Source organism: Momordica charantia, assembly GCF_013281855.1.
Source record: "Momordica charantia cultivar OHB3-1 chromosome 10 unlocalized genomic scaffold, Mcharantia_2.0 BLBB01000010.1, whole genome shotgun sequence".
NCBI classification, from domain to species: domain Eukaryota; kingdom Viridiplantae; phylum Streptophyta; class Magnoliopsida; order Cucurbitales; family Cucurbitaceae; genus Momordica; species Momordica charantia.
In genome coordinates, this window is record NW_028275158.1 from 20,055,462 (window position 1) to 20,121,812 (window position 66,351).

Genomic DNA, 66,351 nt, shown 5'->3' on the forward strand with positions numbered 1-66,351 from the left:
GGTTGCTCATTGAGCGTTTTGGGCTCTGATACCATATTAATATTTGTGGGGTTCCATCTCAAAACCAATTGGCAATGAGAGTAGTAGTCCATGTCTATTATAAACCTATGTAAGGTCTCTTCTTTTATCAACGCGGGATCCTTAAGAGACATGTACAATATGTATCTATATGAGTTCCACATCGACATCCATTACCCCAAAAAACCCTACATTAGCAGTTCGGGGCGGACAACCCAACCCTTGGAACATACTACAACCCCAGGTGGCTAAGAGCCGACATCGAGGTGTCGATTGCCCTTACTCTCAAACCGCTTCCAATAAGATTGTTTTCAACATTCCCCCCACGAATATTGATTATTATTTTATTCGTTGTTCTCTTTCTTTCATCGAATGCTATGTACTACTGTTACTGGCTGCCACTGCCTCACACTTAAATGCCGCCAGCTCTGTCTTCCTACTTAAGCTTAAGGCATCCGCGAGAGGTAGATCGACATTTCCATAATATTTCAAAAAAATCGATAAAATATAAAAAAAAACCAACAAAATTTCACTAAGACAGAAATAATATTAATTTTAATCATATTTAACTTATTTAGAAATGGCGAAATAATTATTTGTTAATTTAAATATTTTTTTCGAATTTTTTTTAATAAATTTTCCAAAAATATCTATCTAAAATTTTCATGAAATTGATACCTCGACTTCTATCTTTAAAACTTCGGTAATCTATAAGATTAACAACTTCAAATATGACTTGCAATTTAATTAATCACTCTCGATACCACTAGTATACCAAAGAAAATTAAGTAATTAACACTTTTTTTTCTAGAATCAATGTCTGGTTTACGCTAGCTAGTATATCCTTATAATGTGGGCTTGTTATTTGGACTGAGCAACACTATGACCAACGCAAAGTTCGAATTGAAGACTTCAATGTAGGTGGTACTCTCTGTGCGCTATCCCCAGGACAAAATACAAATAAAAGACATCAAACGCAAGAAGAAATAAGTTGAGTACTTAATGATTTATGGGTGTACTAGTGACAATGGACTCATTTGATTATGTAGTTGATTATATGCTATCGTCTACTAAACTTAACCGTATGTTCTTTTTAAATTCGACCTAAAATGTATATCATATGCTCGTCAAAATGTTGTATAAATATATAATAATCCTTAATGTAGGAGTGTTTTTCAATTTCAATCCCTATTGTTTAAAATGTTTTAATTTAGCTCCTTAATTAATATTTCTCAATTTTATCCTTCCAATCCATGAAGTTAAAATTGATTGATGATAAGTTAACGTGAATATGATAGTTATATAGTTAATAGAATCTAGAGAGGAAGGTACTAAGTCGCCTAAAACAAGAAAAATTGAAAATTCTGTCAACTTCTTGAAAATTTAGAGGTATTAGAAAATTTTTTCTTTTTTAATGGAGACCGAACTCACAACCTCTTGGTTAGAAATATATGTCAATTATCGTTGAACTATGCTCGTTTTGGAGGTATTAGAAACTCTGTTCTTTTAGGTAGCCTTATTCCTTCTCTAAATTTATATCAATTCACTATATATCATACTATGTAAAGATTACCATAAGCCAACTTTACATTGACTAATTAGAAAGGTATTCTTTTAAGATGTTAAAATATATGGGATTAAATTAAAAAATTTTAAATCGAGACTTAATTGCAAATTCAAGACTATTCAGATGTATCAAACAAATAGTGACTCTCAGGATCGTAAAAGATTGTGCATCGTCTTGGTCATCCAAATGACCTCTCTTTAGTAACTATGATCTTTCTTCCATTTCTCTCTATTTGAATGCTTTTATCCGGCCTTTTTTTTAGGCTCTTCCTTTTTGTATGTATGTTTCTTACATACCACTTAAGAAATGGTTTCTCACATACTTATCTCTTTAATGAAATGGTTTCTCTTTAAAAAAAAAAAAAAAGATGGTAAAAGATTGCGTGGCTTGAAAACCTCGACCCCAAAATTTTGTAGCAAGGTTCTAAGTCCTAACATCGGCAACCATTTTCACACTTGTAATTCATCTACAACACACACTGAGATGTCCCAATCTCACCCCAATTTGCAACCTTCAAACCATGCACATTATAATTCAGACAGAAAAACAATCCCTGTTAATTGAAAAGAAAAACCCTTTCAATCTTTCTCGATTATCATCAATAAACTTTGCTTCAAAATGAATCAAATCCAGACATATCATTGGTGGACACCATGTTTTTTCTTTTGATTGATTGAAAAGCTAACGCCATGCCTGCAGATTTTTGTGTGGCTTGAAATGAAGATGGTTCCCACAAAGGGAGGAAAAAAAAATGGCAAATTGGGCAAGTTGTAATGGTTTTTGGCAGCACTCAGAATTTTGTATTGGAACAAAAATGGTGGAACCTGTTTATGCAAGGATATGCACAACAGTGTATTTCAGATTGCAGCTCGAACTCGGCCTTCGGACCGATCTGAATACTTGGGCGGACCTGCACAAAAAGGTGAGCACTCCGACGATCAAGTCAGTATAGGTCGGATTCCCAGTTTAGTTCGAGGTCAGAAATCGTCGTACCTGATCGTGGAGTGAAGTCCTCTACTTATGGGTGGTAGTCCCGCTAATCTCGGGACCGTCGGTTACACCCGGTAATCTCGGGACCGACGGTTATACCCGATAATCACGCCGCTGACAGTAGCTCACATCGGCCCCCACCGAGCTTCCCGGGTAGGTCGGACCTCGGCCCTCATACTTAGCATCTGTCAACGCTAGTGGTGGTGATCTCGGCGGTCCGAGCTGAGGCATGACTCATGGTCACCTTGGGGCACCAATGGCTGCCCTCCACGTGTCCAGAGTATTCTTTCCCCCAAACATTGGCCCCCTCTCTGTCTAGTCCGATCCCGACCTGGCAGAGAAGTTCATTTGATTTGCTTCGGACACGTGGCGACTCCCTATTCGTGGGAAAACATAACCGTTGCGGTGGATTTATCATCGGAATATTCAAATATTTCGACGCTTCGGATCTCCGGGAGGATCCTAGCCGCTCGTTGATTACACGTGTACGGTGGGGAAATTTTCCGACAAGCTATAAATACCCCCAACCCTTCAGGTCATACCTTACGTTTCCTGAATTCTTGGAGTTCGATCTGAAGGCAGCTCGAACCCTTGGTAGGTCGGTCTCTTCCCTCACTTTCTCTTTCGAACGTAGTTGCCATGTCGTCCTCTTTTAGCAGCAACTTAGGATCCGATGAGGATTTAGCTGGTAGGTTAGAATCCGAGCTCGAGGAGATAGAAAACTTTAGGTTCTCCGATGACGGGGAGGATAGTGATGCCTCCACCTCGGGTCAGGGTTTGGAATACCCTTCTAGGATACCTGAGCACTACCTCGGATCCCTTCGTAGGGGTTCGCTATCCCTGAGAACATCCTCCTTAGAATTCCGGAGGAGGGGCAGAGAGCTGACAATCCTCCAGAGGGATGGGTCACTCTCTACTTCAAAACGTTTGAGTACGGCCTCAGACTTCCCCTTCACCCTTTCGTCTAAGAGTTTCTTTTTCGAACTGGGCTGGCTCCGGCTCAAGTGGCCCCCAATGGGTGGGGTGTCATTTTCGCTTTGGCCATCCTTTTTTGGCTACGAGCTCGGGATAGTGAAGAGGCCGAGCTGTTGGACGTAGACCAGCTCCTCGCGTGCTTCGGAGCGAAAAGGATAGCTAAGAAGCCTGGTCGGTTCTATATGTGCGCAAGGAAAGGCGCAGGCGGTATAGTTAAGGGGCCGACCTCCATCAAGGGATGGGTGAGGAAGTGGTTCTACGCTTCTGGGGAATGGCTTGCAAAGGACGAGTCAGGTCGTTCCTTCTTTGTCGTTCCCACTAGGTTTGGGAACCTAGGTACGGAGTAGTTCTTACTTTTTGTGATTTTCTTTCCTGTCATTCAGGTCTAACTCGGATTTTGTCTTCGTGCAGTTTCAATCCGACCAGTCCCCGAGCTTACGCAAGCCTCCTTCGACACGTTGAAATATTACAAGGAGCATTTTCCGAGGGGTAGGAAGGTAGGAACCTTGGTGACCGACAAGCTGCTGCTCGAGTCCGGGCTGCTAGATTACAACCCTGCAGTTCGTCCCATTGAATCCTCAAGGCCGAACTCCGAATTAGGTATGCCGAGTTTGCTACCCCCTCCTTTTCCTCTAACTTTGTGCTGATTTCTTTCCTTTGTTTTGCAGCCATGGTTTGCGGGTTTGCGAGTAACGTGAAACGCAAGTCCAAGGGCCGAGCCCATGCTCTTGAGGCCGCCCAGAGTTCGAAACTTGCCACTCCTGCTGTGGTAGGGCCAGCCTCGAAAGATCCAGCCCCAGTGATCGAGCTGGAGTCTTCTGGGGGTCTTTCGAGGGAGAAGCGCCCCAGGGATCAGACCGAGGCGGTGGACGTCTCGCCCTTGGGCGAGGAGGTGAGGGAGGAAGTCCCTCTGAAGCGAAGGAGAAAGAAGAAGAAGACCACCTCCCCCTTGGAGGTTGGAGCTCGTGGGGTCTTGCCTGCGAGCTTCGCAGATCGGGTGGACGATCCTGAAGCCAAGATGGGCGGGACGTCCGACGTGACGGCACGGTTCAAAGTTGAACCGTCAAGTTCTGGGGTGAGGGACCAGGTGTCTCGCATCTCGGCTGCAAGTTTGGACCGCTGCCTAAGGAGGGCGTCCAAATTTGTAAGTGATCCAGGGTCCGTTCTGCAGAGGACCATCGACTACGCCACTGAGGTAAGACTGGTGTCTCCATTTTTGCTCAATTTACCTAACAGGTAGCTCGGTCTAATTTTCTTCTTGGTGTTTTTCCTCAGGCGTTTGTTGCTTCCATTCAATCGGCTCTGGCTGTAAAGGCCGAGCTGGATGAGAGGGAAGTTCTGGCAGCGAAGGAGAAAGAGGAGTTCTCTGTTGCCTTGGAGCCTGCTTCCTCCACCATGAAGGATGAGCTGCTGAAGGTTCACTCTGAGGTGGAAATTTTGAAGGCCGAGGTGGAGACCAAGGCCGAGCTGCTGAAGAAGGAAGAGGACAGACGCAAGGCCCAGCTCCGAGCTGCCCATGCTATCACCAGGGGCTTGGAGAAGGAGAAGGACGACATGCTCCAGGCGCTTGAAGCGAAGGATGAGGAGCTGAAGCATGCGATTGCCGAGCTGGAGACGGCGAAGGAGCGTCTCAGCAATGGAGTCCTATTGGAGGAATTGTTTAGGCAACATCCTGACTTCGATGGATTTGCCAAAGACTTCTCTGACGCGGGCTTCAAGTTCCTCATGAAGGGCATTGCTTCCGACATGCCTGACCTTCAAATATCATATGTCGCTTTGGTATACCGCAGGCCATTGTGACAGACAATGGACGTGACTCTGGATTCCGTTATGTGGGAGAGCGCCTCGGCCTCGGCCCACTTTGTGAAGTAATCCACAGCAACCACAGCGAACTTGGTCTGGCCCTTGCCCAAAGGGAAAGGACCAATGATATCTACCCTCCACTGCGCGAATGGCCACGGGGCCGAGATGGGGGTGAGCAGCTCGGGAGGTTGGTGCATTATGGTTCCGTAGCGTTGGCAATTGTCGCAAGTTCTAACGAACTTCTTGGCGTCCTGGCTGAGGGTCGGCCAATAGTATCCTTGTCGGATCACTTTGGCTGACAGCGATCGGCGCCTGAGTGATTGCCGCACACTTCTTCGTGGATTTCTCTGAGGACGTAGAGGCCCTCTTCAAGGGTTAGGCATCTCAATAGAGGCAGGGAAAAGCCGCGTCGGTACAATGCTCCACCTCGGACCACGAACCGAGCTGCTCGCCTTGCCAACTTTCTGCGCTCCTTGGGGTCTTGTGGTGAATTGCCCCTAATGAAGTCCGCAATCGGGTTCATCCATGAGGATTCTTCTGGAGCGCCGATCTCCATCAGATCTAGCTCTGAGATCGAGGGATTATCTAAGATCTCGACGGGGACCGACCTAGCCAGGTCGGTCTCGTACGCCGATGCTAACTTGGCCAAGGCGTCAGCATTAGAATTTTCTGCTCGGGAACCCGACTTACCTCGTAAGTTCGAAACTGGGCGAGGTACGATCTGACCTTGCCCAAATACTTCTCCATTCGGGAGTCTTTGGCTTGGTACTCTTCCTTGATCTGGCTCACAACCAGCTGGGAATCGCTGAAAACCTTAACACAAGAGGCCCCCAATGCTTTAGCGATTCGCAGGCCGGCAATAAATGCTTCATACTCAGCCTCGTTGTTAGAAGTCTGGAAGCCGAACCGCAAGGCATACTCAAATCGCTCGCCTCCTGGTCCGAGCAAGAGGACCCCGGCCCCGCACCCCTTCTCATTGGAGGATCCGTCGATATAGATTGTCCACGGTAGGTCGGACTCGCTCAGCTCGGAAGGTGGTGTGAGCTCGGCTATGAAATCTGCTGCTGCTTGTCCTTTCAACGCAGTTCTGGGTTTGAACTGGATGTCGTACTCACTTAGCTCTATTGCCCACTTCATCAGGCGTCCAGAAGCTTCTGGCTTATGGAAGATGTTTTTTAGGGGCAAGTTGGTGAGCACCACCACAGTATGGGCTTGGAAGTATGGTCTAAGCCGTCGGGCCGAGGTGACTAAAGCAAGAGCCAACTTTTCCATTTGAGGGTATCTGGTCTCGGCTTCGGTCATAGCCTTGCTTGTGTAGTAGACCGGGTTTTGCCGCGCTTCCTCTTGCCTGATTAGGGCCGAGCTGACGGCGCTGTCAGACACTGCTAAGTACAATTGGAGCTTGTCCCCCGGCATGGGCTTGGCGAGCAAAGGTGCCGAACAGAGGTAGCTTTTCAACTGCTGAAATGCTTGCTCGCACTCCGCTGTCCATTCAAACGGCCCTTTCCTCCGTAGGACTTTGAAGAAAGGAAGGCACTTATCTGTCGATCTTGAAACAAACCGGTTCAGGGCCGCAATCCTGCCATTGAGGCACTGAAGCTGCTTCAGCGTCTTAGGTGGCTCCATCTCGAGCACGGCTTTAATCTTTTCGGGGTTGGCCTCGATTCCCCGGTTGTTCACTATGAAGCCAAGGAATTTTCCCGAAGAGACTCCAAAGGCACATTTAGCTGGGTTGAGCTTCATTTGATATGTTCTCAGAACCTCGAAGGCTTCGGTCAGACAGGAGAGATGCGACTTAGACTGATTGCTCTTGACAAGCATGTCGTCCACATACACTTCCATATTCCGCCCGATCTGCTTGGCGAACATTTTGTTCACCATTCTCTGGTAGGTCGCTCCTGCGTTCTTTAACCCGAAGGGCATGACCTTGTAACAGTACAGACCTTGGTCTGTTATGAATGCGGTATGACCTTGATCTGGGACATGCATCTTGATTTGGTTGTACCCAGAGTAGGCGTCCATGAAGGTGAGCAATTCGTGCCCGGCTGTGGCGTCCACGAGCTGATCAATCCTCGACAGTGGGAAGCAATCTTTCGGGCATGCCTTATTTAAGTTCGTAAAATCTACGCACATTCTCCACTTTCCGTTAGATTTTTTAACTTATACAACATTGGAGAGCCACTCGGGATACAAAATTTCTCTTATGTATTCAGCTTTCAAAAGTTTGCTAACTTCCTCAACAATTACATCACTCCGCTCCTTGTTTATAGGTCTTGTTTTTTGCTTTACAGGCCGGAATGACGAATCTATGCTGAGGCGATGCGTCATAATTTTCGGGTCAATGCCAGGCATGTCCTCATGGGACCACGCAAAGACATCCGAGTTGGATCTGAGGAAGTGGATTAGCTCCTCTCTGTCGGTGGCCCCCAGCTTGGTTCCTATGCTTACTTGCTTCTCGGGACTAAGCAGAGGAACAAGCTCGAGCTCCTCAGTGGGTGCGGCAAACTCCCTCCTCGGCAGGTCGGCCTCGAACGCGAGCGTCCCATCCCTACCGGCGAGAGTTTCGAGGGCGCAGACCGATGAACCTTTGAGTGCGGAGGCATAACACTCCCTCGAAGCGGTCTGTTCTCCTCGGACCGTGCCCACACCATTAGGGGTGGAATACTTCAAAATTTGATGAAGTGTCGAGGGAATGGCCCGAAATGAGTGGATGATGGGTCTCCCAAAGATGGCGTTATAGGCCGATCTACCGTCAATTACCACGAACTCGGCCATTTGGGTGACCTGAGTTTGGTCCTGCCCAAGTGTGACCGGCAAGTTGATGCAACCCTCTGGGATGACCGATTCTCCAGAGAACCCAACCAGCGGTGTCGGGCTTTTCGTCAATTGCGACCTCGTCCAACCCAGGGCGAGGTAGGTCGATAAGGACAGGATGTTAACAGATGCGCCTCCGTCTGTCAGCACCCTCCTGACCACCACATGATCAATCAAGGGAGCGATCACAAGTGCATCATTGTGAGGCAGGTGGACCTCCTCTAAGTCTGTACTGTCGAAGGTGATTGGGCAGGTCGGCCTCTGCTCCCTGATGATGCACACCTCGCGCCTGGCTGCACGAGCTAGCTCCTTTCTTTTATGTCCGGACTGACCCCCGCTTGGCCCTCCGAAAATGGTATTGATGACCGCAGGTCGGTCATTGCGCCGGGGCGGCGTCCTCGAACGCTTCCGCTCTTCCTTTTTCTCTGCCGAGCTAGTCCTGGGCTTTCCCACAAATTTCTTGAAGTAGCCATCTTGAATTAGATCCTCAATTTGGCACTTCAACTCCCAGCAGTCCGGCGTGTTATGGCCGTGCTCCCGATGGAAGCGGCAATACTTGTCCTTGCTGCGCCTTTCCGAGGCTCCCCGAAGCTTCTCAGGACGCTTGAGTAGTTTTTCCATTCCAGACTCCTCGATGTTCGTTAGGATCTCGGAAATTGGAATCGTGGTCGGGGTGAAGCGTTCGTAAGGTCGGCTCCTGGTAGGTCCGTTCTCCGCCCTTCGATACTCAGCTCGGCCGCTGGAAAAGGATCCCTTGTCCTTGGACTTGGGATCTGCCTTTTCTATATCCTTTCCACTTCTGCCCCGGCCGATCTTTCGTTCTGGTCGGCCGGTTTTGGTTCGGAGGAGCTCCTGTCCATCGATGACTTTCTTTGCCTTCTGAAGCACCTCGGCGAAGGTGGCCGGGGCCTCCTCTCCAAGTTTCACCGTGAGGGCTTCGTCGGCTAGACCGGTGAGGAAATAGCACATGGCCGAGTCATCGGAGCAGTGTGCGACCTTCAATTGCTCCTCCTGGAATCTGGTGACATATTCTCGCAGCGTCTCACCCTCCTTCTGTCTGATGGTGGCGAGATGGGTCGCTGTCTTTTTGTCATAATGCCGAGAAGAGAACTGGGCGAGGAACTCCCTTCTCAGTTGAGAGTAGGTCGAGATCGACCTGGCTGGCAGTCTCCGATACCACAATCGCGCACTGCCAGTAAGCGCGATCTGAAAGGCGCGACATTTGATTGCGTCTGATGCCGCTTGGAAATCCATGAGGCCTTCAAAGACCTCAACATAATCTTTGGGGTCCTTCGACCCATATGGCAAGTTGTAATGGTTTTTGGCAGCACTCAAAATTTTGTATTGGAACAAAAATGGTGGAACCCATATGGTAGAATCTCTTAGGGAGCCCCGTGACACCCTTTATTTTTAATATATGAAGGCCAATTTCCTCCAGCTAGATTCCAATTTGGAGCCCAAGATTCATAATAAAGTATAGTCTTAAACCATCTTAATCTTGTGCAATCGATGGCAAAAATGGACTCTTGAATTTGGATTGTTGCTTTGCTTTTCAAAGTTTGAAGAATATTATTGTTATTCAATTCATTAGCTTGTTAAAGGAAATGAATAAGTAAAGGATTGTTTAATTGATTGTTATGATATAAGTAGTGGATTAATATCAATTGGTGAGGAGTAGTGGTTCGAAATTGAAATAAATCTCCATTCATGATTATTCTAAAATAAGGAATAGACAATTCAAGAACAATCACGACAAATAATCATAATATGGAAGAAAACCAAAATCTATAAAGAGATTATAATTATCTAGATCGAATCATTTGATAAATTGATCGTACGTAACCTGCAAGAAGTTATGTAATCAGAGTACCACGTGGAGGACAGTCCATATATAAGAGATTTTGCCCTCTTGTGCAGGTGTTCCGTGCATATCTTTTCATAAAATCGTAGAGTTTCCCATAATCCTTTATTAAGATAAGAAGTCATTGTTTCGTGGAAGTTGCGTCCCATGTAACTTGAATCCAAGACCTTAAATTTATTCTTTGAGGTCCCCAACCACCCAAGTTATCCCTTGGGGATATTATAGAATTGGAATAAATAAGTTTAATTTTTATAAATAAAAGTCATCTTCATGTGTGAGAAAAAAATTAGTGATGCATTTTTTCAAAGAAGAGTTTCATTCTTAAATTCAACACATGCAAGAATGATAGCTTTCACATCTTACTTTCTACTAGCGTTACAAATTTCTCTATGTGAAAAAATGGAATAATAAGATTGTTTTAACCTTAGAATGTGAAGGAGTTTCCTACTAAGCCAAAAATATATTATCGTTAAGGGGATAAAGTAGAAAAGAAAAAAATTTGTAAGAAGAAGCCAAAAATCTCCAAGCTGTGAGGTGGCTTGTGTGGTGCAAGCAATAAGCATAATGTAAAAACAAGAAAAATCAAACATTTTTTTTCTTTTAGTCTATATGTCAACTAGTATTTAGGCACGTGGTATCTTAATTTTATTTTATATGTATATTGTAAATTTTAATTTTAAAATCAATGTTTTAATTATGAAATGTAGAATGCCTTGTTTTATTTTTCGTTTAAAATAAAAATCATTTAAAAAATCATATAAAAATATTAGTGATCATTAAAATTAATTAAAATTATTAGTGTACATTAAAAAAATAAACATTTTGATAAAAACCCAAGATTTAATGGGATGTGCTGGTTTGTAATAATTATTTAATAATTTTTTAATCAAGAACTATATTTTTTTTTAAATTATTTTTTAAATGCTATTTTAAGTTAAAAGATTGTATTTATTAAACCTTTTACAATAAGTCTATTTTCAAATGAAACCTTATGAATTTTAAAAACCAATATTTTAATTTAAGAAGGTATAAAAGTTCATTTTTGTTCTCTATTTTTAATAAATATTTAATGTCTAAATTAACCACTTAAAAAATTAAACAACTATCTAGTTAAAATTAAATATTACTTCTAACTTTTTATTTTAAATAAAATATTTTTAGATAATGGTATGTTTGTTTGAGTTAAATTATTTTTTTTATTGTATTCATGAAAAATATATTATTTAATAATGTTCATTAAAAGTATATCATAAAATAAAATGACAGGATAATTTTTTTTCACATTAGGAAAATCAAACCTTAATCATGTTGTATTTAAATAAAATAGTCAATCTATTGAAAATTGACATGACAATTTTTAAGTAGGTAAAAATACTTAAAATAAAAAAATAATGATATTTAAGATTAAATACAAAATAATCTAAAATTAAAAGTAGCAATAGTGAAGAACAAAATTAAGGCATGTTATCTGGCCTGTATTTCATAAATGTATTGGGAAATGTATTTACTTCTTACCAACGTTTGAGATGAAACTAACAAATGTCTGCAAGGTATACAAATAATAAATAATTACTAAACAACGCTGCTCTAAAGCATTAAAAAGAATATTAAAAATGTTATTATTGTATCACTAAATCTAAAAAAACATAAAAACTATGAACTAAAGAGAGAAAAGTACATTAAAAAAACATTTATTTAATGTTAATTGAAAGTATATCATAAAGTAAAATGATAGGATAATTTTTTTCATATGAAAAAATGAAAAAAATCAAGACTTAACCATGTTGTATTTAAATAAATAAAGGCAAAACTTTTCATATTCTTAACTTTTCATGTTTCATTATTTAATTTTTAAAAAATATTATATGATAAAATATTTTAATTGTTTTGTTCTCCTAAAAAAATGTAAAGCAGTTAATTGTAAAATAATTTTAGAACTTAATTCTTTTACTTACTGTTAATATAATAATTTTCAAACATTTGGATGGTTAGGGAAGGATGAAAAATCCATACATTTGCAGAATTGAAAAGGAAGAAAATTCATGTAGGTAAAAATGAAAATTTTATATATTTAAAAGATTTAGGGAGGCAGTTATAAAGCTTTTCTTTTAATTTGAATAAATCATTAACAATTTAATAAAGTGAGTGTAGGAGCAGGAGTTAAAAAGACTATTTTATGTGGATGGTAAATTTGTGTGTCGTTGAATGTGTGATATTTATGGGATATTAATGAAGGGGGTACAAAGTTAATTTTTCCCTTTGTGTGTGTGCCTCTGTTTTGGACCTAATGGATGAGTTTTAATTAATAGAAGGATAGTTTATGTATTTTACAAAATAATAAGGGTTAAAATTATCCATAAAATATAAAATGATAGTTCTAATTTCGTTAAGGGAACTAGAGCTGGCTACCATGAGACACAATCAACTCGCTTGGGATCACGTTTTCTTAGGTTCACGTCGACGAATATTCGATTTTTGATATAGTAGCAATAGTTATTTTTGAGGAAGAAAAAGAAATCATAGATTAGGTTAATTTTAAAAAAATGAAAAAAAAAATAGAGAAATTGAGGGAGAAAGCTTTTTTATTTTTTTAAGTATTTTCAATAACAATATAATTTTGAGAGATCGACATACATGGTGTTAAATGTTAGTCAAATTATTTACTCTTTATTGAGATAGTTGACAATTTTTTGTTATCTAGTAGTTTTTGTAAAATTAATAATTAGATTTATTAAGAGAGAGAACAGAAGAGATTTTTTTTATATTAATAGTTACTTTTGTAAAATTAATAACACAAGTTATTGAGAGAGTTGAAAGAATTCTGAAAGGTTACTATTTCTATTTTTTATACATTAATATTCTAATTTATGTGAGTGAGGGGAGAGTTGAAAGAGTTTTTTACTATTAATAATTGCTTGGTAAAATTTTTTTGGAAAAAGAGACTTGATTGATGTATGTGAGAAACATACACAAAAAAAAGGAGGCCTATATAAAAGCACTCCAATTAAGAGATATAGTAGATGTATCGTAAGTAAAAAGAAGATTAGATTTTGTAGACCAAAGAGAAGCAGTGACTGTGATGTCCTCTCAAATGTTGGTTGTAGTCTTCGAAACACCTGTAAATGTTCCGTGATTTCTTTCTAACCAAGTATGCCAAAGAATAGCACTTATAGCATTGCTCAATAATACAGACTTTTGGTTAGAGAGAGGAATGTTAAGGTTTTCTGTGATGAATAAATGGACTTTGGCAAGGAATCGCACTTTGGACCTCAATAATTGCTTTGTAAAATTAATAGCCTAATTTATTGGGATTTGGAGATATAGTTGAAAGACTTTTGTAATATTAATGGTTGCTTTTTTACAAAAACACATGACACTAATATCAATCTTGATTAATCAAATATTTAGTTAAAAGAGGGCGGATGATTAGAAAAAAAAACAAAATGAAAATGATTACAGCAAAATAAATTTATCCTTATATTGGACCTAAATATTGTGATTGGTAGAACTAAATCAATATCAGAACGACTCAAGGATTAAGTCGGGTCGAAGTAGGGATGAAAGCAAGTGAAGCAGCGACTCAATAGGGATGAAAACAAGTGAAACAGGCACTGCAAGTCAGAGGAGTCGAGGAGGCAGTACCGCGGCGCTGTCGAGATAGAGTGCGCGAGGAAGATGTTTTTTGTTCGTAGCGCCATGGAGCTATGGACAGTGCGACGTTTTATAAATACAATAGCTTCGATTTTAGGATTCTTGAGTCGTTTTGAAGTCGTTTTTTAGAGCATTTTGTGACAATTTTGAGGTAGAGGTTCGGGATATTGGCAGAAGTGTTGAGGCAGATCAAGATTGATGTATTCAGGGTAATTAGATCTTGATCCCATTAAAAGTTAGGGAGCTTTTGTTGAGACATTTAGAGGGTCAATATCTGAGTGAGATATTAAGAGTGCCTATACCCAATCTCGATTATTAGTGAAACTCACATCTGAACGGAAAATGGACGTAGCCCATAAACTATTAAAGTGTACTGGTATAAATTTTTGTGTTGTTTATTATTTTTCCCCTATTTGTCTTTGTGTCGTCTGATTGACTTAAATAAATGGAGATTATTCTAGAGGAGAAAATTTTCAGGATCATCTTAATTTCCCAACACTAAATTATTTGTATACGTGCTCACTATTTGGACTGCACTATAACTTCGATAATTCATCGAAACAACTAGAAATTCATACATGAACATAATATTCCAGGGTGCAGAAGAAGAAAGAGATTATATGAGTAGATAAATATAATAGAAAGATTGTTTTGATGGGCGAAGTTGGAAAAAGTATAACAAATATATAATTTAAAAATTGTAGGTAGAAGTTCAAATCATCGACATAATTTAGAATGATAACAGACAATTTGAATTGATAAATTAAACAAAAACTTTGTATTTTTTTAGTTTAATAATTGTGGGGTGGAAGATCGAAGTATCAACCTTCGAAATTGGTGATTAAGATGTCTTATCTACTTGAATTATTCTCATAATACAACAAAAAACAATATAATATTAATACTATAGTATTCTTTCAACTCGCCAACTTGAATATAACCCAATTTGAAAAGACATATTTTTGTTCTTTCATCACTTTTCTAAACCTAAAACCTTTGAGACCTTTGAGATGGTATATCAAATGATTGAACATCCCCGGCTGAGCTAATAAATGATAAAAAAAAAGCATCCTCTTTCAGTTCTCACACATACATTTTGTTGAGTTATTGTAGCACAAAGAGAGAAGCCAAACCGAGCATAGCTCAAGTGGTTAAGACATCTATCTCAATTCGAATCTCCCACCCGACTTGTGGTACTAACAAATACAATAATTTCATCTGTGACCACTTAACTTTTAAGGCTTTCACGATATTAAAAAAAAAGGAGAAAAAGAAAAGTCTTTAAAGCTTTCATATCTTCTATCAACTTTTGTTATTTATATTTTCCAATGAATAGATTTTTTTGCATCTACAATTAATAATGTTTAAGAATCAACCGATTCCAGTAAATTCGTTTAAGTTTGCCAACATGAACATAATTCAATTAGTTAAGACATTTATTTATGATTAAAAGATCGTGAGTTCAATTCCTCACGCTCATATGTTGCGAGAAACAACAAAAAAAAACCTTCAATGTCTCCCTTTCCATAAGTTAATTATTAAAATTGCGAAAATAAAAATTAATATTACAAATGCTTGTTCTTTTTAGAAAATAAAACCACGTATTAATCCAACTCAGGTTCATTTTCAACGAGGGTTTCAAGCCAGTTAAGAGTAAGCTGGTTACATCTTTTTCATTATTAATCTTCACGTTTAATGCTCTCTCTCTCAATAAATTGAGTTACTAATTTTATAAAAAATTGTACGAATTACAAAACCTTGTCAACTATCGATAAAAGTAGAAATAATTGGTCTAATCTATTATTATGGACAAAGGTAATCCGAGTACTCCACAATAGTATGATATTGTCTACTTTGGATATAGTCTTCACGACTTTAATTTACTTTGGTTTCACCCAAATGGCCTCATACCCACGATCACCTCAATCATTCCCTCGAACAAAGTACCATCGAGCCTCCCCCTCAACTAGTCACTCATCTGTCTACTCTCGAAACCTGAACGAGAGCTTGCTCTTATCTAAGGCTTCCGTCATACCTTGATAGAGCACACCTACGACTTACACCATGACTAAACCTCTGAGGCTCACCACTTCTTTGCTCGACACTCGAGGATTCATCGACATAGCTATGTTTTAGACCATGGCTCTGATACCACTTGTTAAAGACAACGGTACTCCGAGTACCCCACGTATCTCCACAATTGTATGGTATTGTCTGCTTTGGACATAGCTTTCACGACTTTGCTTTTGGTTTCACCCAAATGACTTCATACCAATGAAGATAATTATCCTCTCTTATATACCCATGATCACCTCCTTCGTTAGCTAATGTGGAACTTTGTTTGCATTCACCTTACAAACCCAACATATGTGTGCTCTCTCTCTCTAAATTTTATTGTCATTCATTAAAAAAGTGAACGTTTTTAATGTTAAGGATCCCACATTGATAAAAGAAGAAACCTTACATAGGTTTATAATAGACATGAGCTACTTCTCTCATTGCCAATTGGTTTTTAGATGAAACCCCATGAATATTAATATGGTATTAGAGCCCAAAAACGCTCAAACGGATCTTTCAGCTTAACCAGACCTCTTCTGCTGTCATTAGAGAAGTTTTTTCTCCCTCCTTTACCCTTTCAAAAAAAATTTAAAACTCTTTTATCATCTCGAACTATATATAGAGAGTTTTTCCTTGCTCTTTCTCTCAACATTTTTCTCACTACATTTTTATCATTTGGTATGTTTTTGCATTTTCTTATATTTTAGTTAGATTGTTTGATCTAACGTTTAACTTTTAGGTTTTTTTTAATCACGTCAACCCAATCAATGAGTGATGAGAATTATTAAGATGTCAATTTTATGAGGTAAACATGGAAAATACAAAAAAAAAAAAAAAAACTTAGTGAGGCAAATATTGAGAGATAAAAAAATCCAATTATATTAAAAATTTTAACTATTTAATTAACTTTTATTTTTTTATATTTTAAAATAAAACTATGATATTTTACATGAACGCACGTGTTTCATACTCGTTATTTTTAACGTTCCTTTAATCCCTCTTTTGTATAGTAAAATTAGTCATTCGGTCTAAAATTAATGTCTGCCTAACTCAATAAACACCCTAGCCAGTACCATATTTATATCTTGCTAATAGCTTGTTTGATAATTTTGTTGTTTCTTTCTTCTTTTATAATAAAGAAAACTAAAGCTACATTTAGTAGTTTTTTTTTTTGGTTATATCTTTTTTTTATTGAGAAACAAATATTTTGATAATTATTTTTCGTTTCTTGTTCATCACAATTTTAAAATAAAAATAAAAGTTTTATATAAAAATAATTATTTAAATAAAATGTTCAAATTTTTTACATTTTATTTTTTTTAAATATTTATTATGCATTTTATTAGTCAATGATGATAACCTAATGGTTTTATTGTTTTGGGAAAAAAAAATATGAACAAGAAACAAGAAACTCTAGGTCAGTTTGATAACCATTTATGTTTTTGGTTTTTGGTTTTTCTATTTTTTAAAAACAAAAATCACGTGTTTGATAACTGTTTTTTGTTTTTTGTTTTTAAAAGATAAAAAATCAAACATGTTTTGTAACCATTTTTATTTTCTATTTTTAAGGTTATAGAGTTTGAGAGATCTGCTAGAGAGAGAAAAATCTATGTGAGGTAGAGATGAAAATGGGATGGAGCGTGTCGTCCAGATAACATCCCCACCTCGTGTTCGTGAAAATTTTTAGTTCTCATATCTATCTTATTCTTCGATTTCTGGAATGGAGATCCAAGTCAAGGAATACTCGTCTCGGGATGAAGATCTCAGTGGGGAAACTTATCGATTTCGTAATTAATTTTAAATATTTTATAATTTAAAAAATAAAAAATATATATATTATATTTATTTACTGAAAAGTTATTATTTACTGGTATAAATAATTAGTTTAGATAAATATTTAATATTTTATTCATAATTTAATAAAACAATTAATAAATATATATTTATTATTTAAAAAATAGAATCGAGGAAGGGGTGGGGACATGGTGGGAAATACATTTCGTGTTCTTAGAGCTTATCCCCAACCCTAGAGGATTTTTTGTCATGCCTAATATATAGACATGAAAAATAAAAATTTAGAGAGATATAAATAATTTTTTTATTGATAAATTTAAAAAGAGTAAATTTAGAATAAGATAAATTAAAAAAATAATTAGGAAAAGAAAAAGTTTTAAAAAAAAATTAGAGTTATAGAGTAAGGTTGAGAGCATGTCAGAGAAAGAAAGAAAATTAGAAAAAGAAACGAGACAAAAGTTTATACCAAAAAAATCAAGATATATTTGTTAGAGAGATAAATAAATAAAAAGAGAGAAGTTCTACCACTGAAAGAAAGTTGAGAGATAAAGATATTAGATAAAGAAAAATTAGAAATATATATTTGCTACGTAAAAATAGATTAGAAATGAAAAAAAATATATAAAATGAGAAATTTTAGAAAGAGAAGAATGCGAGTTATGTGTTAAAAAGAAAAAGGAAAAGAGGAAAATATATAGGGATGAAAATTTTCAAGACAGAGAAATAATAATAAATATTTTAGATACGAAAATTTTATAGAGGGAACAAAAAAAATTTATAGGGAAAGAAGACAGAGAAATAATAATAAATATTTTAGATATGAAAATTTTATAGAGGAAACAAAAAAAAATTTATAGGGAAAGAAAATTAGGCAGAAAATTTCTTTTTGAATAAGAAAGAAATATATTAGAGATTAACATGTGAAATAAAAAAATTGAGAATTAGAAAAAAAATAAGATTTTAAAAAATAGAAATCTCATTTTAAAAACTAATTTTTTTTTTAAATTTACTATTTTTTTTAAATTGACTCATAATTTCGAAAACATATTTAAAAAATAGAAAAAATGGGTTATCCATCTGTTTTTCAAAAACTAAAAACCAAAAACTAAAAACCAAAACCAAAAATAGAAAACGAAATGGTTATTAAATACTTCTTAATTTTATTATATTCAAAATTTCTATACAATTTTGAAGGCGTTTCATAAAATAAGAAATGAAAAATAGGAAATAACGTTTCTTAAAATAACGTTACCAAATGCTTATATTTCTCATAAACTGAAAACGAGAAACAAGAAATGAAAACAGAGATATTATCAAACGAGCCTCAAAAATACCATTTTTTTTAATTATCAAACGAGCCTCAAAAACACCTTTTTCTTTTCACTCTTAGGTTATTTCAATTTTATATAAGGAGCAAATATTTGACCTTTTTAGCTGACAAACATATTGGTGCATGAATGGAAATTAAATTAAATTACAAATTTAGTCAAAACAATTATGATGATTCAGTGTGTGTGTGTATATATAGTTTTTATTTTTAAAATAAAAAATTCAATTACATTCTTAATTAACTCTCGATTTTAATTCTAATATACTTTACATCGTTAACCTTGTTACTTAAATATTGATGTGTGATATTCTAAATGAACTAATAAGTGACATTTTAATGCAAAAAACTTACCTATTAATAAACCCCTATAAAAAGCCCTCCCATCACCTCATCTCTTCATCCAAAGCCTTCTAGTTGACAAAAGGGATACAACATTAAAATCTCCAAGGCTTGCTCAAAAATGGCTTGTTCTCACAAAACCATCTCCTCACTCGCTCTCTTCCTTTCCCTCAACCTTCTCTTCTTTTCCCTCGTCACCGCTCGTGGCTCCGTTCTTCAGCCAGTACCCGAACCAACTGCAATCGTCGATGGTAACGATATCATAAGCTTCCCAAATCCAAACTCCGGTGGCAGTCCATCCAGTGGCGAACCCACTTGCCCTAGGGACTCCGTCCAATTAAATTTATGTGTTGGCTTACTTGACCTAATTGATATAACCCTTGGTGACCCACCCACTGCATGTTGCAATCTGATTGCAGGCCTCGTCGACCTTGAAGCTGCTGTCTGCCTTTGCACTGCGATACGAGCACGTGCCTTGGGTATCATCGATATAAACTTGAATCTTAATCTCAGCCTGCTGCTGAACAGTTGCAACAGAGATGTTCCTGCGTCGTTTGTGTGCGCCTAATTTACTCTACACAACTTCAAGATGGAAACAAAATAAGAAGTTGTATTTTTACTTTTCTGTTTATGTTATGCATGTGTCTTTGATTTGCATGTTTGGCGTCTCTAAAAGTGTCTTGTCTGTGTGTCATCTACGTTATTATCAATAATGGTCGGTTGTCCTTTTAATTGTAACTTGTTTAAAATACATGTAATACTTGTAAGGGGTTAAGTTTATAATTTAAGTACGTACTTTTAAGTTTTTACATTATTTTTCAATGTTTTTGGTGGTGTTCGAAAAGGTTTGATGGTATGCTTTTAGATATCAAAACTTCTAAATAACAATAATGTTAAAATTGAACAAAGAAAATATCAAAGCGAGCATATAGCTCGCCGGTAATTGACATATATCTTCAATCAAGAAGTTGTAAGTTCGATCTTCCATCCCCACATGTTGTACTAAAAAAACATTAAACAAAGAAAATGGTGGCGGTCATTTAAAATTATGTTAACTATAGACTTAACTCTATGTGATTAAGAAAATTGGATGGGTTGACATGAGTACAATTCAATTGGTCAAAATGTTATTTACTTTTCTAATGGTTCCAATGAAGTTCAAATCTCCTCGCTCCTCTTTAAACTAAAAAAGAAAAGAATAGAGTTCATCAAGTAAGACCAAGGTTTTAAATGTGGATGTCGATGAAAATGTCGAGGTCTCAATTTCATAGAAATATCGATAAATGTGGATGCCGATGGATATTTATGTAAAAGTTAGAAAAATTAAAAAACATAAAAAAAAATATTTAAATTACCAAATAAACATTTTTCCATTTCTAAATTAGTTAAAAATAATTAATATTAATATTATATATATATTTATTAGTGACATTTTGTTGATATTTTTCCTATTATATATATATATGTATTTATTAGTAACATTTTGTTGATATTTTTCATATTTTATCGATTTTCTTGTACTATGATAGAAATGTCGATTCACCTCTTATGTCGATGTCGAATCTATGAAAACATAAATATGTCGATGAAAATGTCGATGTGCAGTATCAACGGATATTTAGAATCATGGGTAAGATCAACTAGCTTTTTAAAAGGCATTTACATAAATAGCTGAAAATAAATATATATATATTTTTATATATAGCAGAGAGTTTGAATAAGTTTATAAAAATATTATAATCCAAATCATACTCAAACTCAAAATGTAATATGAAAATATATCAAGAAAAGTCACACTTTTCCTATATTTGAAAAAGAATGAAAAATCGTTACATTTTTTAAATTACATCATAAATATGACAAGATGGATAGTTAATCATGAAATCTGATAGAAGATCATTATTTTACCATAACACCATTTCATTTTTCAATTTTAATGATGTTATAGCAGTAGGGACCTGATTAAAATTGAACTTTTTATTAAATTAGAGACAAAAGTTAAAAAAACGATATGAATTTGGGTACTAAATTATATATTTAACCTATTTTATAAATAATATGTTAAAAAAATAATGAAAACACGAGAATATAAGGACTTTTTTAAGTATTTTGAACTTTGAAAACAGTAGAAAAATACTTTTAAAAAATCAGTTTGCAAAAGAATTTTAAAAAATTACGAAAATAAAAATCAAATAAAACCGTGGTGTTAAAAATCTTTATTTTTTCTTTGACCCAAGATTTCAAAAGTAGTTTTCAAACAGTAATAAAATACTGAACATGAAATTATTAACAAATAAAGTTAAAAAGTTGAAAAATACTAATAAAATAGTTTTTTTTTTTACTCTTGGTTCTTGAGGTTTGAAATAGGTGTCTATGTGATCCCTTACGGTTTAAAAAGACATTTTTGGCCTCTAAAATTTGAAAAAAATATTTTGGTCCTTTTATAACTTTTAACCGTTAGTTGACTTAACAAAAAAATGATGTGGCAAATTAATATATGATTGGATTTTTGTAACGTGTTATTTTACGTGAGATGTAAAAAAAATAATTTTTATCTAATTTTATTATCCAGGTGGCATTTTCTTTCTGTCTCCCCCTCTTCTTCCTTGTTCTTTCTAGCCACCGACCATCGTATTGGGTTTAGTGCCTTGAGCTCGTGAATTTGTAATTTGTAAACATTTTTATTTATTTTATTATTTCTTTGCATTACTCGTATTCCAATAAACTAAGATCCAAAGTTATTGTGGATAAACTAAGATCCAAAGTTATTTAATGTAACTGGCACAATATATATTCGATATACAGTATATATTTGATATACAATAATGTATATATTTAATATACAATGTATATATTTGATATACAATATATATACAATATGTATTCGATATATAAGTGGATAATGTTCCAGTAATAATCTAAATGGTCTATGGATACGACTCACTTTGTAATAGTAATAGTTACAAACGACTTTATCCAGATCGCTCATTAGAGACATGCGAGTGGGGGTATCCAATACAATAAGTTTGTATAAGACCGAACCGCGAAATAATTAATTATTGGCTCTAACACCGTTAGTCAATAGATTGTTATCTCATAGGATGACTAGGTAACTCGATCTTAATCCTGAGCAAGTTATGGACTCCTACCTATAAATGATCGTCCTTTGATTTGTATGGGTGAGAGTGGCCCAAATTGCCGGCTTAATAATCCTACCATTTTGGGGATGAGACCAAGTGGGGAGTTGACTGAAACCTTTTTCTTCTTTTCTTTTTCGGTATGCCGCTCCGTGAGAAAGGAGCGAAAGAACCAAGTGGGCCATAACTATGCAAGATGAAATTCACTTCTTCTCGACTTTAGGGAAGTAGACGAGTGTTCCCTTACATATTGACTCCAAGACTTGAACAATGGGTTCCACCTTCTCACTAGGACAAGATGGACTTCCGATTATTAATTGGACCATAACCGGTTTGTTCATTAGAGGAGCAGTAGTATTTAAGGAGCAAGATGTAACTCAGGAGTAAAACGGTAATTTGAGTTTGACTGATTAATCTTACATCGTTGGAGATTTTGATCTGTAGGTCAATTAGGTCCCCTTGCTAGCTCACAATGGGTAAGACGAGGATCAATAATTATGAAATAATTTGAAATGTTCAAATTATATAAGAGAATGTATATAATAATGTATATTGATACATTATATAAATATATGTTAATTTTGGATAAAGATTCAAAATTAATACTATGTATTTTGAGAGTAGAGGCTAATGTTATGGATGAGAAACATCCCTATTTTTCTACAATAGGAATTCAAAATAAGAAGATATCCAGATGGTCTTAGAATTTTTCCTAGATTCAGGATAAGATATCTTATATGCAAAAAGGATAAGATATCCTGAATGGTCTTGTGATTACTTCTAGATTCAGGAGAAGATATCATATATGCAAACGGATAAGATATCTTGATGGTCTTGAGATTTTCCCTCTATAAATATTACAATAAGTTGAACCATGAAGGGATGCTAAAAAAAGGCTCTCAACTCTCTCACTCCCTCAATCCCTTACAATTGGATCTCATATCTAGAATAAAGAGAGAGGGAGACCGCCAGCCGTCGCCGGAGAGAGGAAGCTCTCTCCCCGTTCTAGATTCGACGAAGAGAGAGGTGCTCTCCGACGAGCAACGGCGAAGTGCGGCAATGAAGATGACGGTGGTTGGTGGCCAGTGGGAAGAAGGTAAAGGAGGAAGATTAGGGGGAGAAAGAAGGAGAAAGGAAGAAGAAAGAAAATGACACCTAGGATAATATATTATATAAAATCTATTTTATTTACATCTCATCTAAAGATATAATTTAGAATAATAGAGTCACCTGTTAATTTTTCCCATCATTTTTTCATTAAGTCAATAAAGGTCAAATGATGTTCAATGACCATTTATAACACTTTTCTAAAGTTTAGGGATCAAAAATGTCTATTTTAAAATTTTAAGGATCAAATAGACACATAATTCAAACCTTAAGGATCACAAGTGTTCCTTATTATCATTCATAAACACCTTGTAACAACTTTTCACACTATAACAGCTCTTTCTATCGTAGGCTATAGCCACGAATCTGATCTATTACAAGGGATTAATAGGAATTTTTTTATCTTATTAACAACCTCCATGTTGGGATAATGAAGCCAAAACAAGAAACGCATGTCCTATGAAGAAAATAATTTTCAATGCTACTATAGATTCCTACAAGGATTAGGATATTGTTTTGTTATGAGAATTAAAATATCGTTTTTTCCTATAAGAATTAGGATATTTAGCTTCTTATAAATAGAGTCATTTTGTTAAGGTTTTATCTATATAGAATCTAAATAAAAGAGAGTTGAGTGGTTATGGGCAGAGTTGAGTGGTTGTGGGCAATGTGTGAAAAGAAGTTTGTATCCCGTGGGTATTTAATGAGTGTTTTTCATTCATGTTATAGTGTGTTATAATACTTAGAAGTTTGAGGACTTTTGTTGAGACCTCTAGAGGGTGAATATTTATGGGAGATAATTGAGTGTTTTGTATGCAATCTCTTATTACAGTGGAACTCGCATATGAGTGGAAGACTAGATGTAGCCCATAAACTGTTGGGGTGGACCAGAATAAATTCTAATGTCGTTTATTACTTTCCCTTTGATCTCTTATTTATATCGTGTGATTGTGATTTACTGAATATAATTATGGAAGGGGAAATTGATTTGGTGCATCTCCAACACTCCAAATATAATACAACATGTAGCTTCCCCACATCTCACTCCCAGATTGAATTTATAAAGTCTGCCACTAGCAAATTCTAATGTTGCCCAGGCGGAGAGATTGGTTTAAAAGTAGATATTCTTAGGATCCAATCTCCTTAAAAATTCTGATAGTACTACCATCTCCGACTCTTTTCCCCTGCTCCTTCGCTAACAAATTCTGACCCCAAAAACTCGTCCATAAATAAGAAGCCTTCTTATCTAAGTCCACATCTAACAAATGATTGTCAGGTAAGTATTGATACAAGCACCTTGTAAACCAAAAGATGTGGAGAGTACAGTAGTCTCCAAACGTGTTTGTCTAGAAGAACTGGATTAAAATATTTCAGGTCCCGAAAATTTAAACCTTCCAACTCATTCGGTAGATCAAGAGCATACCCGATCTCATTCAGTGAAGTTTTTGCTTTGTAGCATAGGACCCCACAAAAGCTGGCAAAAGAGATGATATTCCCAAGCATAAGGTTTTAGGCAAGCGGGAAAACATTCATTGTGTAAGTAGGGATCAGCTATCCCCATTTTAACGAGAATTTCTTTGCCTCCCACACAGTAATTGTATCTCCACCCTTTCATTGCTCTCCAAACTTTTTCCTTCACAAAACGAAAAATCTTCCCTCGTTCATCATTGAGAATACATGCGGCGATCGCAAATAATTTTCCAAATTGTCAACTAGATGAACACCAAGAATTGACTGAAGGTAGTAGCTTCTATCTCCGATAACATTCGGAGAAAAACAAACCACTAATTTTTTACTCTAATCGTCCCGACATTCTCCTACATCCCCTGTGGAAGTGCGTGAACACGTTGCTCGAATTTACCGGGTCAAAGGTAGGTGCCAATTACCACTGAACTAAACTCATGTAAGTGAAACTTGATATATAACTTGATATATAACTAATTAATTCATTCAATTCCTACACATAAAGTATAATAAATGACTAATTTAATTTAAACAGTTTGAATTAATTTTTATTTAGGAGTTAATTATGTAATAGTAATGGTTTAATTAATTACAATTATTTTTAAATTGAATTTAATATTTTTTTGAATAAATTGAATTTAATAATTAGTATTTATTTTTGTCTTCACTTAATATTTAAATGTAAGGTTTGATTAATTAATCAATCAATACTTCATATTAAATCATCTAAACATAATTTTATAAAAAATGTTAAAAATTCGTTAACATCATTTTAATATTTTATGCATAATTAATAAATATCAATTTTCATATCCAAAACGTGTAAAACAAACGCAAACATTTAACTTTTTTTTTTCGAGGAAGTACACATTAATTGTTTGATATATTCAAACACAAAACATTTAACTCTAAAAAGTTTAATATTCATATCCATCAAACAATATTCATGGTTAAAATAGTCCATAAAAGAGTCTATAAAAAAAAAATCCATAAAAAGTACATATTCCTACCATATGCTCTTGACAACGACGCCATGACCACTTATTTCATTGGAATCTAAGATTTTCATGGGATGAGAATCCAGATTTATGTGGCTACTCGGACTTTTTACATGCTTAAGCAATTTTGGACATCTTCACATCTAAACAATTTTGGATACCCCTATTCAAAAATAGGAGTTTAAGGTTTCTACGTTCATCCAATGCATTTTCAATTTGCTAATAAATGACTATATGTTTAAATATTACGTTTTGATAGAAAATAAATTACTTCGGTTTATATAGTATAATGTTTAAATTTGTTTTCAATTGAAATTTGAATCATCCTTTTCAAATAGTCACTCAAAATTTTGTAGTCGGTAAGTTTTCTCTCATCTACTGATATACATACATCTATTTAATTCTTTTGGCTATTTGTTCTAATTTCTCTTAAAATTAATAATAATTTACAATTCAAAACACAAATTGTTTTCCATCACACACAAATATTGTTCTTCTAATTTTATAAGTAATAAAAATAATTTTTTTTTTCAAAAAGAAAATCAAGAAAATCAATATCATATAAAGATCTCAAATTAATATAAATTCGTTTTTTCTACAAAATAACATATAAAATTAATATAAATTAAATTGATATAAATTAAATTATCTTCAGATTCTTAAGGATATTGTTGGAATACTACATCATTTGAAGACATTCAAATACAAAGATCCTGCAAAACAAAACATAATCAAATTACCCAAATATTCTTTGTATCCTTATAAATTTTCGCTATAAAACAAACAAGACTATCTATATATGCCGAATATGTATATTTTCGAGCATTAAAGTTATATGTGTCTAGGATGCTTGACATCTGGATTCCCTATAAACAAACGCCTCCTAAATGCACAAATTATAAGATAAAAAATATTCAATATTTAGAAGGGATTTGTGTTAATTAAAGATCCTACCATGAAAAAGATAATTAGGGTTCTAACAAAGATTTATAGTGTAAATGGGCTACTTCTCTAATAACCAATTGGTTTGAGATGGAATTCCATAAATATTAATATGGTATTAGGGCACAAAAGCTTAAACGAGCATTCGATCCAAAGGCATGTTAAAGACACCACATTGAAAAGATCAGAGACATAACAAAGTTTTATAAAATAAATGAGCTACCCACCTTATTATCTATTAGTTTTGAAACGAAACCTCGTATCATCATGCGATGACACAAATACCTTTGTGCTTAGAGATAAATATACCAGCACTTGTGTTATAATGAGTTCAAAATGACTTTTGGATAATATGTCTTTGAGTTACAATACTTCATCCATAAAGTTTTTTTCCTTTTTTTTTAAGAACTTTTTTTAAAATAATCTAAGTACATGTTGAAGTATTTTTATAATTTTTATTAGAGAAAATTTAAAAATAGCACCAAAAATATGTATTTATATATTAACAACATTGAGTTTCAAATTTTTCAAAAATGACAAATTTCAAATTTATACCATCACATGAGACTAACTAAAAATCATAATGATATTTTTATAAATACATATTTTATGCTATTTAGTATAATTTTCCTTTTTAGCTTTTAGCTTAATATTTCATAATAAATTAAAAGTCGCTCCTGCTACTCAGTTTAGAGCCTTGATTATCCTGATCCTAGGCGGATAGCCGGAAACGAACCCGCATCCTGGGCAAGGAGAAATTTTACTTTATTATTATCTAATTAAAACACAGGGCAGAAACTTTATAAATTTAAATAAGTTTTCACCATTCCAAAAAAATCATATGCATTGCAAAAGGTCCTTATACTGTGGTACTAGTCTATTTTCAAGATTTTAGGTTCATTTAGTACTTTCCCAGTTTTTTTATTTTTTATTTTTTATTTTTTTATTGCATGTTTCATGTTTTCTATTTTTTTGGAAAAAGAAAAAAGAAAAACATATTAGATAATAATTTTTTTATTTCTTGTTGAAAATGTGTTCTTTAACTATTTAATTTCTTGTAAAATTTTAAATTTAAAACTAAAGTTTTACATGAAAAATATTTTTTAAAATAAAATATTTTAATTATTATGTTACGTTTAGCTTTTAATAATTATTATACAATTTATAGATGAGAAATTTAATTAAGTTCTTCAAAAATTATAAATTGAGAAAGTTGAGTTAACGTGGAAAATAAATTTTTTTAAAAACAAAATATTTAAAATTGTTATGTTTTTTTTTGGTAAACCTTCTCCAAAAGTGAAGAGGGGAAACTTTCATTGATGTATCTGAGGGAACATACCAAAAAAAACAAAAAGGAGAATCCTATATGAAGGCATTCTAGTTTAATAAAATTGGATTTTGTAAAATCTGTGAAGATTCTAGCATTTCTTCCTTCATTTCTGTGAAGAGAGCTGGAAATAAAGTGGCTCATATTCTTGTTAGGTTGGGTTTGTCTAATGGGGTATTTCAATTTGGTTAGAAGAAGGCCTCGATGATATCCTTCATGTACTGCTCCAAGAGAGTTCTTGGTGTTCGTCTTTAATCTGATTATTATTGTAGACACCGTATTTGGTCCGACTTATTTTATTTTTTTGTTATTATTATTATTTAAAAAAGTTTGATTTTAATTAAAAATAACATCATTTTACTTTATTATTAGTTTTAACATAAAGTTTAAATTAACTTAAACTAAAAAAAATGTTAGATTTTGATTTTATTAATAAGAAAATAAAAAACGGTTTTGTTTAGATTTTGTTTTAATAGATTTTGTTTATTATTAAAATAAAAATTGATTTGTTTTTAAGTAAATAATTCTATTTCAAAAAGATTTTGTTTTAATTAAAAAGGGATTTTCACTAAAACTGTTGGTTAAAATTAGTTTTTATTTCCTCCTTTCCCTTGTCAAACCCAACCTACATGTCCCCTCCCCTTCTTCTTCTCCCTCATTTTTTCTCTTTTTGACTCTTCTTTTACCGTTATTTTTTTTATGTATTTAAGGGACAGTGCATAAGGGAGAGTTGGGGTGACTCATCACCGTATCTTCTTCTCTCCATCTCTCTTATCCCACCATCACCACTTTTCTCCTTCATACCCACGACCTCCGACGACGCAAGGTTCGACGATCTCCCGTAGTGCGTTTTACCTAAGTATCAAATACGTTGGAAAGATTTTTTTTTTAAAATAAGGGAAAATTGGCTTTGAAAACATGCTCTGATTTGAAACAGATCCTTTTGTTTCTATCAAAAGATTTTTTTTAAATGTTTTTCTTTTAAGAAAAAGTTTTTTTTTTTACTTTTTTTAGAAGAAAATGCTTTTAGGATAAAAAAAATCTTCTAAATTAATTTTAAATAAGTTTTTGAAAATAAAATAAGGATTTTTATATTTTAAAATTTGTTTTAAAATAAAAGGTTTTCTTTTTCAAAGGAAGAGTTTTTTTTAAATGAAATAAATAATAACTTAATTTGATTTTAATAAAATATTTTACTTTAAAATTTTGGTTAAAATACGTGAGTTTTATAAAATAAATCTTGTTTAAAAAACTTTGGATTTTTTTTAAAATTTGGATTCTTTTTATTTAAAATGATTTTTTTTAATTTTTTTACAAGGTTTATATTTTTTGTGTTACATTTGTTTTATTTTTTAATTAAAATAGTCTTCTGCTGCAGAATTTTAAAGGAGGAGATAAAAACAGAGTATTTTTAGAATAAAATCTCATTTAAAATTCTTTTAATGGTTTGGTGGTTATGGTTTTGAAAAAATCTTAACAAAAAATCAGTTTTTTAGCATATAAGTTTTGTTAAAGTAAATTTGACTTTGTTTTTAAATAATTTTTTTTTCTTTTAAATAATTTTTTTAATTTCAAAATAAATAAATTTTTTTTTAATTTAACAAAATTCGAAGTTTTTTTTAGTTTAAAAAAATAAATTAAAAATTTTGTTTGTGTAAAAGAATATAATGATTACATCTTAAGATGTTAGCATAGTGGTAAGATGTTTGTTTTTTAATGTACATGATCCAAGTTCGAGTCTTTAAATGCTTCATTTTGTTTTTACTAAATAATTATTTTAAATAAAAGATTTCATTTAGAGTTTTTTTACTTTTTTTTTAAACAAAATTAAAAAATACAAAATATATATTTTAAAAAAGAACATAGCTTATATCTCAAAGTGGTGGCACATTGGTGTGATGTTTTAGTATCAATACTCATGTCGCAAGTTCAAGTCTTAATTTTCCCTAAAATTAAAATTATGTTTTTATTTATTATTTTTTGCTAAATAATTATTTCAAAAACTCCAATGACGGGAATTAGAACCTTTCAATATTCTCGAGGTGTCAAAATTTTTCTAATGGTCTTCGTGCCACTCATACCTATTAATTCATATCTTATAACAAAATGTGAATTAATATTAATATTGGACATTTAAAATAAAATAAAAACATTTCTTTTTTTGTGGACCAAATAACCATAATAGGATAATTTTTGACAAAATGTGGTACCGTTTTCGAACGGTGTTGTAGGGTGCTAACACCTTCCCTATGCTCAGTCGACTCCCGAACCAACAATCTGTTTTCGCAAATCTTGTCTTTATTTTTAGGTGACCAATCACACCTCGTAGATGATGGGTGACGACTTCAAACTCTTATCTCGAAAGAGACCCTTCAAGGGATGATGTTGGCCACTCCACGTCGCGATGACGTTGCGACAATTATTTTTGACGTAAAAAAAAATGTGCCAAACGAGAAAGCCTACAACATTAGAGGATATTAGGCATTTGTGAGAGGAGTGGAAAGAACTTCTCTTATGAAGCACAAGAGCCACATGGAAGATTTCAAAAGGGCTATACCAAAGAGCCGTTGTGTGTGAGGGCAATGCAGATTTAAATTATTATGTTATACCTATTTTTAATAATTATTATGCATTTTATGGGTGTAAAAACATAACAATTATGTTTTTAAAGTTTTAAATTAAAAAAGTTAAGTTTTACATGAAAGTTAAATTTGATTTTAAAAAATAAAAAATTTACATTATTATGTCATTAAAATAATAATTTTATTTATAGTTTTTAAAAATTAGAGAAAAAACAATAATCCAAATTTTATTTTCAAAATTTATAAACAATTTTAGGAAAATTTTAAATTAAAAAAGTTAAGTCTTCCATGAAAACTAATTTTGGTTTCAAAATAAAACATTTAAATTAATCGTTATGGTATATATATACATTTTAATAATTATTATGCATTTTATAGGTAAAGAAACGGAAATTAAGCTTGTTGTGGTTTAAAATTATAAATGTTAAAAATGGTATTACTTGGAAAAAATATTTAAAATCATTATGTTATATATATATATATATATATTTTTAATAAATATTATGAATTTTATAGTTAAAGATAGAATGATAAAATAATAATTTTATTTATATTTACAAAAAATAGGAAAAGAACTGTAATCCAAATTTTATTTTCAAAATTTATACACAATTTTGAGAACATTTCTTAAAAGCAATAAATGTGAGACAAAGAACAATTGTCAAACACTAAACAATATCTTATTTTCCATGAGTTAATAAAAAGATCAAGCAATATTTGCATAGAAACCAGATTTAATTCCCATTTCAAGAACAGATCAAAAGAAACTTACAACACTAATATTGAAATTAAAAAGCTTAATATTTTTGGTTACTGATGTAACCCCTTTTTAATCAACACAGGGAGTGAATGAAACTAATAGGGAAAAAGAAAAACGATAAAGAAATATTTGGTGTACAAAAGGAAAATAATAATAGAAGGTAAAATCATTGTAAGAGTAATGTCCATAAATATCAAAGAATTGAACCTAATTATGCATTGACTCTTGGGTAATTAATCAGCTCATTTTAAGGTAATTTGTACGGCTAAAATTTTACTTGTTACCAATTTGTGAGTCATTCACGATTAGATATATGTCAATTATCGTTGAGCTATGCTAATGGTAATTTGTTAGTACTGCTTTGTTGTTGTGATGTTTCGACAGCTAAACAGATGTTTTATCTTTTATGTTAAAAAGAATCGAATACATGAAATTTCAAACATCTACAATCAAAATAATATAAAGAAAATATTGAAAACGAAAGTAATTAATACTTTCAATGGTTGACTAAATCAAACAAGAAAAAAGTTTGTTTCATTCTCTCTAAATTCAAGCAGAAGAAATTTTAGAAAGAAACAAAAATCTCAAAGCCATGAAATGGACAGGTTCTTTTACTATTCTCAGCACTGGCTTGGGGTTTGCAAGCAATAAGCATAAAGTTTAGATTGGGATATTAAGCTTCTTTTCTTGTTTCTCGTTTCAATTTTCTTAAAGAAATCTAACATTTTACGATTAACTTTGTTTCTTGTTTCTCTTTTTTTTTGGAACATTCTCACAGGTGTGTAGAAATTTTGAAAACAACCAAAAACAAGTTTCTCCCTTCTTGTTCCTATTTTTTAGAGGGTTGGAATCCTGCAATACATTTTTCTTCATTAAAAATAAAGAAACAACAAAAGAAATGGAAACGTCATCAAACGAGCACTAAATTTTCATTCACATTTTCATAGCTAGTCTATGAATTTTGATATCGATGTAAAAGATAAATCGGTATTTTTATTGCATCACAAAAAAAATCAACTAAATATAAAAAAATCAACTAAATATACTAGACATAGTATTAATATTAATAAATTTTAACTTATTTAATTTATATGTTAATTTAATATTTATAATGAGTTTTTTATTTTTATAATTTTTCAGAAGCAACATTCATATTTTATAGATATTTTTATCGATATTTTAATAAATCTGACGCCTCGACATGTCAGTTGATATCAACATTTTAAACCTTGATTTGGATCCAATTTTGAATATTTTGTTTTAATTTCTAAGTCAACAAAAAAAAAAAATGAAAAAAGGAAGAAGACACAAATATACTCATCGCGCGGATAATTATGAAAACTCTTTGTTGCTTTGACTTGGATTTTTAGCTTTCCTCAACATCATGGCATTGGCTATAATCTTGGGACTAAATTGATTTTTGATTTAGATTTGAAAAGGATCGTGAAGAAATCTATTTTGTTGAAAAAAAAATAGTTCCGGCAATTATGAGCTTCAAAGTCAACAAATTTTGAAAATTAAAGTTTTAAATGTTTGAGTATGATCTCTCTTTTGAATAAGTTGAAGGATGGATTTGGCTTATTATTGAAGTCATCCTCTTTGAATTACTCTAAATAGCTTAACATTTCTTTTTCTAAAAAATACACATCGTTCATTAAAAAAAAATGTGAAACAAAAAGAACAGAGGAGATTTAAGTGAAAATACTGTAGTTTAGAGAAATGGTAGAAATGTCATAATTATAAAACTAGGTCGATTTTGAAGACCAAAAAGCAGTAATTTTAATATCACATCAGCCAACTTGATAGTAAGAGATTAGTAATATTTGAATTTTAATACCAAAAAAGGACTAATCTAAATACAAAAAAGTTGTAATTAATTAAGAAATATATTTATTTATAATAGGTTAGATTTATAATTTTGTCTTTGATGCATATATCACGTCTCAATTTCATCTCTGATTTTTTTTAAAAAATTAAATTATTTTTATTGTTTATATATTAAAAGAATTTCATCAAAATTTATGGAGTTTCGTCTCAAAACCAACTGACTATGAGATAGTCCAACAAGTTCAAACGAGCCTCCGATCTAAAAATGGGATCCAGGCCAAAACTGGTGAGCCTAAAAAAGCTACCATCTTAACGCATATCAAAAGAGCTACCATCTTGACGGATAGGTTAAAGATCCAACATTAAAAAAGATGAGGGACGAGCAAAAATTTATAATATATATGAGCTACTTCTTTTATTACCAATGGTTTAGAACTGAAACTCATGAATCTTGATATGATATTATTAGAGTCCAATAAATCCAAAAGAGTCATTATTTTGAGGGGCTTTAGCACAAACTTAAAACATTTGCATATTTAGCAGAAATATCGGTAAACATCAATGAGTGATGTCTATTAGACGCTCGCTTAAAATCTTATTCTTTGTACTATATTTACAAATATGGTCAAACTATTTGTCAACCATTACAATTTCTCGTTAAATTATATATTGATAATAAAATTTTTAAAAATACTGAATATTTCATGTATTATATAATATATTTATTATTAAAATAATGATTATAAAAACTTCTAAATCATTTTATGAGTCTTATAACCTTTCAATGACTCTAAATTCAATAATAGATCCACTCTTTGCAAGTTTGATAAAGTCACGAGGAAAAATAAGTAGATTTAAATTTCCAACTAATTGTCCCGAGGATGGAGCGGTGGCAAAGGACATGAAGCATTCCGGTATCACTTACCTTTAAGGGGCTGTTTGTTTTTTGAGGATGTAGATGCCTGAAATTTTAGATGTCCGACATCTTTAGATAACCATGTTTTTTTTAAGAAAATTTATAAGGATATCCAGGAATATATTTGAATAGACACGTTTGTTTTGCGGGATTTATTCTTGAGAATGTGTTGAATTTGTAGAATGTTCAAAAAATACCCTTACCAATATTTATATAATTTATAAATTAATTTAATATAATAGATTTATTTGAATTAATTTAATATTTTTATTTTTTATATGTTATTTTATTAAACAAATTAATTCATATTAACTTAATATAAATTTCATTTTCAACTTGAATAGTTTTCCAAAAAGAAAATCATATAATTTATGTTATCTTGGGTGAAATTTATTTATCCTATTATCAAATTATATTTTTTTAAGAAGAAAAATATCACAGATATATTGGTCGTAAAATAAATGTTGCTTTAAAATTATATATTTATGATAAGAAATATTATTAATAATATAATTCGTTCAAAATATTAAAAATAAATGGAGATATTATATAATTTAATTGCAATTTATTTACATGTAAATCTAATATACAAATATATTTAATATCATAAAGTTTTAGACGATAAGTACATTAATTTATTTTAATTATAAATTTAAAAATAAAAAATAAGGAATTTTTTTGAGAAAAAATTAAAAGAAAATGATGAAAGAAAATATATGGAGAAAAAAATGAAGGGCAAAAATGTAAAGAGTATATGCCCTCAACACAGCAATATTGAAAATCCGTATTTCAAAAGGGCATCTCAAAATTCTCAATTCTCGAGTATCCTACATTCACTCCAAAACAAACGTGACAATCTAGATGTCCGTCCAACGGGATTTCAGATTCCCACGTAACAAACGGCTCCTAAGTGTTATGTTAGAATCCTGTGTGTTGGTCACAACGTTGCTTAGCCCAAACAATACATTTCCAATTATAGTGATCCACTAACGTAAGTCACTCGACATCAATTCCAAAAAACAAAAATATAATTCCAACCCATTAATTCAATAAAACTTTTAGTGAAGTAACTGTGTGAAATTATAAAATGACAACGCATTAAGTACGAAATGATCACAATAGTCTACCTACTAAACCATCATCAATCAAATTAAAAATCGGAAAATCCAATCACAGGTAAAGATTAGATAGATATCAATAACTGTAAATGTTGAAAATTTTGGTTAAAGTAACATTAAAAAAGCTAAGAAACTCCCGTGATATAAAGAGGCTTTTTCTTTAGAGTAGAATTAATCATTCATTATGCTACGCCAAAGCTTTTGGTAGGGACTGAAACATGTGAATCTGAAACCACATGGGACCTCTCTCTCTCTAGATATATCTGAGCCTTAAACCCTAATCTGAAGAAACCCTAATTTGAAGATTATAATTGGAATCTTCTACCAAATGGGTATTTGGTTTAAAGTTGCTCAAAATGGATGTTGCAATTATGCCAATTCAAGGAGAAATCTGAATGGCTCATTCAACAGCAAATTTAAAGTAAAGTTTGCTGTTTTTGGACTGAGAGATTGAGAAAAATAGTAAACGAAGGGCTTTAGGATGTTTTTTAGTTGGTGGGTTATCTCATACGGCCTATTTGGTTCGCACGTTTGAGCAGATTTGTTGAGTTTATTAAGTATGACAGTTGTTAAGTTTGAATTTCAAGTTTGTACTTGGTTGCGTAGAAAATAAGTTTGTTGAGTCTCTGCTTGGGTGTGTAGAAACTAGAGTTGTTAAGTCTCCGTTTATTAAACCTGTATTTGGATACTATTTTGTTAAACTTAAGTTTACTAAAACTGTATTTATTGGTAGATTTTGAATTCATAATAAATAATAGATAGTTTAGTATGAGATGCTACGTGTTGTTTTGTAACGGTTCTCGTTTTCAATTTTTGTGGGAAAAATATAAGTATTTGGTAACTTATCACATCTCTACGAGAAATGTTATCAAAATTGTATGTGAATCCATGGAAGAAATTTTTTTTACTCTTGTTTTGGTTTTCAATTTTTTAAAAACGTAAAAAAATCATTTTTTTTCTTATAAAATGCATAATAAACGTTAAAAAAATAAGTATAACATAATAACTTTTAATATTTTATTGAAGAAGTCAAATATTATTAAAAAAAATAATTTTCGAAATTTGATTTTTTTTCAATTTAAAATTTGTGAACAAAAAATATATAGTTGCCAAATACATTTTTGCTTTTTATTCCAATAAAAGAAACAATACATTGGCATAAGCAACAAAGAAAGCATTATCAAACGGTCCCAAATTGTAGACAAATTTTTAGAATAAATGATATTACATGGTTGAATTAGGTTAGCTTTGACATGAGACTTTTAGGAGCCTATATGGTAATCACTCGTTTGTTGTTTGTTGTTTCTCATTTATGTTGTTTGTGTTAAAGGATCCCACATTGAAAAGAAAATGTTTCATAGACGATCGCCTTATCCACTGGGCCATGGAGTCCTTGTTAATTAATTTTGTTGTTTTTAAAATTTATGTTTTAAAAATGAGAAAGGATCCTACCAGAGTCGATGCATGCTCTCATTTTAGAGTATATCAATATCTCTTTTTCCAACAGCAAGTATGTTGTTTCATGTAATGACTTATGTTCGATCTTTTGGTTTATTTTGCTGGAAAGAAACACTCGCCTGGACCTATGGCTAAATTGTAGGACATTAGAACGGTTGCCTCCTCTTAATCCACAAAATCGTCCTTCTTTTGTAATTACTACATTTTCATCATCTCTTTGAACTTGAGTGTTTTTATTTAATCTCCTCGTGTATGTTTCTCACCTACTTTTTTTTGAATATATGGTGTGCCCTTTTTAAAATAATTAAAAAAAATAGTAATAGTTATACCAAACTTTTATTTTCAAAAATTGAAAATGAAAACAAGAAATATGATAGGGGAACGTTATCGAACTGACTCTAAGTGACGAATTGAGTTTGACAGATCTCCTAACACAATTTAGAATCATCCTTACTTCCCTCGCAAATGTCCAAAGAAGTTCTTGTTAGTATGATTTACCTGTTTATCTGCCAGCCTAAAAGTCTAAAGGGCAAACACATGGGTGCATGGCTTTTATTTTAAGCATTTAAATTATTATCTCACTTACATCCCCAACACCCACTTCTTAAAACCCTATAAAAACCCTCCCATCACTACATTTTTTCTCCATCCTTAGCTGAAGAAGCTCTCTATAGTACACAGGGAGGATATAACATCTCTAGGGTTTCTAACATGGCTTCTCCCAAAACCACAACCTCAATTGCTTTGTTCTTCTGTCTCAACCTTCTCTTCTTCTCCCTTGTCACTGCTTGTGGCACATGCTCTCACCCGGTAACAAGGCCAAAACCGAGCCCGGGTTCCAGTGGTCGTCCAGGTTATGGTGGTAGCCCAGGGTCTGGTGGAAGCCCAGGGTCCGGGAGCAGCCCAGGCTCAGGGGGTGGTCCAGGTTCCGGGGGCAGCCCAGGCTCGGGGGGTAGTCCGGGCTCTGGGGGCAGCCCGGGCTCAGGGGGTAATCCAGGCTCCGGAGGCAACCCGGGTTCAGGGGGCAACCCAGGCTCTGGAGGCAACCCGGGCTCAGGGGGTAACCCGGGCTCCGGAGGCAATCCTGGTTCCGGTGGCACTCCGGCAACTGGCGGAGCTAGTTGCCCTAGGGATGCTCTCAAGATAGGTGTATGTGCTAGAGTGCTTAACATTGTTAATGCAACCATTGGCCGCCCACCAGTGACTCCATGCTGCAACTTAATTCAAGGGTTGGCAGACCTTGAAGCTGCTGTTTGTCTTTGCACTGCAATCAGAGCAAGCATTTTGGGCATCAATATAAACCTCCCAATTAATCTCAGCCTCCTGCTTAACGTTTGTAGCAGAAATGCTCCTCGTGGATTCCAGTGTCCCTAATTTACTCCATTATAGAACTTCAAAAAGGAAGGAAAAACAAAGGAGGAAGAAAGAAGTTATTTTACTTTTCTGTTTATTGCATGTCCTTGATTTGCTTGTTTTGCAGCTATAAAAGTCTCTTGTTTGTGTGCTTGTATGTGTTTTCGTTTGTATTGATAGTGTCTGTCCCTTTTTGGGTTGAATCTTTACTCAAATTATCAAAAATGTATTGCTGATCTTGAAGATATTTGTAGGTGTAATTTCTTCTGGGGAATAAAATATTTATTGCATCCCCTCTCATTGGTAACTTTTTTTTTTTTTAAATAAAAACACATAATTCATTCAAAAAAGTATGTAAAGAAGATACAATAGATGGAGACTAAGTGAAAGCGCTTTAGTTCCGAAAAATTGTGGAAATGTCATAAATATAAAAGAAAGTCAATTTTGAATACCAAGAGAAAGCAATAGTCTCATCATTGGTAACTTTCATTGCCACGCTTTCAAAGAGTTTAAAGCATCACAACTTAACCACTTAACTCCAATCTCATTAACCACATTTGATACCTCTTTTAAAGGATTGTAGATTGAAATTTCCACAACGGTATTTATGATGTTATATTCTTTAAAAGAAAAATAGTTATTACATAATTCATGGTTTTTTTTCCCTTTTGAGTTCAACAATTATTAAGGGGATGGATAAAAAAAGATGATAATAGATGTCTTATCCGCTAAGATATGATTAAATGAGTTGTTACACTATTCATCCTAATTTACTTTGCATTTATTCGTATATATTATTACTTTCTTGTTGTAATGGTTTATTGAATTTCTTCATGTCCTATTCTTACTTAAGAAAATGAATATCCTTGTTTCAAGACAAAATCACTATTTTACAGAACACAACTCAATTGAAAACACTAAAATTCGTTACTCACAAATAATTTCAATGCATCCAAAACAATTTTTTTTTTTTAAACACATCATTCTCAAAACAAGAAGTTAGATTTTATTTTATTTTTCTTTTCTTTATAAGAACTTGACAGTCATCCGAGCAGGCAAAGATAGATCTGTCCGAGCAAAGTTGGTGGAGGGAATCATTCAAAACAAAACTATATTATATATATATATATTTATATATATATATATATATATATATGAATGGAAATATCATACTATATGATGTCATTATTTCCTAGTATTGTTAAGGCAAAATAATAATAATAATAATAATAATAATAATAAATATATAAAATTAAAGCATGGTATATGTTTTATTTTTGGTTCAATCAATATGGGACCATGGGAATTGGTATGAGAATGGACAATTATTTAGATCTGTTCATCCCGTGAATCTTAGTTTGGTGATGCAGAGAAAAATATTATTGCTTGTTCACATGGAGGAAAAGCAAGAGAGTTGGTTGAAATTCGCATCCTCTTGTCTTATCCCTCAAAAGAAGAAAAAACGGGTTAAAATCATTTTAGGGGTCATGTGATGTTACAATGTGAGAGAGAATGGACCAAAAAATATTGACAAACCCTAAAGTCAAAAGAGAAAACACTAACACATAGATTACTTTAAAATAAAGTTGTAGAGTTGATGTCGATTGAAATGTTCGGGTATCAATTTGATCGAAATATTGTAAAAATAAAAAATTTATAACAAATATTTAAATGAGCAAATAAATATTTTACTATTTTTAAATAAATTAAAATTTATTTATACTAAGATGTTTTATTGATTTTTTTAAATACTATGGATGTTGATTCACCCGTTGTGTTGATGTCCAACCTATTACATAGGGAAATATTGATGAATATTTTGATACTTCAATAGAAATTTAATACCCTACTTAAAGAAAAGAATCTTATAGATGATGTAGTGGTAATAATATGGGATCTTGTGGTATCACTTACCATTGTATTTGAGCTCGGAAAATTGCTACTTTTATGAGTCTCTCTTTGAAGAAAATATTTTTTTTAATTAAATGGTTATCAAGATAAATAGGGTTTCCATCTCCACATTTTTTGAGGCGATGCTCGTTTGAGCTTGTTGGAATCTGATACAATATCAAGATTCATGAGATTTCATCTCAAAATCAATTGGACAGATGTAGCTTGATCATATACCTTATAAATCTTGTTAGGTCAAAAAAAAAAAAAACTCATCCATCTGATCAACATTTTGACAATTCACTCATACGAGTATGGTTTTGTTGTACATCTACTTATTTCCACGAAATTGAAGGTTTAAACTCTCACATTCCATATTTATTGTACTAAAAAAAATCTCTTCCTCATTTAGATTCTTAACACTATATTAAATGAGTACCTTGGAGGAAATAACAATGTAGGTGGTTTGAATAAGTGTCCTTCCCGCTACGATACCATATTAAAAATGATTAAACCACCTCTCAACCCAAAAATTTAAGCCGATGAGTCACATAAATTTAGTTCATAAATAGATACCTCAACCTTCCAAGTATAATTGAGTTGAAGAAAAATATAAGTTGCACAATATTATAAAAGCCTCCATTCATATAACATAATACTTTTTCTAATTCGAAATTATTATTCCATTATTTAATTTTAAGTGTTGTGTTATTGTGTAGGAATATAGTTAACAAAAAATTTGTGAAGGGCTTGAAAGTAAAATGGAAACTTCTAAAATATTTGGAGGCAAAATTTTGGAATGAAGTATACTTCATCAACCAAAATTAGTCTTAATTCTAATAAACTAGATTGCATCACTTTTATGGAAATATAACATTTTAGGTAGTTATAATATATTATACATCTCATGACTAAAACATCATTTCATGTATTAAGAGGACTTAATTACTAAGGCCCTATCAAAACCATTTCTATTTTTTCTTTTTGGTTTTTCTTGTTTTTAGTTTTTGGTTTTTGGTTCTGTGTTTTTAAAAAACAAAAACCATATATGTTTGATAACCATTTTTTGTTTTTTGTTTTTGAAAAAATAGAAAACCAAACACGTTTGGTAACCTTTTTTTAGTTTTCTGTTTTTAAGAAGTTAAAAAATTGAAAATAAGAGAGAAAATTGTATGTAAAGTAGAGATGACAATGATGTGGATGTGAGTGAGGATGCTATCTTCCATTCTCGTGCCTGTGAAAAAATTTTAATCCCCATCTCTACCTCGTTCTTCAGTCTGAAAGATGTCATCGAGAAAAATTATTGGTTTTATAATTATTTATAATTATTTTTAGAATTTAAAAAATAAAAAAACATAATAAATATATATTACTTATTTAAAAAATGGAACTGGGACGGGGTTGGGACATGAATTTTCTATTTTTGGGGCCTGACTATGTGAAAAAGAAAAATTATAGTCGAAAAAAATTTAGAGAAAAAATTAAGATTCAAAATATAATTTTTAGAGAAAATAAATAAATACATAGATAAATAAAAATTAAAGTGAAAGAAAATTGAATGAGAAAAAGAAGATGAAAAAATAGATGAGGAAGAGAAAGAAAAGTTATAAAAGACAAAATTTTAGAGACAACAAAGTTCGAAAAAATATTAAATTTGTATAGAGAGAAAATGAAACTGATATGTTACAAAAACAATAAAAAATAAAAGTACATAGAGATGAAAAATTTGGAGAGATACAAATAATAATAAATATTCAAACTATGAAAATTTTAGAGAGAGAAAAATAAATTTTGTAGAGAGAAATTTATTTAACAGAATAAAAAATAAAAATATATAGAGATGAAACATTGGGAGACAGAAATAAATAATAATAAATATTCAAAGTACGAAAATTTTAGAGAGAGAAAAATAAATTTTGTACAGAGAAATTTATTTAACAGAATAAAACATAAAATACATAGATATGAAAATTTTGGAGAGAGACAAATAATAATAAATATTCAAAGTACGAAAATTTTAGAGAGAGAAAAATTAATTTTGTAGGGAGAAATTTAGAAATAAAAAAATTTAGGGTGAGAAAGAAATTTTTTAGAGATAAATATGAGAAATAAAAAGAAAAAAAAAGTTGAGTATTAGGAAAAAAATTAGATTTTGAAAAAAAATCTAATTTGACAAATTGGTTTTTGAAAAACAAAAAACACAAAATTGAATTGGTTATCAAACAACCTTATTTTTAAAAAACTAAAAATCAAAAACCAAAAATTAAAAAGGAAATGGTTCTCAAACGGCCTAAGTAATTAAATATAATCTATGATAATGTAGCTACCAACTAAATTTTTTAATCTAAAGATAATATAACATTTATATCAAAACACGAAATTATTATTATTATTATTATTGTTGTTGTTGTTATTATTATTATTATTATTTTTTGAATACAACATCTAGAAGTGAGAAATCGAACCCACGATCTCTTAGTTGGAGATATATGTCAATTATCACTGAGTTATACTCGTTTTTGTTCAAAACACGAAATTATTGAGTTCATGGAACATTTATAATATATTGTTCTCTTTCATATTATTAGTTGATATATTGTCTTAATAGTGGTAAAATTTATAAATATAACTTATAAAAATAAGTAAACTCACATAAATATATGTTAAATATATAGTTTACTAATATTTTTCTATAGAACATTAAGATTCAGACTCGGAGTGGAGATATATGAACCTACAAAAAAAGAGGTTACAAATGTGTAAATGAGCTATATATTCAAATTTGACAATTGATAATTAATATCATAGTTGTTGGCAATGGTGCAAGACAATAAAAAAAAAAAAAAGACACATAAATTTATAAGCAAAGTTGTAAGGGTATTAAATTTTTATCTACATGAAAAAAATATCCCCATATGAAAGATAAATTGAATTTCCATAAAATCACAAAACAATTGAAAAAATATATATAGAAAACAATATATCACAGACGTAATATTAATATTAATATTAATGAATTTTAACTTATTTAAAAAGTAGAGTGAAAAACTTATTTGTTATTTTAAATATTTATTATGAATTTTATTATTTTTTTAAATTTTCAAAAAATATTCATCGATGGCGACATTTTACCGATCTTTTCATGTCCATCAATATTTATCTGTTCAAAAAATGGCAAAAAAAGAAAAAAAGAACGACAGATTATTCTGAAAGATTTTTCGTTAAAAATTGACATAGTTCATTGATAATTGGACATGTAATTTTGAAAGATTTTTCAGATCTAAAATAACCGACCTTTAAAAATAAGATTTTTCATCCTTCCAAGAAAAGGGTGGAAGAGGTTATCTGAAAATAGAGCCACAAACTCGGATGCTTTTTGGAATATTCATGGCCAAGAAGCTGAGAGGAAAAAGCTGAAAGTTGAAAGAGAGGGTTAAAGAGATCCTAGCAAAGGGATGAAGGATTCTGTGAAGATGTAAGAAAGAGAAAAATAATTAGAAAAATTTGAATGTATATAGCTTCCTTTTTTTTAGATTAATAGAGAACTTAGATTTATTCTTTGGTATTAAATTTGGGTAGGTATGTCGATATTTAATATTATCGACGTAAAAAGGTGAATCGACTCCATTTCTATAGTATTAGAGATAATTGATAAATATAAAAACATTATATATATACAAAATATCTTTAATATGAATCCATAATATTTATAATAAGAATTTTAAACTTATTTAAAAATGTTGAGACGGATGATTTTTTATTTAAATAATTTTTATAATTTCGTTATTTTTATAGTTTTTATATAAATATCGAGATCTCGATATTTTCACCAGTACCAATATTTAAACCTTGCTTATTACTCATAAAGAAAATTGCAAGAAAATTGACATTTTTTTACCCCAAATGGTTTTCATTGGACTTTTAACCCATTTTGCAAAAAACTTATATTTGTGACCTTTTTTTTACCTCTTTTCACTTTTGATACTTGTGAAAATACTATTAATTTTTCAAATTCTGAATACCCTCATTTTTCTTCTTTGTGGCAATTCCAGAAAACAACTCACTCTTTTCATCACTTTCTCTCAAATTGGTCTTTACCTTTTCTTCAGGTTTTTAACATTGTCCAAGTTTTTGTACAATAGTGACTCACATTTTCACAAGCCATACGTCCTACAGCGTTTTTATCTTTAAATATTTGATCTTCTTTAAATCATTGCTATTATTTTTCATACCCGAATGTATTCGACCCTTTCTTCCGCCACATCTGAATTGGCCATGAAGAAATCCTACTTAACAATTTATTGAACTATACTTTATAGGAGCATTTGAAAAAATCTGACCAAATCTGAACGATAAAAAATCAATCCCAAATTGGAATGCATACCCAATCCGGGAATAATATGAATCTTGTTATGGGATTGTGAAACATTCAATCCCGTGACATCTTGGTTCAAGATTGGTCGAGGACAAAATTGGCAATTTGAGTCCAAGATTGACAATATTGTCCCGAACCAATATTAAGCAATTTTGGACCGGGACGAGACTAACAATCTTGGACCTAGATTGTCAATCTTTGACCGGAGACCAATCTTAGCAATCGTGGTCCAAGATTGCCATTCTCTTTGTCTGGGACAAGATTGTCAATTTTGGACCTAGATCACCAATCTTGTCTTGAACCAATACATGACAATCGTGGATAAAGATTTGTAATGTTTTCCTGAGATGAAATGCAGAATAAGAGGCCCTAATCATCTCGGTACAATTGATCCCGAACCTAAACAAATAATTTTGGATCATCTTTGCCTGCAATTCCATTATCGAAACCAACCTAGATTAAATCAAGGATTAAATACTGAGATTGCCCTAACTTTTAGAATAACGATTAAACTCTGTAAATCACCAAAACAGACTTAATATAATCAAATTGCTGCTTTAGATAGCGCTAAAATCAAAACTCTTACTAACAAATTAAAAATGAAACATCGAATCAATTACACTAACCTTATCGGGATTCAAAGATTGAAGGTTACAATCCGAGATTGTAAGGCTTCGAGATAGATTACGATTCAAGGGGAAGAGAATAGAGAGGGTCTAAGATTGTTAGGGTCCGAGATTACCATTGAAAGGGGAGAAAATAGTGAGGTAGCAAGGGAGTGGTTCTAAATTGAAGGAAGGGAGAGATGGAGTCCAAGAACTGAGATTGAAGAGGGATAAAAGTGGGAGTCTTAGATTTTGTGGGAGATGATATTTTTTAACAAGGATATTTTAATCTTTACACAAATGTCAAAAGTGAAAATGGGTAAAAAAACATGTTGAGGGTCACAAATACGAGTTATTTTAAAAACCGTCAAAAGTCCAAATAGAAACCCATTGAAGTAAAAAAAATGCTAATTATCCAAAATTTCGTTCATATATATTCTTTTTCATTGATTTGTTTATAATGTATTTAATGATGTCACTCGTGTTTTTTATAACTAGATCCTTTTATGTTTATTTTAGTTATTTTGAAGCTTTAACATATATATTCAATTTTTAATCCTTGTGCTTAAGAAAATACAATAATATTCATGATTAAAATAAAATATTCATGAGATATTTGTTAATGTTTCTATTTTTTGTTTTCTGTTTCTCGTTTTCTTTTTTGAAATATACACTTTTGTTATCTTTTCCTGTTTCTCCATCAAAAGCTTTATTCAAAAAAATAACTTTTATGTATAGAAATTTGAGAAATGACAAAATCAAATTTCTTACTTCTTTTTACTATTTTAATTTTATTCCCCAAAATACATATATAAGTATTATTCTTACCGTTTCTTTGACTTTATTTAATGTGAACATTTAATTTTCATATGAAACTTTTACTTTTTAAAAAAATCTAAACGATAAATTGTTACCAAATTAAAGAAAGAAAAAACGAAAAACAAGAAAATATAGAAATAAACCTTTGATAACTCTCTTCTTTTTAATTGTTAGCTTTTTCAAATGATCATAAGGCTTTCTAGCATCCGCTTATAGCATCCCATAGCTACTTGGCAAAGGTTAGAGGTTGATTCATCAAATAAACTTATTTGGAACTTAATGTTAATTTAATGGCATTGTTCTCTTAGTGATATTATGCTGTGCAATTATTGGAGGATACTGATATATTTTTTTTTTGGGCTCCAACTCAGGTTCCTTTTTAAATAGGTGTTTTTCTTGGGAAGTTAATTATTTGATAACTATATATTCCTTTTAATTGTGAGCTTTTTCAAATGCTCACCCTTCTAGTTCTAGCATCCATTTCTGGCTCTTTGAAGATTCTTTCATTTCTTGGTGTGTAAAGAAATAGATCATGATTTCATTGTCATATGTTGAAGTACAATATTGTCTTTTAACTGCAATTTAGTGGGGTTGTTGATGGAAAAAACTCCTTTTTCCAAACACAAAACCACTTCATTAGGGTATGTGAGAACATACCCACACAAAAAAAGTGGGAGGCTTAGAGGGAAGTGTTCGGATTAAAAGAAATGGTGGGTACATCATAATTACAATAAAAGGGAAGATTTTTTAGACCATTGTGAAGCAGAAACCTTAATGTCCTCCCAAAAGTTGATAGAAGACTTTGAAGAATTGTCTGAGAACATTCTTTCGTTCCACTCTAGCCATATTAACCAAAGAAGGGAGCCAATTACGTTGCAACACAAAATATATCTCTACGATGTAAGAGGGATCTGCAGAATATGAAGAGCGAGCGCCACAAACATGTGAAAAGACTAAAAATCCGAGACCAGAAAGAGACTATGAAAGGACATTGAAGGAAAAGGTGATCCAAAGATTTAGAGGCTGCATTACCGAGGGAGCACTGCTGAAGCTTATACATAAATTAAAGGAGGCGTGCCTTAAGCTTTTCTCGAGTAATGCCTGGTGAAGGGTGAAGAGTGCACCATATAAAAAATTTGCACTTCTTTGGCCAATGTTGCTCCCAAAAGTTCAGAGAAAACCTAGATTGAGGATGACTTTGCTGTCGCCTGATATTGGATATTTCGATACCAAACGTATATTTGAAAATATTGAAAATATGGAATACAATGCAATATTATTTTTTATTAAATCCTTTTTTTTTTCAGATTCTTAACTAAACAAACACTTACATTCCCAACTTTATATAAATATATTAATCTAAAAGAAGACAAGAGGGACAAGCTGGCAAGTACCTTTCTTTGCTCAAGTCCCGACTTTGAATTCTACTGCCAAATTTGGAGTTTGTAGTACTGCCTAGGGAATGCCATTAAACAATTTGCCCCATGCTTTTTTTATTTTATTTTATTTTTTTTTAACTTCTTTCCTTTCATTTTTTATAGTTGGCACATCATGAATTTTTACTTAAATCTTGTTTTAGTCATAAATTTTTATTCATTTACAAAACTTTTGATTAGTTCTGGTCCAAAAAGTATTTTTAAATGTTTTTAATCTCTAAACTTTGTTGGAACATTTGTTTTAGCTTTAGTTTTTGTCCTTCATTTTTCTGCTGATAATTTTAACCAAGATGTCTAACTTAACCCTTCAACCAAAGCATTTTACATGAATCATAATTTGAAAATTTTAAGGTTGAAAATGGTATGTTTCATTAAAATAATGAGTTGAAAGTGATTATTGCATAGCCAAAATCAAGATAGTAGTAGAAATGTTCTAAAATGAACGTGTTCAATTTTATTCCGTTCAATCATTTGGAGCATTTGGAACGAGAGTGTAATAACAGAATTTTCAATGATTGCTACAAACCAGGTTGCCAACTTTGGGATGACATTAGAATTAGCACCTCTTCTTGGTCATCCAAATCAAACAAAATATGACATTGTATCGAATTTCTTTCAATTAGAGTGCTTTTATATAACATCCCTGGTATGTTGTTGATATCATTCTAAACACAATAAGTTTCTTTATCCCAAATAACTTTTGTCATTTTCTAAAATCACTTATATATCATTTAAATATTACTATTTTAAATTTAAGTCATTTTTAAGTCTAATATTTAACAATGATTTAATCGCAAAAATGATTCATTTTTACCAAAAGTACTCTCAAACATATCTTTAATGCGGTAATTAACATATACCTTCAACCAAAAGGTTGTGAGTTCGAATCCCTTCCCCAACATATTATACTAAAAAAAAATATATATGCAATAATTTAATCCTTGCATATGAACTAAAAGTTAAACTAAATCATAATAAATTTTTAATCGCAAAACTAAAATAATGACCCAATCTTTTTTTAATTAAGTACATTTGTATATAAAATGATATATTTTAGTTGAAATATATTAAGCAATATTGAAACGCTAAAACTATATTACCATAAATTATTTAGTCCTCAAAATTAAGTTTCTTTTGTAATTAGGATATCTACCATTTTTTCTCAATTTGAGTGCTTTCATCTAGAACTTTTTTTCTTTTGAAAAAAGAAACCATCTAGACTTTTTTTTTTTGTTTTGTCTCTCTTTCACGTACTTTTAATGAAATAGTACCTCTTCTAGATAGTAGAATTTTAGTAACATTTCATTTCTTATTTCTTGTTCCTGTTTTTCAATCGGGTAGTTAATTACATTATAGTCATATCAGCATAAATCATATCATCGAAACTCAAAAAAAAAAAAAACTTTTTTAACAAACAATTTCCATTTTTTGCTCCCCCTTAAAAACATTACAGGAGTATCTAAGTTTATACAATATTTGGAAGGTCTCAAAAAACTTGATTAGACAAATTTGGTGAAAAAAAAAAGAGCTAATCATATTTAACAAATCAGCTTTCTCTCAATGTCACATCAACTTTTTAGTGTTTTTTCCCCTAAATCAAAACAAAAACTCAAGTATCACATTGATGCTTTCCCAACCTTTGATCTCTGAATAAAAATAAAAGACAACAAATATGTAGAAAAAAGTTATAGACTTCTGCATGCATATAACTTTGAGAGAGAGAGAGAGAGAGGTCATAATCAGAAAAAGATCTTAATTATCTCATTAGTAAATGAGAGATTATATTATAATAGTGGAAGGAGATTAAAGTGAGTTCCTTTTTCTCTCTCTCTCTTTCTAAGCCAAGAAGATCAAACCATGCATCCATGGCACTACAATAAGTCCAAAAACCCAAATCTGAATACTAAAAAAAAAAGTTACATAATCATCAAAAGAGATAAAATCAACAAACAAAGATGAAAAAGAGAAAGTACCCCAGTTGTTAAAACCATGAAGAAACCCTAGAACAGTTTTGAACCCTAAAATCAAGCAAAATCATTGTAGAGTTTAAAGAGGAGGGCAAACAAAGCCAGGAGGAGGATTCTTGCCACAAGTGATTAGGGCTTGCAGCGCCAAAGGAATAAATATGTTCAAATTCAGCAGCTTAATCCTCAAAGTGGTGCACAAACAAATGGCTGCTTCTAGCTCCAACAGCCCTCCAAGAACTGGGCAACATGCATTTTCAACTGGATTTCCCAACCCAATATGCACCAATCCTCCAAGCACGTCCACACATAACCCTAATTTCAATGCATCTATAGGGCACGTGGGCTGAGTTGGCGACGGCGGAGGGTACTGCCCCGAACCGCCACTTGATCCACCGCCGCTGCCACCCCCGCCCCCTCCACCCCCGCCGCCACTTGGGGGAGGGACAGTGTAAGGAGGGTATGTAGTGGAAGGTGGTGAAGGAGTGATCACTGGTGGGGAAATAACTGGTGGGGAAATGACTGGTGGAGGGATTACTATTGGTGGGTGATGATGACCTCCGCCGCCACCACCACCGCCTCCTCCTCCGCCTCTGTTACCTCCACCACCGCCACCACCGCCTCGACCACTCCCACCACCACCGCCGCCCCCGCCATGGTGGGGTGGGTGTGGAATTGGATGGGGATTTTTGGGGTGGTGATCATAGGGTGGGTGGGGCTGATTACAGGGAGTACATGCGTAGATTGGGGGCAAAGATAAGGCCATGAAGATCAAGGTGAGTAAGAAAATGGCTGAAGTTTTGGAACCCATGATTAGGGTTCTTCAAGTTCACCGAGGGGAAAAAAAGTTGAGAGGAATTACACTTTAGAGGTGGGAATTTGGTGGGATTATATAGCCAAGAGCCTGACAACAAGCAACCCGTGGATGGTTTCTGAGGAGACGAGTGTGTATCAAATGTAGTTCTCGAGTCCGTTTGGTAATGTTACTGTTTATTGTTTCTTATTTTTTACTTTATTAGAAATTTATATACGTATTTGATAATTGTTTATGTTTTTAATTCTCATTTTTTAACAGACGTGTATACAAATTTTAGAAACCACGAAATAAAGTTTGTTATTTTTGTTTTCATTTTCAATTTTATTCAAAATATAAATAAAAATATTATTTTTCTATTATTGTTTACTTATAAAACGTATACTAAATATTAAAAAGTAATAATAATTTAAAAATTTAATATTTAATTTAAAATTTTCATTTTCATTTAAACTTTTTACTTTATTTGGTATCTTATTTTTTCATTATTTAAGTAAAAAAAAGAAACAAAAAACGACAATGTTTGACAACGAAGTTTTGTTTCTTGTTTCTGGAAAAATAATGCTTGGTTTGTTATTATTTGTTTTTGCATATTTTGGATTAAAAAAGTTTAAGTTGGACATGAAAATTAATTTGTTAAGAAAATAAAATAATTAAAATTATTGTACTTGTTAATTATTTTTTTATTATAAGGTCATAGTTTTATTTATATTTTGAAAGAATTTGAAATGAAATAAACAATAAGATTTTGTTTGTTCTTGCTGCAAAATTTGTATATAATAATTTTGGTAACATTTTCTCAAAATAAGAAGCACGAAACAGGAAAGGATTGTACTAAAATATTTCGTTAACATTACCAAATGACCCTTAAATTTTTGTTTACATCCCTGTATGTCATGGATTCAACATTAATATAAAAGTTTAATTGATGTTTCCAATATATTATAAAAATATCAATTAAATATAAAAAACATCAATAAAATATCAACTAACAAGCGTAAAACATTTATTTATCAAATTTTTGTTCTATATAATTTCTTTAGAAATACTTGTATATCTTTCTGATATTTTCATCCAATTGAATGAAACTTCGATTTCAAGCACCGACATTTTAAATTTCAACACCGATTGAAAATATTATAGTTTCAATTTAATAAAAATACCGATGGCATTGTCGACAGATATTTTTTAAAAAATTATAAAAATATAAATTTAATAACAAATAAATATTTAACCCTTTAAATAAGTAAAAAATTATTAAATTCAATATTACGTTTATATTAGTGATATTTGGTCGATATTTTTTATATTTTATTAATTTCTTTGTGATATTATAGAAATAATATCTATCAGGTAAGGATAGAAGTAGCTCCTTATTTGAGATTCTTAACATTCTCGTGGCTCTTTTTGGTTCATCGATCTTGGTCAAATCCTATATTTTAGGATCGGACGGTGGCTTGAGCATTTTGGACTATGATACTATATCGATATTCATGGTGTTCATGTCAAAACTAATTCACAATAAAATGAGTAGTCAATGTAAGTTTTTTTTTTTTTCTAATGTAGGATCTTTAATAATATCGATATCGAACTTATGAACACGTGAAAATGTCAACGGAAATTTAATCTGAAACGACACAAAATTGAGATATCTATTGGGGTCCACATCCAGTTCACACAGCAGAATCTATGGGCTTTATTATTTTAGTTTCTTTTCATGTGGGAGATGAAAGTAAAATGTGAAAGCTTTTGGAATTTTGCTGGTCAGTTTCGAATACCAAAGACATGTCCGTGAGTGAGGGTCAGTACAATCCGTGAACCATTTTTGATTTCAGAAACTGTACAGGATTCACACAGCTTTCCATGCATGGCTTCCCTCCACTCCACTTGTTCGCATTCTCTTTCTCATGTGTATCGCAAATTACAAAGCTAATGAGATTGAACCCTAATTGAACTGTTTATTTACACACAACCAAGCACGTGTTAGGTGCAAATCCATGGTGGGATCCTCTATATATTTGTTGAGATTAGTGTAAGAAATGTAATTGATTCATGAGGTTTTGGCAATAATTGTGTAAGTGGTATTATATTAGAGGTATCTTTTGGATTGAGTGTGTACTTTTTGCCTCATCTCTATGGGTGTTTTGTGTGAATTTGGATCTGGGTCGGTTTGGTTTAACATGTCGAATTCATATGTGTGTGTGTTTTGTCGTTGCTTTCGATGGTATCTCATATCTATTTCTCTAAATTTACTGGTCTCTTTTGTGCAATTTTTCTAAACTTTGGTTTCTTAAACTTATACTTCAAAAACATCGAGTTTTTAAGTCTGGACACATGTTTCTACCCTTCAACTTAAATTTCTAGAGTTAACATTTTTAGGTTTAAACCTTAATTGGAATACTTTTACCTAAGCCTCCTTTTGATGCATGCGCCTTACATACATGAAAAAATATGTTTCTTGTACTTTATTTTTCTGGTTAAAAGTCACCGTTTGAATATCATAATTGTATCCCCTATTTTTACCGTGTTGTCACATCCAAATAGTTTTTATTGTTTTCTTACCTGATATACATTTTTATATGGATATGGCAAAGATGGGGGGGTTAAATAGTCCACATAAGAAAATTAAGTCACCTCAAGAAAACTATTAATTTTTGGTAATGACATAGACATTTTAAGTAACTCAGGTAAGAACTAAATTGAAATAAAATATAAATCATAAAAACTAAAATCACAATTTACTTTTTTTTTTTGTAAAGGCACAATTTACCCATTTACCCTTTCTTTATTTGGGTTGCAATTTTAATATGTCATGTCACATTATATGACATTGTATTATTGCCTAAAACAAAACTTTGTACTATATATCTAGTCCTTTTTGCTAGATGTAATATATCTTACTACCCCTTGAATTGAAACTTTTTGACTTGATAGTCTTGGGATAGAGGTGCCCCACTAATATAATCACTCTTGCTCATTTAGTAATTAATAAGAGGAATGTGGATGAAAGGGACTGCATATACCAACATTATCAACTAATCACATCCTCTAAATCAACCTCTAACTATGTGATGTTCACGAATAATTGAGATAAACTTTCAACTCAAGTCAATCTTATTCTAGTTGGGTTGCACTTTAATTATAGAAAGAACTAAAATCTGCACCTTATCAAATAATATATTGATGGAAAAAAAATATAGCTCAATCAATCCTCTTGTAAGTTCTTCAAACAGGAACTATTTGATTTTTCTCTTCCACGTACTAAAAGTAGATTCTACTATAGTTGGGAATATTACAATGGAGATCTCACGCAATATATCACTATATAATGATTATTTTGCTTTTCAATACCCTAACAATGGCTACCTAACTAGGATTACACAATTGACAACACTCTCACTAAATCTCATGGGATACAGACTTTTTTTTACACATTGTACACAACCACTCAAGTCTCTTTTATTTGGATTATGTATAGATAAAACCTTAACAAAATGGATCTATTTATAGGAGACCAAATATCCTAATCGATAACAATATTGTAATCCTTATAAGACAAAAATATCTTCTTCCTTGTAGGAATTCGTAGTAGTGTTAAAAATCTTTTTCCTCGTAACACAATCTCTCACTTGGAGACAAAACATCGATCTTGCCTCCCATTGCAACAGTAGTCTCTAGTAACCTTTGAAAACTCCAAGGCTTCTTCTACAACAACTTCTGATCTTCTTGAATATCTTCAAGGCTACTCCTACAAGTTTAAAAACATGTAAAATAAAATATCAAAAATCACTGCTCCCATCTATCTTTGCCCTGAAGCCGAGCAATCTACATGGTCTTGTTTCTCATACGCAAGAGACACAATCACGTGCTCCCACTCAATGAGATCTTCTGGCAACACTCAATCGCAACATGTAAATTGTAGATCTTCTATGGCCAACTGCACCAACTTGGATCCTTTGGTGAGCTTCCATTGGTTTCCACCAAACTCACTCTATTATCGTCCAACTTACCTATAGAGATAAGGTAAGGTTAATTCTGATACTGGGTACATAACTAACATCTCACAGTACTAACTCAGCCCCACTATTCGTTTTCAACCATATATTTTCAATCATTTTAGTCTTGGAAAGTTTTCCATTCCCCATCCTCACGTGGTCGCCCTTTTCTGAATGATGTGAATAATCTTCTATTTGAAGATATGTGTACTAAAGCTGCATTGTCTACTACCCACTTCGATGACTGGTTTCCTATTTTTGTGTTGCTCTCAACATAGACGAGGGCATCGTCTACAACTGCATTTACCTCTGCTATATACCTTTCTAGATCCTCTTTTAATACTCTACAGTCTTTCTTGATGTGGCACTTTTTGTGGCAGTGAAAACATTCGGTATTCCAATTCCTTTTGCTGTCCTCAAGAGATAGTTTGGGTGGCTTGGGACCTCAAGGAATATCCTTTAAGTCTTGGGTTCAAGCCATGGAACGCAACTTCTTGCAAATCAAAAAATCCTTAATCTATATCTTCCGATATCCAAAATTTGCCCCATCGAACTTCATGATTCCTTCAAAACATAACTTCTCTATTGATCCCATGGCCGTCTAAACCAAACGCTCTAATACCAATGGAAAAAAACAAGATATCATCTTACTTCTAAGTACCCTAACAATAGCTACCTAAGATTACACAATTGATAACACCCTCACTAAACTCATGGGATACAGACTCCTTTACACACGCTGCCCACAACCACTCAAATCTCTTTTATTTGGATTCTGAATTACAATAGACAAAAATATCTCACTCCTTATAGGTGTTCAAAGTACTAGTGTTGAAAATCTTTTTCCTCTTACAACATAGGTAATCTGTTTTTGCTTCGCTATTCCAACAATCCCATTCTCATTCTTTATTTTGTGGTCCTCACATAATACTAATTATTACTTTACAACTTTTATCGTTTTTATCTTATCTGTTAATAAGACTATTACTTTTTAATTAATTATTTTGTACTTTTATTAATAATTTTTCTTCTAATAAAAAGCTATACATCTTTTATTAGTTGATACAATTTTATTTTAAAATATTACAAATTTCTCTTTAATTTTTTAATTAATTAGTTTTACTTTGTTGTTATTAATTGATGTCAATGCATTTTTTTAAATATAATTTCATTATTATTAAATATTATAACAATGAACTTTAATAATATTTTATATTAAATGACGACTTTTCTAATAAAATTATTTTAGTTGATGCAAATTTATTTTAAAATGTTATAATAAAAGTATTTACTGTAAATAAATCATAATATAGTAAATTAAATATTATTATTTTAGTTAAAAAAATTAACACAATAATGCAAGTGTAATTAGTTAGAAATAAGAAAAAGGTATACTAATAATTTTTATATATCTGATTCATATTCTGATTACAGACGGTTTTAATAAATAACATCAAATGATCTCTGTTTTCTAATTTTATAAAATTTCTAGTAAACAACACCAAAATATTAATTAACATTTTCATTCCGATTGATTTCATTTTCTATTGATTTTCATTCTAATTTCTTCCCATTTCGATTCCTTTTATGTAAATTATAGGGGGCCTAAGTTTCAATTTATCCTCAATCCATCGAGTCTTTATTTCATGACACCTATATTTCTCTCTCATTTTGTTTTCTCGTCTTGGATACACTTGATTTAACTTTTTTTTTCATTTCTTTCAAAACCTTGCAATTCTGTTGGCTGAGAAGAGGGGAATGGTAAATGAAAGTACAGTTGTTGGGCAGAGAGGTGAGGTGGGGCTGGCAATTGCCAGAGAATTCTCATTCAAAAATTATTGAGCTCGTTTCTCTATGTGAACATGTGATGACTGATGAGCTTCTTTCCCTTTTCTCTTCTTCTAAACTTCTGTCTCTTTGTTCCCACCAATAACATCAATCAATCGTAAAAGAATCTTCAATTTTACAATGATGTCTTCACCAATGTTTTTATTTATCTACCGTTAATATTCGTAGATTTCATCTCAAAATAAATTGGAGTAGTTCATGTCTATTATAAACCTATGTAAAATTCTTTCTTTTATCAAGGTGGGATCCTTAATATGCTCCTCAAGATGGTGCCTCTTTTGGGTTCACCAATCTTGGACCGGATCCCATTTTTGGATCGATGCTTGTTTGAACTTTTGGGCTCTGATACCATATTAATATTCATAAGAGATCCAACCAAGATCAATGAGCTAAAAGATCGAGAGCCACAATCTTGAAGGGTATCTTAAGGATCTCACATTGAAAAGAAAAGGGATCTTACAATGGTTTATAATAGACATGAGATACTTCTCTAATTGCCAATTCGTTTTAGGATGGAACCCTATGAATATTAATATGGTATCAGAGCCGAAAAGTTATGAACGAAAGAAAATTGAACAATGGAGAAAAACGTAGATAGAGAGAAACATTTGGAAAAAAAATTAATTTTTTCGAGAGTGAAAAATAAGAATGATATATTGGAACAAGGAGAAAGAAATAGAAATATATAAAGATGCAAATTTTGGAAAGACAGATAAATAATAGTAAGTATTTCCTATAATGAAGATTTGAGAGGAAGAAAGTCAAAATTTTGTAGAGAGAAATAGGGAGGAAAAAATTTTAGAGAGAAAAATTATATTAGAGAGAAATATATTTAAAAAAAGAAAAAAAAAAAGTTGAGCATGATATAAGAAAGAAAAAAATAAGATATTGAAAAACCAAAATCTATTTTTAGAAAGTACCTTTTTTGTTTTTAAAATTTACATAGAATTTCAGAACTGTTTTTAAAAACAGAAAACAAAGTCACACAAGCATGTATTTCAAATAAAAATAGTAGATAAAATTGTTATGAGACCAGCCCCATTCATAATTGATGATTGGTTTAACCATTTATATCTATTTGATACGTCTCAAATTCCAATAAAGTTTTTAAGGTTAGAGATTAAATTGTCATATTTTTAAAGTATAGAGTGAAGTTGATACAAGTGGTTTGTTGTGACTGAGCTCCATATGAATAAACTATTCTATTTATAGTTTAGTCCCTTTATTTGCAGTTGTTGGATTATTTGATTTAGAATTTAGTGGAGTTATGCCACAACCTCATGTTCTCAAGACCTAAATGGATATCTGTTTTATTGGAATAATGCTATAAATCTCTATTAAAATGGTTATATATGTTTAATCAAAGATTGCGAGTTTGATCTTCCATCTACATGTATTAAAAAAAAGTTACTTATTTATAATAATTAAACAAAAGTGAGAAACAAAACTATTGCATCTTGTTCCTACGACCTCATGAGTCTACGAGATGGAGAGCAATACCACAAGTTCATGTTTCTACTATCTTAATTTGTTTTATTTGAATATGAATCACGCCATTCAAATGAAAATTTATTTAGTACTAGTCAGTAGGTCTCTCTTATCAAGTACCGTTATGTTTCTTATAACTATGAAAGATAAATACATAAAATGAGAGAAGACATAATTTTTTTTTCCAAAAGAAAAATTGTTGCTATCTTTTTAATAGTACCTAGTATTACTCTTTATTTATAATTTTTTTTAGTACATCTTTATTTATAATTAAAACAAAGTGAGGATCAAAACTATTGAAGTTCTATGCGAGATGAAGGGAAAACTTTATAAGAATTGAAAAAAAGAAGGAAAAAATTCTATGTTGCCTCTGCTCATTTGCATAAGACTCAATTATTGTGACTTAAAAATTTAGGCACAAATATATTTTTGTGCCCTGTAAGATTTTTATAAAAAAAAATAAAAAAGTTGATAGAGTATTAAAATAATAAATAGAAAACTTAAAAGACTAAAATAAAATATTCAAATATAATCCAAAGGTGACTATATCAAAAATTTGAATACCGAGAGCATTTTTTTCCCAAGAAAATGAATACCAAGAGTTTGTGCGCAAATTATAATTGTGACATTATACAAAAATAAAATTAAAAAATCATTTAAAAAAACAATTAGGTGCCAAGTCGAACCTAGCTCAAGTGGTTACGGTACATATCTCTGACTAATATAGTCTAATATGCCAACAATTGTAGGCTAATGGTACAAGCAATAACCTCTTCACCCTGTAAGTTTCAAACCTTTTTTTAAATATATAAAAAAAAGGATAAAAAATATTTTTTTATTCATGTACTATCATTGAAGTAATAACTTAGTCAAACTTTAGTATGTAATAACTTAGTCGATGTATTTTAAAATTTGTAACAATTTAGTTCATAAATTTTAATATATAATAATTTAGTCCTAATAACTTAAAGTTTGTAATGATTTAGTACGTATTGTGATTTTTTTTTTTGTTAAGTTTCATATATGTAGATCGACAACGCTATGAGAGACTAAATGTGTTTGTAGATTACGAAAACTGAATCTTTATATGATAAAAATTGACGCTGAATTTTTATGATATTTTTCATATGGTTACGAACTAAATTATTACAAATTTTAAACTATACCAAATTATTACATACTAATATTAAATGACTAAATTGTGATCTACAAAGACTAAATCGTTACAAACTAAAATTTATGAACTAAATTCAACGGAAAAATATCATAAAATTATGGTTTTTAACCTATAATAAAATTTAAATTTAAATTTATTATTATTAATTTTTAAAATTTACTGTCCTTTCTGCCACAATCTTGTATTGTACGTTCATTTTGTGTGTGTTTGTGTTTTTATGTACGCAGAAGGCCAGTGGTCAGTTCAGTCTCTCAAGATCAGTCGGTTTCAGAAAAATTAAAAATATAGATATTTAAAGGAAAAAACTGTTTTTATTTGTTTAGGCAATTATTCAATTTACTATTTTCTTTTTCCCTTTCCTAATTTTCTTTTTATTTAGAATATAGGATGAAATATACAAAGTAGAGAGAATTTAAATATTAATGAAAAGATAACAATGTTTAGAGAAAATTTTCTAGGTACAATATCTTATTCTCGACCCATTTTTTTATAAGAAAATTTCAAGTAAAATTTATAATATATGATTAAATTTATTATCCTAATCTATCCGTTTAAGTTTTTGAATCAAGTTGTGGTTTATTCATTTTTAACACATTTTTATTTTCTTTTATTATCACTCTGTTGATAATTTTTTCCATATGTTTTTTAATTTGTTTGAACATCACATAAATTCATTTAAACTAGTAATCTTTGCACTATTAAATTCTTTAGATATCATTCTTTTTGCTTAATCTATTTCTTTTAGAATTTTACATTATAGACTTGGAGGGAAGATTCAATCTATTTAAAATATAATTACTTTAGCTATGTTGGAATAAATTTAATGATCCGATGAAAAATAAATAAATCTATATCCATATATTTATGTAAAAAATGATTTTTTTTTAATATATATGGGATGAGGGAGAGACTTAGTAACCTTTTAATTAGAAATATATGTCAATTATCTCTGAGATCATAGACTCGTTTTGACTTATAAAAAAATAATTATGGATTAAAAAAATGGAACTAAGAGAAGAAAAAAAGTCACGTGTGAAAACTTCTTAGAAGTCAAAAAATCCCACGAGATAAGAACTTCATGATGAACCCGTCACATTCCTAGAATTCTGCCCTCAAATATTCAAATAAAAACATCCTTCGAGATAACTTATTTTATAAATGAAAAAAAAAATTTAATCGTCCCTTCGAAATATACTTTAAATACATTTACCAATGTGAATATAATTTAATTTCACAATACATAATTACTTATCTTCTTATAAATTAGAAGTTGTCGTCAATTGGTCAAGAGTCAAGACGTTACTTGTTTGATCAAAAAGTCTCCAAGCTTCGGTTCGGCAAGGATGAACTGGACAGTTAGCTCTAGAAGCCGTGCAGAGGACCTGCAAGACAGGATAGAAACTCCGATACTAAAGTCAGCCAGTGCTCAAGTCAATTCGAGAGAGAATTGATTGGATTGCGTACTTTCAAATGAGGAAAATGATTTTATTCATAGACAGAACCTCCGACAGCGTTTCCCACACAGCCTCAACAGCTTTTTAAGGTTATTGTGAAATGTGGCGTACTATCGTAGAGTTTGTCGGAGGTGTGACCAAGCTGAGGAAAGCCAATCGAATCGCACATTCCTGCAAGAACGTAAGTCAAAGTGAACTTGTTCAGCTCGGCCACTTAATGAGCTCGGCTCGACCGATGGAACAAGCTGAGGTATGAATACTTGGTCGCTAATCTTCAATTCTCATAAGCCACATGTCACAGATCGTGTATCCATCCAATGCTTGCGACGTGTATGCTTAAATCAACCCCCAACATTGGCCCCCACTGGGCTGAGGCGTGTGTCGGCTCAGCTCAGTATCATAGTTGGAAGAAGAAATACTTAAACTATCTCGGGAACCGGATGGGAGGTGAAAGGTTGAGCTGACGTTGGATGACGTCATCGCCAGCTGTCTCCTGATGGGATTTGATCCTGACCGTAGATTTTGAATTCAATGGACAGCTCAGATGAAACTCTCGTTTCCTATAAATAGGTAGTGTCATTTTCGTCTTTCCTTTCACTAATATCGGATCCTTGAAGGTTGGAGGTTCGAATCCTCCATTCCTTGAACACAAAAAAGAAAAAGAAAATTATGATCCTATTCTATATCTGTTTAAATCATCTGTAATTTAGAAAGAATAATGACATCTTTTCTAGAAGAAAAAAAATCATTTGAGAGTATAATAAAAAAAATAATAAATTTTCAAACAAATTTTTTATTTCAAATATAAATTTGATACAATAAAGAATTACTAAAATTTAAAACCTTATATATTAAGAAATTATCCAAGCTTCAAATTTGGACGATATTAAAATTGTCGTCTTTTTTTTTTCTTTTAACTATGATATCTCTACCCTTTCTTTAAATTGGGGTGCTTTCATTTAGTACTGTTTTGGTATGTTTCTCCATTAATGAAAATGAAGTTGTACAAATTATGTTGTTCAAAAGAAGATATATTAGAAAATTTGTTCCATCAAAAATAAATTGGCTCCATTCAAGAAGTTTTTCTAGTGATAAAAATTTAGCGATTATTTTAGATTATATATTTATTAGTCTTTTATGCTATTATGTAGAAAGGGTTTGTTTAAAAAAGAAAAGAGAGAGAAAATATTAATTTATGTAAAAAGGACAAAGAAAGGAAATAAATAAAATATATTGTGGTGAACTTTTGTTTAGTGAATTATAAAACTAGTATTTTTTCAAAGTTTTTTTTTTTTTTTTTGTCTTTGATAGGAAAATATTCTTTTGTAGTTGATATAGTACTAATAAATCAATCATATTAATTGCATTAAAAATTATTAGTTAATTAATATATATCACGATGTCGGTGAATTTCAATTCAATTACTTGCCAATTCCGTGTTGAAATTGGCTTCTCTTAATTTTATATTTTAAATATGATTATATTTCTTTTAACCAGTGCAAAATTTAAGTTTGAAAAACTTAACATAAATACTATATGGGAATGATTTGATCCATTCATATTTATAGCTAATTTCAAACATTTTCAAGTTCAAGTTGCAGCTAGATTACAAAGATTTTTGTACCTATCAATTCACTTTCAGCTTTTTTTCAAAGCGTTTTTACTTTTGATTTTTGGATTTTTTTTCAACTTGCAAGGGAATAAGCACACAAATTTTTCTATCGATTTTTATGTTCAATCTCAATGTCATAATATTGCACTTGACTCATTTCAAGCCACACAAAATTTTTCTTTTGATTTTTAGATTTTTAAGCGAAAAAAAAGTTTATAGGGTGCGTAATAATGATGTAGAAACAATGTGTAATGACGTTTTGATTATTTTTTTTTTTTCAGTTAAATCATAATTGTAGATTTATCCCGAAGTTTTGAGCATGGTTTAGAATTTCATCTTGATTTTATTTAAAATCGAATATGTTGTAGTTGAATTTTAAGTATACTCAAAGTTAACGGGCTAAACTTATAATAATATAGCTATTGAGGTGTTTGTTAGTACAACATATCATTTATCCATATTTTTTAAATGGTACAATATTATCCTAGACATTTAATTTTACTTTTGACTTTTGACTTAAAATATTTCATATCAATTGGAGATTTTGTTATTATATAGATTTTCCCGGTGGGATTTTATTTTACATTTCCAATAATATAATTTTTGCTATGCAAACATGAGAGTGCTTAAATTTTATCAAATCTTATTTTTCCCTTTGCAAAAAATAAAATAAAAAATAAAAAAATAAAATCAAAGAGTAAGAAAATCTTAGTTTTCCAACCATTAGAAACTTATCAACCCTTTTTTCTGCCAATTTGCCAGCTCCCTTTATTAATGGATCATAATTAGAGGAATAATTTATATCTCTTATAAATATTTGTAAGGTGCATTCGTTTTTCAATGTACGATTCCTTAGCCTGCCTCCCTAATATTCGTGACTCTTTTTAGTTCATCCGTCTTAATTGGATCTTTTTTTTTCTGAATTTTTGGACTGGATGCTCGTTTGAGTTTTATTTTTGTACTTTGATACCATATTAATATTTATAGGATTAGTCTCAAAACCAATTAACAATGGAAGGAGTAGCTCATGTCTATTATAAATCTTCATGAGACCGTTTTCTTTTCAATTGTTTTAATTTTTGTCTGCAAAAGAGTTTGATTAAAAATGAATTAATACATTGAAGATAGGAAAATTGGGTTGGGTAGCAAAACTTTTATACATATTTACAAAAATATCAACCTGATTTTGTAAATATAGCAAAATATTTGAATTTTTATTTTCAGATTATTTCAATTTTACCCAAATTACATCTGATGTACTTCTGATATATATTTGCTGTATATGTAATATACCTTCGATGTACCTCTGATATACTTTTGATCTACATCGGATGTATGTATTATACATCTAATAATATACATATGGTGTACCTCTAATTTATGATATATTAAATATATTTGTAACTAATATACTAAATATAAGGTATATCAAATGTTTAATTTTCGTTGGTATATCAGCTGTTTAAATTGTAGTTTATCACTGCGATTTGTTGATTAATATACTAATATTATCAATAATTTTGATTGCTATATCACTACTATTTAATTTATATTAATATTAGTTAGATATAAAGATAAGTGATATCAACCGTTTAAATTTATAAAGTATATCAGATTTTAACTTGTTTATTTTTTCTATAGTCCACATTAATCTTTTATTCAAGAAATTTAGATTTCATTTTATTTTTTTGAACCATTGTTTTCATCTGGAAAAAAATTAGCTGATATATTAGTAATATATCAACACATATAGTATAGTTATACCAGTAGATATCATAGTTATATAAGAGGTATATGAGTGGTATATTAGTGGCATATTAAGTTACATCACAGATACATCATTATTACATTAGTGATAAATCATATAATCATACAAGAAGTTATATTAGTAGATATCAAGTATATATCACGGATACATAAGTGTAATATCAGCGTGGTAAATCAATAGTAAATCATATAATCATATCAGAACGTATATTAATAAAAATCATAATTATATCATACATATATCAGTGGTAAACCATATTAAAAGTTATATTAGTAGATATCATAATTAAATCAGAAGTAAATCAATTGTATATTAGTATTATATCAATGATATATTAGAGGTATATCAAATATATATCACACATACATTAGTGGTACATCAATAAATAGTAAATCATATAATCATATAAGAAGTTATATTAGTGGATATCATAGTTATATCAGTGATATATCAGTTGTATATCAATAGTAAATCAAAGTTATCTCAATTATATATCAGCGGTATATCAGTGCTATAAACTTAAACATTGTATTATTTAGACATCCGTTTTTTTCAAAAAAAAAAAAAAGATTTGCTATATTTACCAAACTAAAATGTAGTTGCTAAATTTATTATTTTGTTAATTTTGTTTTGGCTATATTTGTAATTGCCCCTTAAAGACAATATTGAAAGTTTTAAGAGAGAAAAAGTAGGGATAAGTTAAAAAAAAAAGAATATATGCAAAATATAGCAAATGATCCCTAATCCTCCATGTAATTTTTAATTTGGTCCTTAATCTTTTATAATTTTTTTTATGTTATATATATATTTTTTTAAGAAAATATCTTTAGTATAATAAAAAGTTCAAACTAGGTTCTTTGATAAAATTTTTGTTAAATAAAATGTTGATGGATTATTAAATTATTATTTTATTAGCATATCAGGACATACATACATGTTGCTCCATGCTATTTGACACATGAAATTCTAACCTGTCCATCAACAAAATTCATTCCTTTTAAGTGACATGTTTAAATGTCCAAAAAATATATAATTATTAATTTTTAATACAAAATGCGACGGAAGGAATTGGAACTGATCAACTTTTAATTGGAAAAAAGATACATGTTTTAACCAATTGAGCTATGCTCACATTGAAACATGTACAAATAACTAGAATTTTAAAAGATTAAGAACCAAAATTGAGAATTATCTAAAATATTAAAAATCATGGGTGTACTTAGCGAAAAATTTATATCACATCAATTAACAACTAACATTTATATTTAACTAAAAAATTTATATTCTTTAAGAAAAAAATCATTTGTCTCAAAATTTGCATTAGAGATATTTATGTGACACAGAGATAGACATTTATCCAGAATATTTATTATGGAACAAATTAAAAAGTTTTTTTTATTCTGTAAAATTTATTGCAAAGTTTGTTTTGATCCCTTCTTGCTGTAGTTTATAATTTATATGTGTTTGTTTTTCGGGAAAATGTATTAGCTGACATAGACAAATGAGCATTTGCAATAAATTTGAAATAAACCATTTGTCCCCACACATGCATTAAATTGGTCTTTTCCAAAAGATAAGAACAAGCTATTAAATATTAAATATCTAAGGATATTTTCGTATGTACATAATTTCGTTATCAATATAAAGAATAAACCAAAATTTTTCACTATATCACAAAAAAAAAAGATAAAATATCAAAAAATATCAAAAAAATATGGCTAATATAAATATAAGATTAATACCAATAACTTTTAAAATGGTGAAAAGTAAATTTGTTAATTTAAATATTTATCATTAACTTTTTATTTTTATAATTGTTTTAGAAATACACATCAACATCAACATTTTATCTATATTTTCATAAAATTGAGACTTTCACATTTCTATTGACATCGACATTTAAAAATTAATAAGAGACTCATTTTCTCTGGATTAATCAATTTTCGTTAGACTTAGCTTGAATATAAACCTTTTAGGATCAAATGAGCTCTTTTCATAACCATAATAATATAGATTTTTACTTATTATATATCCACACGATTCTTCAGATTTAAATAGTTGTTGACATTGCACTGTTTCAAATTTCTTCTAAACTTTTCAAAGAATTATTGTTTTCTTCAAATATTTATGAATTGTTGAAAATATTATTGAAACCCTTAGAATAACATACATACTTGCTATATGTATATCTTCAATACACCCATTCGAACAAAACTTAATTGATTAAAGCATCAAATGATCTCTTAGGAATAGTTTGATTTTTAGGAAGATAGATGTTTGACATCTTCGGATGTGTCCATAATTTTCAATGTCGGACATATTTAATAGTCACGTTTGATTGGTAAGAAAATTTTAAGGATGTGAGAGAATATGTAGATATACTTTGTTTTTTGGGATGTTTTAAATTTGTATAATGTTCTAAAAATGAGCTTACGTATATTCATATAATTAATTTATTAAGATTTGTATTTATATATTTGTTTTTATTAATTTAATATTTTATTTTTCTATATTAGTTTTGTATATATTTTTTAGAACGAATTAGGTCATGTTAATATAATATTGTTTTAACAAAATAATTAAATATTAAATATAAATTTGATTTTCAACTTTAATGTCTTTCTAAAAAGATAATTATATAATTAGTGTTATCTTAGATTAAATTTATCTATCCTATTATCCCAATTATATAAATAGACTTAGTTGCATAAATTTCTTCATGAGTCAATTAGTACATTAATTTCTTAAATTATAACATTAAAAAAATACAAATAAAGAAAATTTATAAAAGTAAATATATGAAAAAAAATGAAGGGTAAAAATATAAAGGTATGATAAATATAGAAAATCTCATAAATCATGTTTCAAAAGGGCATCCAAAATACGTTACACGTTTCCCGCATGGGCATTATATGAT

At 31.2% G+C, this 66,351-nt stretch overlaps 3 protein-coding genes across 3 annotated transcripts; 2 read left to right on the plus strand and 1 right to left on the minus strand.

Moving 5' to 3' along the window:
• The first annotated feature begins 19,245 nt into the window (after window positions 1-19,245).
• LOC111021395 (putative lipid-binding protein AIR1) lies at window positions 19,246-20,014 on the plus strand. Its single transcript, XM_022298349.2, has one exon. The coding sequence runs from the start codon at window positions 19,322-19,324 to the stop codon at window positions 19,766-19,768; it is 447 nt and encodes a 148-aa protein (XP_022154041.1). The 5' UTR covers window positions 19,246-19,321; the 3' UTR covers window positions 19,769-20,014.
• A 17,446-nt stretch (window positions 20,015-37,460) lies between these two features.
• LOC111021354 (uncharacterized) lies at window positions 37,461-38,482 on the plus strand. Its single transcript, XM_022298285.2, has one exon. The coding sequence runs from the start codon at window positions 37,548-37,550 to the stop codon at window positions 38,208-38,210; it is 663 nt and encodes a 220-aa protein (XP_022153977.1). The 5' UTR covers window positions 37,461-37,547; the 3' UTR covers window positions 38,211-38,482.
• Window positions 38,483-49,050: 10,568 nt separating this feature from the next.
• Window positions 49,051-50,148, minus strand: LOC148208759 (Bifunctional inhibitor/lipid-transfer protein/seed storage 2S albumin superfamily protein). The gene has a single exon (XM_088118533.1). It carries the CDS (start codon window positions 50,087-50,089, stop codon window positions 49,361-49,363), a length of 729 nt encoding a protein of 242 aa, XP_087974659.1. The 5' UTR covers window positions 50,090-50,148; the 3' UTR covers window positions 49,051-49,360.
• Window positions 50,149-66,351: the final 16,203 nt, after the last annotated feature.

Coding starts and splice junctions, on each gene's coding strand:
- LOC111021354 (XM_022298285.2), top strand. CDS start 37,548: ATGGCTTCTCCCAAAACCACAACCTCAATTGCTTTGTTCTTCTGTCTC.
- LOC111021395 (XM_022298349.2), top strand. CDS start 19,322: ATGGCTTGTTCTCACAAAACCATCTCCTCACTCGCTCTCTTCCTTTCC.
- LOC148208759 (XM_088118533.1), bottom strand. CDS start 50,089: ATGGGTTCCAAAACTTCAGCCATTTTCTTACTCACCTTGATCTTCATG.